Consider the following 72,089-nt stretch of genomic DNA (forward strand, 5'->3'; position numbering starts at 1 on the left):
ACAGAAATCAAGGGTCAAGAGCCCAACTAAAGCAAACACTGATCTCTAACATGGTTACTTCAAATGAAACAATAAATCAACATCTAAACCTTAGTTCATTCTCAATAAGATCTTCTGTAGACGTCTGACAGAAATAAAGTCAGTCTGGTTATTAATAAGTGGAGCTGGTGATGCTGTTTGTGGGTTGTTTAATCAGATCTTGAGAGATTTCATGTATTTTATTTCAGTTGATTTCATCTAAGGCTGTGTCTGAAGTCAGTTGTAGTAATTCTTGTGTTTCTCTTTTCTTCTGTGATTCTGTTTGTTAACAGCAGTTGTTCATCACTAATTCTCAATCAGCACTCAATCAGAATCTGCTGTCACGGGAACATCTCAGCTGAAGATAATGAGGAAATTATGTCGCTCCTTTTGCAAAGTTCATTCCTAACGACTAGTTAATGGCACGCACATGCACTACTCACTCCAAAGTCCCCGCTCCAAGGGGATAAGTTTGGTACCGGAACATCCCTAGTGAAATCACGCACCTGATGGAATTAACAGCTGATTAGAGAACCGGCTTTACTGACGAGATGCGCATAACGATCGGCCGATCGTGATCGGAGCACCCCTAGTGGTTTTTCCACTAAGTCAAAGCAGTCTGCAACTATTTGGTTACACAGCTTCTTCAAAAGATCTTCTTTTGTGTTCAGCACAAGAAAGAAGTTAATATAGTTTTGGGACAACATTTGAGTGAATAAAAAATGACAGCAATTCAATTTTAGGGTGAACTATCCCTTTAATTACAGCTGCAGCATGTAGGCTACTGTCTCTTTAAGACCTGCACACATCTGATCTACAGACATGCATCTGTTTCTTTCAGTTGTTTACTTTCATTTTAGACATATCCAACTGAGTCAACCTTGTGTGTTTTGATAGTGTTAGCACAAAACATAACTTAGTTCAGTAATCAGGTACAGTTTGACAGGCTTTTTCATACGCGCTTTGAATGTGCTCAGAAAATCTGCACATCAGAAAAGAACATGAACCGCAAGAGCACTTTACCGTCGGACCTCAAAGGGTCAGGGGCTCGAGCCCTTCAATACAGTACATATATCAATACTTCTCTAGTCAACATGAGCTGTTGATGCATGGACCCTGATAACTGACACGTTTGGATATATTCTTATTCTAGATTGAACCCTGTTTCACAAAAGTGACTATTTACAATTATTAACAATAGGCATTACTAAACAAATAAAATAATAGCAACAGATAAACATAACCATTATTCAATATATATATATATATATATATATATATATATATATATATATATATATATATATATATATATATATATATATATATATATATAACAAAACTTTAAGACTTTAACACTTCCAAAGCAGTTTCAACTGTTCTTACAAATGTTACTGGATAAAACATTGCAAATATATATATTTTTTAACATTAATAATAATAATAATAATAATAATAATAATAATAATAATAATAATAATAATAATAATAATAATGTGATTTTGTGTTTTTATCTGTTGTTCTTAAACACAAAATGACAATATGAATTTTGGTAATAAACACTACATTTAATTGTGATCCCAACCTTTTTCAACTCGCGGCCCACACAAACAAACACATATGTTTGTGCGGCCCACTGCAAAAAGATTTACTGACCCACTATTGTTGGGTTAATAACTTAATCTACTCAGAAGCTACTGAGCGAGCTATTATTTAATTATATATGTATGAAATGATGTTATTATGTAATGACTTATGACATTTATTAACAATATTATTATTTCTTTTAAAAGTAATTGGCAGCCCACTGCAATACCAGAGGGTCGCGGCCCACAGGTTGAAAACCACTGGTTTAGTTAGCCCTTCAAAGTCAACAACTCTGTACTAACAGCTAAAACAGCTGCTTCCAGCTTAAACCAGCGAAGAGCAGCCAACTAGCTGCAACTTTCACTTTCATATCCAATATGAACACAGCTTTACAGCACCTAATGTCCACCAGAGGGAGCCACAGGATAAATTATTTTAGAGAAATAATTATTATTATTATTATTATTACAATCATACGTTGTACTTTCTGTGTATACGTGTTCTTGCTCTCAGGAGAATGGTGAAGAAATGGTGAGAAATTCACTGATGAAACTAACAACACATTAGAAACGACACACAATTAATACATGTGTGGTGCAAGAGCAAAAACAAAATATTTAAAATATATGTGTACAGTTCATTTGAGTTTACTCTCCTTTATTTATCTTGTCAAGCTGAATGTACAAAGCTAAATGTTAGCTGAAATATCCACATAAATAAATAAAAACACTGAAAGAGTATTATCTGTCAATCAGATGAAGGTTGTGTTGTAGCATAGGTTTCGACGTGTAAAGCTGTTATATTTGGAATGAAAATATGGATATTGTAATTCTGAAAACATCATACTTTGTCAGTTCATGTCATAGACTAGCAAGCTAAGCCAGTAGTAGTACTGACAATGTCATATAAACATGCCTGATAGCACACGGACATCAAGAAGATATGTATTTGACATCTTTATTTATATCTGCAATATGTCTATTTTTGGGGTGTTCATCCTACAGACGTCTATCAGATGTTTGTACACAGCAGATGCTCTCCAGAACAAGTGTTCTTTAACAGACATGTAGCAGACATACATGAGCTATCTGGGTGTATTGAGGCACACAAAGCAGAGAAACAGACAAACCGATTCAAAATAGTTGACAGCTTTGAAGTGCTCCAATCGGATCACTATCCACAAATCAATTCATATCAGAACTTCAGAGCAATAAATCAGCAATATCAGTATCAACACAAGATCAGCTGCACCAACAGCTTTAGGAGCTTTAGTTCTTCTGTCAGTGGTGAGTATTATTTTGCATTTTCCTTGGAGGATTTCTACAATACAGGTGAATATTTTAGACCAGTCTGATAAATGAAAATATGATCTTAAACTCAGAAATGAAGGTGATCTTTATCACATGCACATCAAGTGACAAGCAGTTTTCACATTATGTCAAATGAATCTTTCACTTGATGTTTCATGTTGTGATGTTGTTTTAGCTTCTGATAATCAAAACCCGTCAGATGGCGCCACTGATACAGTGAATGAAAGTGAGGACAGCAGAGAGGTGTAAATATGAGTCCAAGATATTGGTCAAATCCATTGTTTTCAGTCAATCTATAATAATAATTAGGGGTGCTCCGATCACGATCGGCCGATCGTTAATGCGCATCTCGTCAGTAAAGCCGGTTCTCTAATCAGCTGTTAATTCCATCAGGTGCGTGATTTCACATAGAGCCGCTGTTACTACACAGAGCCGTTGTTAATAGAGAAGATGCGCCAAAAAACCCTGAAAATGAAGTGGATTTGCGCATCTTCTCTATTAACAACGGCTCTGTGTAGTAACAGCTGCTCTATGTGAAATCTAGGGATGTTCCGGTACTAGTCTGGACAAATTCCAAATGGAAGTGATCATCCCTATCCCCTTGAAGTGAGGACTTTGGATTGAGTGGGGCATGTGCATGCCATTAAGTAGTCGTTAGGAAAGCACTTTGCTAAAGGAGCGACATAATTTCCTCATTATCTTCAGCTGAGATGTTCCCGTGACAGCGCAGCATGTGTCCGTCAGCAGATGTCGCTGTTTTACTTTTATAAATGTTTATTTTTTTATTTTATTTTTATTGTTGTTAGCATAACCGTTGCAAATAAGCATACATTTAATATTTAAATACGTTTTAAAAATATGCTACACTGTAAAACCCGACCAGTAAACTTAACTCAAACCGTTGGAGTAAACAGATTTGACAGTGAACAGTGAACAGCTGCTGTTAACAAACAGAATCACTGAAGAAAAGAGAAACACAAGAACTACTACAACTGACTTCAGACACAGACTTAGATGAAATCAACTGAAATAAAATACATGAAATCTCTCAAGATCTGATTAAACAACCCCACAAACAGCATCAGCAGCTCCACTTATTAATAACCAGACTGACTTTATTTCTGTCAGACGTCTACAGAAGATCTTATTGAGAATGAACTAAGGTTTAGATGTTGATTTATTGTTTCATTTGAAGTAACCATGTTAGAGATCAGTGTTTGTATTAGTTGGGCTCTTGACCATTGTCTTCTGTCTTTATGTTTTCTCTGGCTGGTATAACCACATGTTTCTGAAACCTGTTTGTTGTATCTCAAAAACCCAGAAGAAATGCCATTAGCATTTTTACTTACCCCATTGATGAAAATCATCAATTATTAAAATTAGCAATTATCAAAATGATCCGAGTGTAACTTCTGTTGAAATGTGTGTTTAATTAGTTAGATGATATAGTAAAAGTGATGCTATGTAATTCTGTGATAATTATTTAATATAAAAGACTTTCTAAACAGTGTGGTCTTCTACAGTGTCAAGCAGTCACACACAGACATCAATAATCAGCATATGAACCTCAACAATGGTGACCATAATTACAATAAAATGCAGCAGAGCATGCGGAGAGCCATATATTAGTTTTGTACTATAATAATGCCCAGCATGCATTGCTTTTTTTTTTTTGTGTGTGTGTGTCACCATTGTTGAGGTTCATATTCTGATTATTGATGTCTGTGTGTGACTAATTACTGCCATAGAAAAAAGATGAATGTGCGTAAAGTATTCAGTATTATTTTTGTAAACTGATTTTGATGATACCACAGGCTCTTTAAACGTATTCCATTATAATGAAGTAAACTAATCATGCATCAGGTACCTTGTCAGTTTTTGGACTCTAAACAGCTCCATAGTTGACAGTTGTCATAACCAGAAAGCTGCATAACAACCAATATCTGTTAATATTTTTTTCCGGGCTTTTGAGTTATAACAAACATGTTTTAGAAACACACAGTTATAACAGCCAGAGAAAAGACTAAGACAGAAGTCAAGGGTCAAGAGCCCAACTAAAGCAAACACTGATCTCTAACATGGTTACTTCAAATGAAACAATAAATCAACATCTAAACCTTAGTTCATTCTCAATAAGATCTTCTGTAGACGTCTGACAGAAATAAAGTCAGTCTGGTTATTAATAAGTGGAGCTGGTGATGCTGTTTGTGGAGTTGTTTAATCAGATCTTGAGAGATTTCATGTATTTTATTTCAGTTGATTTCATCTAAGTCTGTGTCTGAAGTCAGTTGTAGTAGTTCTTGTGTTTCTCTTTTCTTCAGTGATTCTGTTTGTTAACAGCAGCTGTTCATCACTAATTCTCAATCAGCACTTAGTTAATCACTTAATTACTTAATCGCAAAGTCTTAAAACTTACATGGTTTAAATCAAGGCAATCTTTTTACTCAAACGGTTTGAGTTAAGTTATATGTCGGGTTTTACAGTGTATATAATATATAAAAACGAATACATTTAAAACTTTTTAAAACATTAAATGTATATTGTTTTTATGTCGAAGTCCATCAGTGAATCTGCTGTCACGGGAACATCTCAGCTGAAGATAATGAGGAAATTATGTCGCTCCTTTTGCAAAGTTCATTCCTAACGACTAGTTAATGGCACGCACATGCACTACTCACTCCAAAGTCCCCGCTCCAAGGGGATAAGTTTGGTACCGGAACATCCCTAGTGAAATCACGCACCTGATGGAATTAACAGCTGATTAGAGAACCGGCTTTACTGACGAGATGCGCATAACGATCGGCCGATCGTGATCGGAGCACCCCTAATATATATATATATATATATATATATATATATATATATATATATATATATATATATATATATCTTTTTTTTTTCTTCTCATAACTCAATATGAAAATCAGAAGGTAGAATGTTAAACTTTGCATATTAACCCTGCTCAAATTTACATGCACTCCCCCCACCATAATGCAAGTCATGGTCAAAATGAGAAACCAAGACATTATATGCATATTTAAGGCAAAAGCAATAACATGTAGTTACAAAAAATGAGTGTACTGTACTTCTGTATAATAAAATATAAATGGAATATAAATGGAAGCACAAAGATCTGGACTATCAGATTCTAAATTACATAGCGCAGCATGATCAGACCAAGACAGAAGTGTTAACATCAGAAGGATCTTGAAAGTTTCCAAACTCTCCCCCATTATTATGTTATTTAGTGGTCATAAAACAAGAAACAGAAAAAGCACTTGTCAGTTTGAAGGAACATGTGTACATTACTTTATAGGAAAATGAGACGTGAAACAACATTTGTTTACATGAGAACATGCATATTTCACATCATGACATGGTAACTTTAATGTGCATTCTAAAAAGTAGTGAACGTCTCAAAATAACCTAGTGTTCCTTAAATAAAAACCCCTGAAAGAGCTTGCTGTGGAGCCCATGAACACATCGTGAACATTGAAATGTAAAAGTGAAAGTGATGTGACACACAGCCAAGTTTGGTGACACATTCACGGAATTTGTGCTCTGCATTTAACCCATCCAAAGTGCACACACACAGCAATGAACACAAACACACACACACACACACACACACCTGGAGCAGTGGGCAGCCATTTTAAGTTATTTTAAGTTGGGTGGACTTTAGTGCCCGTTTGTTAAGTTTACTCAAAAAAGTGCTTGCAATAAGTTGCCTTATATTTTTAAGTTGACAACTTTTTTTTTTTTTTTTTTTTACAGTGTATATAAAAACAACAAAATCATAATTTGAAAATCCAAGTCTTGTGCATCATAAGGAAAAATATTCTGAATATTTTACAGTTGGTTTGATTCCTTTATCTCAATTAGTGTCAGAGTTTAATTCATTTAAGTAGATACAATATATAATACATTTTTAAAAAAACATGGTTTTGTTATTATTTTAGAAACAATAAAGGCATAATTAGAAGAAAAAAAACAAGACTTGTGGATCATAGGGGATAATAAGTTTTGTACATTGACATTCTGATATTTTTACCACTAAAAAAACCCAGCAAGTTAACTTAACTCAAACCGTTTGAGTAAACAGATTGCCTTGATTTAAACCATGTTAGTTTTATATAAAGTATAACAACCTACACCTAAGTACAGGTTAACACCTGATGGCTTTTCTTCTGGGCTTTTGGATTACAACAAATGTGTTTTAGAAACACAAGGTTATAACAGCCAGAGAAAAGACTAAGACAGAAATCAAGGGTCAAGAGCCCAACTAAAGCAAACACTGATCTCTAACATGGTTACTTCAAATGAAACAATGAATCAACATCTAAACCTTAGTTCATTCTCAATAAGATCTTCTGTAGACGTCTGACAGAAATAAAGTCAGTCTGGTTATTAATAAGTGGAGCTGGTGATGCTGTTTGTGGGTTGTTTAATCAGATCTTGAGAGATTTCATGTATTTTATTTCAGTTGATTTCATCTAAGTCTGTGTCTGAAGTCAGTTGTTGTAGTTCTTGTGTTTCTCTTTTCTTCAGTGATTCTGTTTGTTAACAGCAGCTGTTCATCACTTAAGCTCAGTTATCACTCAATTAATCACTTAATCACTTAATTGCAATGTACATCTTCTTTCAGTGAACTCAACTGAATTAAGTTCAGAGTACTTATAACTGTTAGTTTTTTCAACTTAAATGGTTTAAGGCAGTCGGTTTCCTCAAACGGTTTGAGTTAAGTTTACTTGTCGGGTTTTACAGTTGGTTTGATTCAGAGGTGGGAAGTCCAGGTGCCAAAGAGTAAAAGTCCTGCCATATTTTTGTTCCACCCATGAACTAACCAGACGATTTAACCAGAGGAGGAACCAAGTCATTCCTTCCAAGTCACAAACGAGTCTTGAGTCAAATCCCAAGTCCTCAAAGAGTTAAAGTTAATGAGATAATTAAGTGACTAATTAAATGAATGTGCATTAGTGATGAACACCTGCTGTTTACAATCAACATCACTGAAGAAAAGAGAAACACAAGAACTACAACTGAATTTAAGCACAGCTTGGATGAAATCAATTGAAAAAAAAAAAAAAAAACACTTTGCCACCATAATTGTGGTGAGTATTTGCTTCAGTTGATATCTTGAGCCTTTAAGCGGTTTTCACAAATTTGCTTCTCTACAATTACATTATTGTTTTGCAGCAAACATTTGTGCAATGCTGATACAGCTCTTGATCTAGCAGGTGACTTATGCTTTTGATGACTGTATGATCTTGATTAAATTTCTTGATTATATGAGAAGAGTTCGTGGCTTAGTTGTTAGAGAGAACTGCCCTGAATTCACTGCTCTGTCTGTGCACTTTGGATGGGTTAAATACAGAATATGATTTCTGAGTACGGGTCACCACACTTAACTGTATGTCACTTTCACAAAAAAAGAGAGAAATCTCATGCAAATGCCACCATATAATGCTTTATAACACTTCAATATTAAGAAAAAAAAAATGTATTTAGGCATTTATCCATGAACATTTATCATGTGATCCTCAACAGTGGTGAAAATTATTCATACTGCAGTGCATTATGGGAGTAATTCATGTATTGCAACATGAAGCATTTTGTTGATTGTAACCATTGTAGAGATTCATATGCTGGTTCTTGATATCTGTGTGTGTCTAAAAAGCACTGGAGTTCTAACTTTTATATGTGTTACAAATAAAAAATGATCCATATCCTGTAAATATTAGAGCAATGCTTTTTTTTTGTGTGCATGCTGTAGTTTCACTGGAATTATTCAAAACCTAGACATGTGATATGAAAGACAAAAAATTTGAGATAAAGTAAAACCAGCTCATTGTAACTATATGTTTTTCATATATCACAGTTTTGTCTTCTCCACAACAACCCATGCAGAGCTACAGAGAGAGATCTAGCACAACAAGTCAAGGGTCAAGAGCACAATTAAACCAGACACTGATCTCCATGATGGTGGCATCTTTTTAACCAATAAAACATCCACATCTGATCCTCTGTAATTCTCAATAACAGCAGGTGTTAATCATTAATGCATCTTCATTTAATTAGTCACTTAATTATCTCATTAACTTTAACTCTTTGAGGACTTGGGATTTGACTCAAGACTCGTTTGTGACTTGGAAGGAATGACTTGGTTCCTCCTCTGGTGAAATCGGCTGATGAGTTCATGGGTGGAACAAAAATATGGCAGGACTTGTACTCTTTGGCACCTGGACTTCCCACCTCTGGATGGGTTAAATACAGAATATGATTTCTGAGTACGGGTCACCACACTTAACTGTATGTCACTTTCACAAAAAAGAGAAATCTCATTATGCAAATGCCACCATATAATGCTTTATAACACTTCAATATTAAGAAAAAAAAATTGGATTTAGGCATTTAGCCATGAACATTTATCATGTGATCCTCAACAGTGGTGAAAATTATTATTCATACTGCAGTGCATTATGGGAGTAATTCATGTATTGCAACATGAAGCATTTTGTTGATTGTAACCATTGTAGAGATTCATATGCTGGTTCTTGATATCTTTGTGTGTCTAAAAAGCATTGGAGTTCAAACTTTTATATGTGTTACAAATAAAAAAAATCCATATCCTGTAAATATTAGAGCAATGCTTTTTTTTGTGTGCATGCTGTAGTTTCACTGGAATTATTTAAAACCTAGACATGTGATAAGAAAGAAGACAAAAATATTTGAGATATAGTTAAACCAGCTCATTGTAATTATATGTTTTTCATATGTCACAGTTCTGTCTTCTCCACAACAACCCATGCAGAGCTACAGAGAGAGATCTAGTACAACAAGTCAAGGGTCAAGAGCACAATTAAACCAAACACTGATCTCCATGATGGTGGCATCTTTTTAACCAATAAAACATCCACATCTGATCCTCTGTAATTCTCAATAAAAGCAGGTGTTCATCACTAATGCACATTCAATAGTCACTTAATTATCTCATTAACTTTAACTCTTTGAGGACTTGGGATTTGACTCAAGACTCGTTTGTGACTTGGAAGGAATGACTTGGTTCCTCCTCTGGTGAAATCGGCTGATGAGTTCATGGGTGGAACAAAAATATGGCAGGACTTTTACTCTTTGGCACCTGGACTTCCCACCTCTGTTCAACTCTGACACTATTTGAGATAATGGAATCAAACCAGAGGTGGGAAGTCCAGGTGCCAAAGAGTACAAGTCCTGCCATATTTTTGTTCCACCCATGAACTCATCAGCCGATTTCACCAGAGGAGGAACCAAGTCATTCCTTCCAAGTCACAAACGAGTCTTGAGTCAAATCCCAAGTCCTCAAAGAGTTAAAGTTAATGAGATAATTAAGTGACTAATTAAATGATGACTGTGCATTAGTGATGAACACCTGCTGTTATTGAGAATTACAGAGGATCAGATGTGGATGTTTTATTGGTTAAAAAGATGCCACCATCATGGAGATCAGTGTCTGGTTTAATTGTGCTCTTGACCCTTGACTTGTTGTGCTAGATCTCTCTCTGTAGCTCTGCATGGGTTGTTGTGGAGAAGACAAAACTGTGATATATGAAAAACATATAGTTACAATGAGCTGGTTTTACTTTATCTCAAATTTTTTGTCTTTCATATCACATGTCTAGGTTTTGAATAATTCCAGTGAAACTACAGCATGCACACAAAAAAAAGCATTGCTCTAATATTTACAGGATATGGATCATTTTTTATTTGTAACACATATAAAAGTTAGAACTCCAATGCTTTTTAGACACACAAAGATATCAAGAACCAGCATATGAATCTCTACAATGGTTACAATCAACAAAATGCTTCATGTTGCAATACATGAATTACTCCCATAATGCACTGCAGTATGAATAATTTTCACCACTGTTGAGGATCACATGATAAATGTTCATGGATAAATGCCTAAATACATTTTTTTTTTCTTAATATTGAAGTGTTATAAAGCATTATATGGTGGCATTTGCATGAGATTTCTCTCTTTTTTTGTGAAAGTGACATACAGTTAAGTGTGGTGACCCGTACTCAGAAATCATATTCTGTATTTAACCCATCCAAAGTGCACAGACAGAGCAGTGAATTCACGGCAGTTCTCTCTAACAACTAAGCCACGAACTCTTCTCATATAATCAAGAAATTTAATCAAGATCATACAGTCATCAAAAGCATAAGTCACCTGCTAGATCAAGAGCTGTATCAGCATTGCACAAATGTTTGCTGCAAAACAATAATGTAATTGTAGAGAAGCAAATTTGTGAAAACCGCTTAAAGGCTCAAGATATCAACTGAAGCAAATACTCACCACAATTATGGTGGCAAAGTGTTTTTTTTTTTTTTTTTCAATTGATTTCATCCAAGCTGTGCTTAAATTCAGTTGTAGTTCTTGTGTTTCTCTTTTCTTCAGTGATGTTGATTGTAAACAGCAGGTGTTCATCACTAATGCACATTCATTTAATTAGTCACTTAATTATCTCATTAACTTTAACTCTTTGAGGACTTGGGATTTGACTCAAGACTCGTTTGTGACTTGGAAGGAATGACTTGGTTCCTCCTCTGGTTAAATCGTCTGGTGAGTTCATGGGTGGAACAAAAATATGGCAGGACTTTTACTCTTTGGCACCTGGACTTCCCACCTCTGAATCAAACCAACTGTAAAACCCGACAAGTAAACTTAACTCAAACCGTTTGAGGAAACCGACTGCCTTAAACCATTTAAGTTGAAAAAACTAACAGTTATAAGTACTCTGAACTTAATTCAGTTGAGTTCACTGAAAGAAGATGTACATTGCAATTAAGTGATTAAGTGATTAATTGAGTGATAACTGAGCTTAAGTGATGAACAGCTGCTGTTAACAAACAGAATCACTGAAGAAAAGAGAAACACAAGAACTACAACAACTGACTTCAGACACAGACTTAGATGAAATCAACTGAAATAAAATACATGAAATCTCTCAAGATCTGATTAAACAACCCACAAACAGCATCACCAGCTCCACTTATTAATAACCAGACTGACTTTATTTCTGTCAGACGTCTACAGAAGATCTTATTGAGAATGAACTAAGGTTTAGATGTTGATTTATTGTTTCATTTGAAGTAACCATGTTAGAGATCAGTGTTTGCTTTAGTTGGGCTCTTGACCCTTGATTTCTGTCTTAGTCTTTTCTCTGGCTGTTATAACCTTGTGTTTCTAAAACACATTTGTTGTAATCCAAAAGCCCAGAAGAAAAGCCATCAGGTGTTAACCTGTACTTAGGTGTAGGTTGTTATACTTTATATAAAACTAACATGGTTTAAATCAAGGCAATCTGTTTACTCAAACGGTTTGAGTTAAGTTAACTTGCTGGGTTTTTTTAGTGGTAAAAATATCAGAATGTCAATGTACAAAACTTATTATCCCCTATGATCCACAAGTCTTGTTTTTTTTCTTCTAATTATGCCTTTATTGTTTCTAAAATAATAACAAAACCATGTTTTTTTAAAAATGTATTATATATTGTATCTACTTAAATGAATTAAACTCTGACACTAATTGAGATAAAGTAATCAAACCAACTGTAAAATATTCAGAATATTTTTCCTTATGATGCACAAGACTTGGATTTTCAAATTATGATTTTGTTGTTTTTATATACACTGTAAAAAAAAAAAAAAAAAAAAGTTGTCAACTTAAAAATATAAGGCAACTTATTGCAAGCACTTTTTTGAGTAAACTTAACAAACGGGCACTAAAGTCCACCCAACTTAAAATAACTTAAAATGGCTGCCCACTGCTCCAGGTGTGTGTGTGTGTGTGTGTGTGTTTGTGTTCATTGCTGTGTGTGTGCACTTTGGATGGGTTAAATGCAGAGCACAAATTCCGTGAATGTGTCACCAAACTTGGCTGTGTGTCACATCACTTTCACTTTTACATTTCAATGTTCACGATGTGTTCATGGGCTCCACAGCAAGCTCTTTCAGGGGTTTTTATTTAAGGAACACTAGGTTATTTTGAGACGTTCACTACTTTTTAGAATGCACATTAAAGTTTACCATGTCATGACGTGAAATATGCATGTTCTCATGTAAACAAATGTTGTTTCACGTCTCATTTTCCTATAAAGTAATGTACACATGTTCCTTCAAACTGACAAGTGCTTTTTCTGTTTCTTGTTTTATGACCACTAAATAACATAATAATGGGGGAGAGTTTGGAAACTTTCAAGATCCTTCTGATGTTAACACTTCTGTCTTGGTCTGATCATGCTGCGCTATGTAATTTAGAATCTGATAGTCCAGATCTTTGTGCTTCCATTTATATTCCATTTATATTTTATTATACAGAAGTACAGTACACTCATTTTTTGTAACTACATGTTATTGCTTTTGCCTTAAATATGCATATAATGTCTTGGTTTCTCATTTTGACCATGACTTGCATTATGGTGGGGGGAGTGCATGTAAATTTGAGCAGGGTTAATATGCAAAGTTTAACATTCTACCTTCTGATTTTCATATTGAGTTATGAGAAGAAAAAAAAAGATATATATATATATATATATATATATATATATATATATATATATATATATATATATATATTAGGGGTGCTCCGATCACGATCGGCCGATCGTTATGCGCATCTCGTCAGTAAAGCCGGTTCTCTAATCAGCTGTTAATTCCATCAGGTGCGTGATTTCACTAGGGATGTTCCGGTACCAAACTTATCCCCTTGGAGCGGGGACTTTGGAGTGAGTAGTGCATGTGCGTGCCATTAACTAGTCGTTAGGAATGAACTTTGCAAAAGGAGCGACATAATTTCCTCATTATCTTCAGCTGAGATGTTCCCGTGACAGCAGATTCTGATTGAGTGCTGATTGAGAATTAGTGATGAACAACTGCTGTTAACAAACAGAATCACAGAAGAAAAGAGAAACACAAGAATTACTACAACTGACTTCAGACACAGCCTTAGATGAAATCAACTGAAATAAAATACATGAAATCTCTCAAGATCTGATTAAACAACCCACAAACAGCATCACCAGCTCCACTTATTAATAACCAGACTGACTTTATTTCTGTCAGACGTCTACAGAAGATCTTATTGAGAATGAACTAAGGTTTAGATGTTGATTTATTGTTTCATTTGAAGTAACCATGTTAGAGATCAGTGTTTGCTTTAGTTGGGCTCTTGACCCTTGATTTCTGTCTTTGTCTTTTCTCTGGCTGTTATAACCATGTGTTTCTAAAACATGTTTGTTATAACTCAAAAGCCCAGAAAAAAATATTAACAGATGTTGGTTGTTATGCAGCTTCCTGGTGATGAAAACTGTCAATAATGGAGCTGTTTAGAGTCCAAAAACTGACAAGGTACCTGATGCATGATTAGCTTACTTTATTATAATGGAATATGTTTAAAGAGCCTGTGGTTTCATCGAAATCAGTTTACAAAAAAATGCTGAACATTTTATGCACATTCATCTTTTTTCTATGGCAGTAATTAGTCACACACAGACATCAATAATCAGAATATGAACCTCAACAATGGTGACACACACACACACACAAAAAAAATAATAAATAGCAATGCATGCTGGGCATTATTATAGTACAAAACTAATATATGGCTCTCAGCATGCTCTGCTGCATTTTATTGTAATTATGGTCACCATTGTTGAGGTTCATATTCTGATTATTGATGTCTGTGTGTGACCGCTTGACACTGTAGAAGACCACACTGTTTAGAAAGTCTTTTATATTAAATAATTATCACAGAATTGCATAGCATCACTTTAACTATAATATCTACCTAATTAAACACACATTTCAACAGAAGTTACGCTCAGATCATTTTTATTATTGATGGTTTTCATCAATGGGGTAAGTAAAAATGCTAATGGCATTTCTTCTAGGTTTTTGAGATACAACAAACATGTTTTAGAAACATGTGATTGTAACACCCAGAGAAAACATAAAGACAGAAGCCAAGGGTCAAGAGCCCAACTAAAGCAAACACTGATCTCTAACATGGTTACTTCAAATGAAACAATAAATCAACATCTAAACCTTAGTTCATTCTCAATAAGATCTTCTGTAGACGTCTGACAGAAATAAAGTCAGTCTGGTTATTAATAAGTGGAGCTGGTGATGCTGTTTGTGGGGTTGTTTAATCAGATCTTGAGAGATTTCATGTATTGTATTTCAGTTGATTTCATCTAAGTCTGTGTCTGAAGTCAGTTGTAGAAGTTCTTGTGTTTCTCTTTTCTTCAGTGATTCTGTTTGTTAACAGCAGCTGTTCATCACTAACGCTCAATCAGCACTTAGTTAATCACTTAATTACTTGAATGCAAAGTTTTAAAACTTACATGGTTTAAATCAAGGCAATCTGTTTACTCAAACGGTTTGAGTTAAGTTTACTGGTCGGGTTTTACAGTGTAGCATATTTTTAAAACGTATTTAAATATTAAATGTATGCTTATTTGCAACGGTTATGCTAACAACAATAAAAATAAAATAAAAAAATAAACATTTATAACAGTAAAACAGCGACATCTGCTGACGGACACATGCTGCGCTGTCACAGGAACATCTCAGCTGAAGATAATGAGGAAATTATGTCGCTCCTTTAGCAAAGTGCTTTCCTAACGACTACTTAATGGCACGCACATGCCCCACTCACTCCAAAGTCCTCACTTCAAGGGGATAGGGATGATCACTTCCATTTGGAATTTGTCCAGACTAGTACCGGAACATCCCTAGATTTCACATAGAGCAGCTGTTACTACACAGAGTCGTTGTTAATAGAGAAGATGCGCAAATCCACTTCATTTTCAGGTTTTTTTGGCGCATCTTCTCTATTAACAACGGCTCTGTGTAGTAACAGCGGCTCTATGTGAAATCACGCACCTGATGGAATTAACAGCTGATTAGAGAACCGGCTTTACTGACGAGATGCGCATTAACGATCGGCCGATCGTGATCGGAGCACCCCTAATATATATATATATATATATATCTTTTTTTTTTTTGATCTGATGAATTAGCATGCACTCAGATCTTTAGAAGTGTGTGTATTTGTGTGTATTTTGCAAATTTTTTTTTTGTTCAATTGTCAGTTAATGTTTTGCTTGTTCACTTTAAATGTGAATGAAAGTGTTGTCTCTATCATTAAATCAATTTCATTTACAGAAAGTATTTTGCCATCTTTATTAAAAAAAAAAATAAGTCAGTGGGGTAACATTTGATTATGATTACTGATTGAAGTAAAAAAAAAAAAAAATCCCTGACAGCATGATTTAGGTTGACTGAACTAGAAAATAAAAGTCAAGTCAACTTAAAGTTGTAACCTGGACTAATTCCACTCTACTTTGAAGTTGTTTCAACAAGACATACGTTTTCAAGATAACAAAGTAAAATTAGGCAACAGGGTAACAAAGTATTTGTAGTTGATGCAACATTTTTTTTTTTTTTTTTTTTTTTTTTTAGGAAACTGTACAGTGCTATAGTGACAAATAATTGAGTATTTTTTTATTTTATTTTTTTTTTGGTAGAAGACTGTGGCATTACTATGAAGGACGTCTTCAGCTGTTCACTGTAAAACCCGACAAGTTAACTTAACTCAAACCGTTTGAGTAAACCGATTGCCTTGATTTAAACCATGTACGTTTAAAAACTTTTCAATTAAGTAATTAAGTGATTAACTGAGTTACAATTGCAATGTATATCTTCTTTCAGTGAACTCAACTGAATTAAGTTCAGAGTACTCATAACTGTTAGTTTTTTCAACTTAAATGGTTTAAGGCAATCGGTTTCCTCAAACGGTTTGTTAACATAACTTCACTGTAAAAGTTAACTTAACTGAAACCATTTGAATAAACAGATATCCTTAAAAACCTGACAATTTATGTTAACTCAAACCGCTTTAGGAAACTGATATAATCAGATATTGGTTGATACACAACATTTTGTTGACAATCATCAATTATGGAGTTGTTCAGAGTCAAAAATCAGACTAAATAGGTGTCTTACAATTAGTTCAGATGAATGATTACAATAAAAAACATTGAAAGAGCCAGTGGTTCTGTCATAATCAGTAAAAAAAAGAACTTTTCAATTATCTTGTGCTTATACATCTTTCTTCTATAACAGCAAATAGTCACACACAAACATCAATAATCAGAATATGAATCTCAAACCTTCTGATTATTGATGTCTGTGTGTGACTGACTGTCACCATAGAAGATCAAACTGTTTAGTAGGGCTGGGCGATATATCTAACGGTATTATCATGCGCATCTAATCAGTAAAGCTGCTTCCGTGATCACCGCTAAAATCTCCATCACCTGCTTATAATTGGAGTGGCATTTAATAGACAGAGCCGTAGATCGCTGACAAGCCACGCCATATCGCGTTCATTATCGCAGGCGTGGCTTGTCAGCGATCTAATGCTCTGTCTATCAGAGGTGGGACTTTCAAGTCACAAGCAAGTCTTCAAGTCATATTCAAGTCCTCAAAGGGTTAAAGCTAAAGAGATAATTAAGTGACTAATTAAATGATGATTGTGCATTAGTGATGAACATCTGCTGTTAACAATCAACATCACTGAAGTAAAGAGAAACACAAGAATTACAACTGAATTTAGCCACAGCCTTCAACTGAAAAAAAAAATAAAAGAAAAAAAAACCACTATGTCACCATAATTGTGGTCAAGGTTTGCTTTAAGTAGTGTCTTGACCCTTTTACTAATTCAAACCAATTTGATTCAAAACAATTGCAATATTGTTTTCACAACAAACATGTATGCATTGCTGAGTCGAACCTTGTAATGACAGATGATCTTATGCTTTTTCTGCTTATAACTCACGATGACTGAACATCATAAAATTGTGTTTATCTTTGGATAGTAGACTGACACTCAGCTATTACTGAACTGAAGTAAAAAAAAAAAAAATGCTGCAATGTTGAAAGACACAAAAGGAGACAATCAGTTCAGGTTTTTAGACAAACACACTTATCACACGATCCTCAACAGTGGTGACAATTTTTCATACTGCAGTGCATGACGGGAGTTTTTACTAAGGTTTTACCCAGCATGCAACATTTTGTTGATTGTCACCACTGTTGAGAGTCATATGCTGGTTCTTGATGTCTGTGTGTGTCTACAGAGTATAGTTTTTCAAATTTTGTATGCACTTAGTAGATTTAAAATTCACTTACTTTAATTGTTTTCCCATAGTGTAGTTTTACTGGGTTGATTATGCTAAACTTAAATAGAGCTAATGTTAATTTGATTGTAATCTGACCACCTATCACATACAGATTAATTTCTTCTCTCTGCTTTACAGCACCACATGCAATGCTACATAAAGAGATCTAACATGACAGTCAAGGGTCAAGAGCCCCACTAAAGCACACGCTGATCTCCATTATGGTTGCATCACTTTAACCAATAAAACATCAACATCTGATCCTCTGTAATTCTCAAGAACAGCAGGTTTTCATCATTAATGCACAATCATCATTTAATTAGTCACTTAATTATCTAATTAACTTTAACCCTTTGAGGACTTGGGATATGACTTGAAGACTTGCTTGTGAATTGAAAGTCCCACCTCTGGTAAAAGCTGAATGTCAGTCAACAATCCAAAGAAGACTATCTCATGATGTCCAAGTCAACATGAGTTATAAGCAGAAAAAGCATAAGTTCATCTGTCATTACAAGGTTTGATTCAGCAATGCATACATGTTTGTTGCGAAAACAATATTGAAATTGTTTTGAATCAAATTGGTTTAAATTAGTAAAAGGGTCAAGAGACTACCTAAAGCAAACCTTGACCACAATTATGGTGGCATAGTGTTTTTTTTTTTTTTTCAGTTGAAGGCTGTGGCTAAATTCAGTTGTAGTTCTTGTGTTTCGCTTTACTTCAGTGATGTTGATTGTTAACAGCAGATGTTCATCACTAATGCACAATCATCATTTAATTAGTCACTTAATTATCTCATTAACTTTAACCCTTTGAGGACTTGGATATGACTTGAAGACTTGCTTGTGACTTGAAAGTCCCACCTCTGCTGTCTATTAAATGCCACTCCAATTATAAGCAGGTGATGGAGATTATAGCGGTGATCACGGAAGCAGCTTTACTGATTAGATGCGCATGATCATATCATTAGATATATCGCCCAGCCCTACTGTTTAGAATCAGTTTTACTATAATCAATCCAACTAATTACACAACACTTGTTTCATCAGAGATTAGACTCCAATCAGTTCAATAATTGATGATTATCTTCCCCAATATACAGTATAACAACTAACACCTAGGTACATGTTAGGAAAAAAAAAATGTTTGCCTGAAAACATTGAAAGTTGCTTTGGATAAAAGCAGCCTCTGTGTTTTTGTGTAACGCTTGATGATAATGCTTCTGGGATTTTGATTTAGATCAAATATGTTTTAGAAACATGAGGTCCCAACAACCAGAAAAAGAACTGAGACAGAAATCAAGGGTCAAGAGCCCAACTAATACAAACACTGATCTCTAACATGGTTACTTCAAATGAAACAATAAATCAACATCTAAACCTTAGTTCATTCTCAATAAGATCTTCTGTAGACGTCTGACAGAAATAAAGTCAGTCTGGTTATTAATAAGTGCAGCTGGTGATGCTAGTGAGGTATCGCACTATTGAAGCAGGGCTACGAACCGATTTTCCGTGTTTCCCTCACTGCGCGTGCGCGAAACCATAAATGAAACCATGGTGACACGCAGTGTAGTGTGGACTGAAGTGATGGAGGGAAAACTTGTGGAGTTATGGCAAAGAAAAATAAAAAAAGAGGGAAGAAAACGCCTGCTTACCTCCAGTTCACGTTGCAAAATCGCTAAACCATATTGGCCACGGCCTCCGAGCCACCTGCGCGTCTAGATATGCCTATGCCTTTTTTTTACGTTTCAGCACACAGAATTGCGCATATCACCAAAGCAGTGCGTTTATCCCGAGAAAGCATGTTTATTCAGAAACCGCCACAAACATCCGGGTTCTGAGGGATCCTACTTGTTGATTCGGTTGATTCCTCACGTATAGTGTGAGCAGTCAAATCGCAACTCGACGATCGAACCGTACAGTGAGCGCATAAAAATCGTGAGCTTTGGCTTTACATCGCATGCGCTCTACTCATACAGTGTGAGTTGGTACCTTGCCAAAATCGCACAGAAATCGCACAGTGTATGCCCGCCTTAAGGCTGTGTCTGAAGTCAGTTGTAGTTCTTGTGTTTCTCTTTTCTTCAGTAATTCGGTTTGTTAACAGCAGCTGTTCATCACTACAGCTCAATTATCACTCAATTAATCACTTAATTACTTAATTGCAATGTATATCTTCTTTCAGTGAACTCAACTGAATTAAGTTCAGAGTACTCATAACTGTTAGTTTTTTCAACTTAAATGGTTTAAGGCAATCAGTTTCCTCAAACGGTTTGAGTTAACATAACTTAAGGATATCTGTTTACTCAAACCGTTTGATTTAAGTTTACTTGTCGGGTTTTACAGTCAAGGCAAACGGTTTACTCAAATGGTTTAAGATAAGTTAACTTGTCGGGTTTTACAGTGATGCAGGATCCAATGTGTTCTTAATTTGATGCTGGTATCTGTCATTATATATATATAAATAATAAAAAAAACAGAGATGTCTACATTTGTTGCAGATTTATGTAACTTTTGCGTAATTTTTCACTTTTTATTTATTCTCTGAAAATCAGACCTGAATTCAGAATTAGTAAATTTGACAATATTCATGATTCATTTGATACATTGCAGCATATGAAAATAATATAATTTAAACAGTCCACTATCAGAAAATAGTACAAATGGTATTCTTTCAAAATGTGCACTTTTGTACCTCATCTGTCCCTAAAGGTTCGTATCAGTATCTTGAAGATACACTTTAGTGTCAAATGGTAAATTGTGGCAGCAATTTCATTACTCTGACGAAAAAAAAAATAAATAAATGAACATTAAAATGTTTTAACTTACCGATCAGACTCCAGCAGCACAAACAGAGCAAAGCAAACATGTGAAACATTTTCTTCATTAGTTCAGTGTCAGATCTAATAAAACCTCTGCTCAAACACTCAATTCACTAGAACTGAATCCTCCCACAACAGAGTTTACTCCTCCTTGTTCACAAACTACATTTGCATATGATTTGATTTATGATCTGTTATAGTTCATTTGGCCCTTATTAATACTTTATCTGTTCTTAATGAGTGAAGTATTTTATCATTTAACACACATTGCCTTGTTGTTTACTCTTTTGCTAGCTAAACATTGAAGAATATTATGTGAATTTTGTATAAACTATGTGTCATGGTGAAATAGAGCAAAACTCTTAAACTTTTAAAGTTGTTGTATATATTTATTCAATTCTCAATGTTAGTTTATGGAAAAGCCAAAGTAAAAAGTTAAAAGCATGTATGATCTGTCAGTAACAGTTTTACTGAGGGTCATCTTCTGAGCCAAACTGAAAGCTGTTGCGGTTGTTTTTTTTTTTTTTTAGAAATGTGTTTTGATCTGTTGCTGGACAAACATCTTGTAGATGAGAGTGTGAAGAGTGTGTAGAGTGTGTACTTGTAGAGTGTGAATTCACTGCATGTGTTTTTAGTTTGCAGGAGAAAACTGTCTTCCTGTTCTGCTACTAAGAATGGCAAAAAAACAAGATGAGATAATGTTTGACACAGGAAGAGAGAAACAATGACCAAATGATCATATTTAGATCAGCTTCAGTGTTTCTGTCATTAGTTAGCATCATTTAGTCACTCCTAACATTTCAATTTGAGGTTTGGTAAAAATCCGGTTGAACATGCAGTTTAATCTTTCCAATAAATGAAAACATGAACTTTAACTCAAAACATAATGTATATCAGGCATCATGAAAAAGTATGGTGAATATTTAGGCCAAAGTGCATCGGTAAAGATAGAAATCTTTGTTTTTATTTTATCTTTGTCACTAAAAAATGAGAACAAAGATACAAATTACAAATACAGATATTATACAAATAAAATAAAGTGTTTTATTTTCAGGTACAATAGGTGTATTAAAAAAATTGAATGAACAAATATAAAAATAAAACACAATCTACACTGATTCCTATTAAAGCAACTGTATTAAAAATATGATTGATTAAAATATTCTGAGCATATTTCTAAATGGGTACTATTCTTAAATGTAACAGAAACAGGTCAATTTAGCTCAAAGGGAATCATTTAATCAATGCATTTTTTTGCATTATTGAGACACTGTTTTCCAAATGAATGTTGTTCAGTGCTTTGGCGCAATGTATTTGGTTTAAAGCACTATATAAATAAAGGTGAATAATTTAAAGGGAATTTGAACAGAATCACTGTTTCACGGCTGATCACTGAGACGCCCTGTGATTCACTGAATGAGCCGTTTAACATCAAGTCTGCGCTGGATATTAATATCCAAACTATAGTGAAAACACTATCAATTAGCACAGTAACAAGATCGGCAGTTTAAGACATTAACTTGTAAGCACAAAACACAAGATACTTCTCTTTTCAATATGAATAAGGCTTTATTAGATAAATCTAAGACATATAACTAATCTAACACATAAACGCACACACACACTCATTCACACAAGTTGCAGGAAGATCGAAAGTTAGGGAAAGATGAGTTTAAGAGAATGAAAATATGGAATCCCAAGTTTACAGCAATACGTTAAATTGCATAGACATTAACAACCATCAATCACTTAATTAACGCTCGCATTGAGTTCCTCAGTGGGGTTAAATTATATTAGATACACCAGTACAAATGTCTGAGGGTACATTGCCTTGGTTTCCTGTGAAAGGGAGTCCCGTTGAAAAGGGTATCCCGGTGTCGCTGATTGGCTGGAAGTTCAGTAGTCGCTGAAGTGACGTCTTGGGAAGCCCGTGGTTGTTGGCCGTTGGCTGAAGATGGAGTTGTGTGGCTGGTTGGAGTTGAAACGCGCAGACGAGGTCGACATTACAAAACTTAACTCAGAACACGAAACTCTCAAACGGAAAAGAAAAGAAATAAAGTTTGACGAGACTAGGTTGTGTTCCTTCTCATCGTGGCTAAGTAGCAGCAGGCGTGCAGGCTGAAGCATGCTGCAACCACGCTCAAAGAATAGTGATAACAAACAGCATGGCTAAAAACTAAAGCTAGGTATCAAAGCTACAAGCTAAAAGGTAAGAGCAGGCATGACTAGTAGCAGAAGCAAAGCTAACAACTAAAAGCCACATGAATAGCAGCAGCATAGCTAGAGACTAAAAGCAAGATTTTATGGTGTCCTAGGTATTTAAACTGGCCTGTTGGCCACACCTCAAATGTTGTCTTGACCAATCAGATATTGTCTTGGCTCGGGGGTATCATAAATCATATGTTTATCTTACCAAGTATGTGGTCCGAATTTTCCCACTCTTGCAGGGTCTAATTTTGGACATGATTCCTATAACCGAATATGATAGATTTAACCAATAATTGATTGTCAGGACAATATCAAGCAAGCAGATTCAATTAGATAGATACTAGGCATGACTATGTATCCTATAGTTATCAAAAGACATACACAATAAGTGATTATACATGATAGTCGAATGTGTGGGTTACATATAAATGAATATGGAGTGAAGCAATGAAATGATATTCATTTAGAAGTCATTTTGGAGTTCATTTTGGTCCATATATATGTACAAAAGACAGTTTCTTTGTCATTCTCTGACATAGGGATGTTTCGGTGAAGACCAGAGGCTACAAAGCCCTTCCCCCTTAGGAATTTCAGTCTGGTTCTGCTAGGTGGGGGGAAGTCAATGGAAGTGTTTAACTCATGGGTTTCCATGTGATGTCCAGCGTTGCATTTCAATTATGAACAACAAATTTGACAATCTCTTCTGCGAATTAAAATTGTCAATAATTGTTCTAGTGGTGTTGATGTTGAAAGCTGTTGTGTGAACAAGTTGGTTGGTTGGTTATCTTCCTTGGGACTTGTGGCACAGAATGTTTTATGACTTCCTGAGGAATTCGGCTCCGTGTTCCAAACACAGCTTTGATAGACTCTTTAAATTGTCTTTTTCGACTCATTTCTGTTACATAACACTTGTTAAAGGCTGTAACACTCGCCTTCTTGATCAGTTTTTCTACATTTCCAGAAGATCCAGAAGATCCCAAATCCAGCAACAATCAACAGAGATTCAACAACAGAGATCAACACTGTCAGAGAAACTGAGTCTGGAGGATGAGGAGGAAATAAATAGTCATTGATGTAAGTGAATATGTCGGTCTGATTTACCAAAATATATATATATATATATATATATATATATATATATATTAGCTCAGTAAATAAACTTATTCTGTACCTGAACATGTGTGACAGAGTTGAGTGATAGGGGTGCTCCGATCACGATCGGCCGATCGTTATGCGCATCTCGTCAGTAAAGCCGGTTCTCTAATCAGCTGTTAATTCCATCAGGTGCGTGATTTCACTAGGGATGTTCCGGTACCAAACTTATCCCCTTGGAGCGGGGACTTTGGAGTGAGTAGTGCATGTGCGTGCCATTAACTAGTCGTTAGGAATGAACTTTGCAAAAGGAGCGACATAATTTCCTCATTATCTTCAGCTGAGATGTTCCCGTGACAGCAGATTCTGATTGAGTGCTGATTGAGAATTAGTGATGAACAACTGCTGTTAACAAACAGAATCACAGAAGAAAAGAGAAACACAAGAATTACTACAACTGACTTCAGACACAGCCTTAGATGAAATCAACTGAAATAAAATACATGAAATCTCTCAAGATCTGATTAAACAACCCACAAACAGCATCACCAGCTCCACTTATTAATAACCAGACTGACTTTATTTCTGTCAGACGTCTACAGAAGATCTTATTGAGAATGAACTAAGGTTTAGATGTTGATTTATTGTTTCATTTGAAGTAACCATGTTAGAGATCAGTGTTTGCTTTAGTTGGGCTCTTGACCCTTGATTTCTGTCTTTGTCTTTTCTCTGGCTGTTATAACCATGTGTTTCTAAAACATGTTTGTTATAACTCAAAAGCCCAGAAAAAAATATTAACAGATGTTGGTTGTTATGCAGCTTCCTGGTGATGAAAACTGTCAATAATGGAGCTGTTTAGAGTCCAAAAACTGACAAGGTACCTGATGCATGATTAGCTTACTTTATTATAATGGAATATGTTTAAAGAGCCTGTGGTTTCATCGAAATCAGTTTACAAAAAAATGCTGAACATTTTATGCACATTCATCTTTTTTCTATGGCAGTAATTAGTCACACACAGACATCAATAATCAGAATATGAACCTCAACAATGGTGACACACACACACACACACACAAAAAATAAAAAATAGCAATGCATGCTGGGCATTATTATAGTACAAAACTAATATATGGCTCTCAGCATGCTCTGCTGCATTTTATTGTAATTATGGTCACCATTGTTGAGGTTCATATTCTGATTATTGATGTCTGTGTGTGACCGCTTGACACTGTAGAAGACCACACTGTTTAGAAAGTCTTTTATATTAAATAATTATCACAGAATTGCATAGCATCACTTTAACTATAATATCTACCTAATTAAACACACATTTCAACAGAAGTTACGCTCAGATCATTTTTATTATTGATGGTTTTCATCAATGGGGTAAGTAAAAATGCTAATGGCATTTCTTCTAGGTTTTTGAGATACAACAAACATGTTTTAGAAACATGTGATTGTAACACCCAGAGAAAAGATAAAGACAGAAGACAAGGGTCAAGAGCCCAACTAAAGCAGACACTGATCTCTAACATGGTTACTTCAAATGAAACAATAAATCAACATCTAAACCTTAGTTCATTCTCAATAAGATCTTCTGTAGACGTCTGACAGAAATAAAGTCAGTCTGGTTATTAATAAGTGGAGCTGGTGATGCTGTTTGTGGGGTTGTTTAATCAGATCTTGAGAGATTTCATGTATTGTATTTCAGTTGATTTCATCTAAGTCTGTGTCTGAAGTCAGTTGTAGAAGTTCTTGTGTTTCTCTTTTCTTCAGTGATTCTGTTTGTTAACAGCAGCTGTTCATCACTAATTCTCAATCAGCACTTAGTTAATCACTTAATTACTTGAATGCAAAGTTTTAAACTTACATGGTTTAAATCAAGGCAATCTGTTTACTCAAACGGTTTGAGTTAAGTTTACTGGTCGGGTTTTACAGTGTAGCATATTTTTAAAACGTATTTAAATATTAAATGTATGCTTATTTGCAACGGTTATGCTAACAACAATAAAAATAAAATAAAAAAATAAACATTTATAACAGTAAAACAGCGACATCTGCTGACGGACACATGCTGCGCTGTCACAGGAACATCTCAGCTGAAGATAATGAGGAAATTATGTCGCTCCTTTAGCAAAGTGCTTTCCTAACGACTACTTAATGGCACGCACATGCCCCACTCACTCCAAAGTCCTCACTTCAAGGGGATAGGGATGATCACTTCCATTTGGAATTTGTCCAGACTAGTACCGGAACATCCCTAGATTTCACATAGAGCAGCTGTTACTACACAGAGTCGTTGTTAATAGAGAAGATGCGCAAATCCACTTCATTTTCAGGTTTTTTTGGCGCATCTTCTCTATTAACAACGGCTCTGTGTAGTAACAGCGGCTCTATGTGAAATCACGCACCTGATGGAATTAACAGCTGATTAGAGAACCGGCTTTACTGACGAGATGCGCATTAACGATCGGCCGATCGTGATCGGAGCACCCCTATGAAATACAATACAGTTTGCCATTCGGCGTTGCCAACTAAAACTTAGGTCAATAAAGAAGCCATATCTAAACATGATCCAGAAACGCAGGCGTATTCTCTGGGCCAAGGATCATTTAAAGTGGACTGTGGGAAAGTGGAAAACTGTTCTATGGTCAGACGAATAAAAATTTGAAGTTATTTTAGGAAAACTTGGACGCCATGCCATCCAGAATAAAGAGGACAAGGTACACCCAAGTTGTTGTCAGTGCTCAGTTCAGAAGCCTGCATCTCTGATTGTATGGGGTTGCATGAGTGTGTGTGGCATGGGCAGCTTACACATCTGGAAAGGCACCATCAATGCTGAAAGGTATATCCAAGTTCTAGAACAGCATGTGCTCCCATCCAGACGTCGTCTCTTTCAGGGAAGACCTTGCATTTTCCAACATGCTAATGGCAGACCACATACTGCATCAATTACAACATCATGGCTGTTTAGAAGAAGGATCCAGGTACTGAAATGGCCAGACTGCAGTCCAGATCTTTCACCCATAGAAAACATTGGTGCATTATAAAGAGGAAGATACGGCAAAGAAGACCTAAGACAGTTGAGCAACTAGAAGCCTGTATTAGACAAAAATGAGACAGCATTCCTTTTCCTAAACTTGAGCAACTTGTCTCCTCAGTCCCCAGACGTTTGCAGTAGGGGTGCTCCGATCACGATCGGCCGATCGTTAATGCGCATCTCGTCAGTAAAGCCGGTTCTCTAATCAGCTCTTAATTCCATCAGGTGCGTGATTTCACATAGAGCCGCTGATACTACACAGAGCCGTTGTTAATAGAGAAGATGCGCCAAAAAACCCTGAAAATGAAGTGGATTTGCGCATCTTCTCTATTAACAACGGCTCTGTGTAGTAACAGCGGCTCTATGTGAAATCTAGGGATGCTCCGGTCTGGACAAATTCCAAATGGAAGTGATCATCCCTATCCCCTTGAAGTGAGGACTTTGGAGTGAGTGGGGCATGTGCGTGCCATTAAGTAGTCGTTAGGAAAGCACTTTGCTAAAGGAGCGACATAATTTCCTCATTATCTTCAGCTGAGATGTTCCCGTGACAGCGCAGCATGTGTCCGTCAGCAGATGTCGCTGTTTTACTGTTATAAATGTTTATTTTTTTATTTTATTTTTATCGTTGTTAGCATAACCGTTGCAAATAAGCATCCATTTAATATTTAAATACGTTTTAAAAATATGCTACACTGTAAAACCCGACCAGTAAACTTAACTCAAACCGTTGGAGTAAACAGATTGCCTTGATTTAAACCATGTAAGTTTAAAAACTTTGCATTTAAGTAATTAAGTGATTAACTAAGTGCTGATTGAGAATTAGTGATGAACAGCTGCTGTTAACAAACAGAATCACTGAAGAAAAGAGAAACACAAGAACTACTACAACTGACTTCAGACACAGCCTTAGATGAAATCAACTGAAATAAAATACATGAAATCTCTCAAGATCTGATTAAACAACCCACAAACAGCATCACCAGCTCCACTTATTAATAACCAGACTGACTTTATTTCTGTCAGACGTCTACAGAAGATCTTATTGAGAATGAACTAAGGTTTAGATGTTGATTTATTGTTTCATTTGAAGTAACCATGTTAGAGATCAGTGTTTGCTTTAGTTGGGCTCTTGACCCTTGGCTTCTGTCTTTATGTTTTCTCTGGCTGTTATAACCACATGTTTCTGAAACCGGTTTGTTGTATCTTGAAAACCCAGAAGAAATTCCATTAGCATTTTTACTTACCCCATTGATGAAAATCAACAATTATTGAAATTAGCAATTATTAAAATGATCTGAGTGTAACTTCTGTTGAAATGTGTGTTTAATTAGTTAGATAATATAGTAAAAGTGATGCTATGTAATTCTGTGATGATTATTTAATATAAAAGACTTTCTAAACAGTGTGGTCTTCTACAGTGTCAAGCGGTCACACACAGACATCAATAATCAGAATATGAACCTCAACAATGGTGACCATAATTACAATAAAATGCAGCAGAGCATGCTGAGAGCCATATATTAGTTTTGTACTATAATAATGCCCAGCATGCATTGCTATTTTTTATTTTTTTTGTGTGTGTGTGTGTGTGTGTGTGTCACCATTGTTGAGGTTCATATTCTGATTATTGATGTCTGTGTGTGACTAATTACTGCCATAGAAAAAAGATGAATGTGCGTAAAGTGTTCAGTATTTTTTGTAAACTGATTTCGATGAAACCACAGGCTCTTTAAACATATTCCATTATAATGAAGTAAACTAATCATGCATCAGATACTTTGTCAGTTTTTGGACTCTAAACAGCTCCATAATTGACAGTTGTCATCACCAGAAAGCTGCATAACCAATATCTGTTAATATTTTTTTTCTGGGCTTTTGAGTTATAACAAACATGTTTTAGAAACACAAGGTTATAACAGCCAGAGAAAAGACAAAGACAGGAGCCAAGGGTCAAGAGCCCAACTAAAGCAAACACTGATCTCTAACATGGTTACTTCAAATGAAACAATAAATCAACATCTAAACCTTAGTTCATTCTCAATCAGATCTTCTGTAGACGTCTGACAGAAATAAAGTCAGTCTGGTTATTAATAAGTGGAGCTGGTGATGCTGTTTGTGGGGTTGTTTAATCAGATCTTGAGAGATTTCATGTATTTTATTTCAGTTGATTTCATCTAAGGCTGTGTCTGAAGTCAGTTGTATTAGTTCTTGTGTTTCTCTTTTCTTCAGTGATTCTGTTTGTTAACAGCAGCTGTTCATCACTAATTCTCAATCAGCACTTAGTTAATCACTTAATTACTTAATCGCAAAGTCTTAAAACTTACATGGTTTAAATCAAGGCAATCTGTTTACTCAAACGGTTTGAGTTAAGTTATATGTCGGGTTTTACAGTGTATATAATATATAAAAACGAATATATTTAAAACTTTTTAAAACATTAAATGTATATTGTTTTTATGTCGATGTCCATCAGTGAATCTGCTGTCACGGGAACATCTCAGCTGAAGATAATGAGGAAATTATGTCGCTCCTTTTGCAAAGTGCATTCCTAACGACTACTTAATGGCACGCACATGCACTGCTCACTCCAAAGTCCCCGCTCCAAGGGGATAGGGATGATCACTTCCAAATTTAATTAGCCCGGGTACCGTTTGGTACCGGTACTAGTACCGGAACATCCCTAGTGAAATCACGCACCTGATGGAATTAACAGCTGATTAGAGAACCGGCTTTACTGACGAGATGCGCATAACGATCGGCCGATCGTGATCGGAGCACCCCTAGTAAACATGGCCTTGTCCCAACTTTTTTGAGATGTGTTGATGCCATTGTGGCAAAGTGGTCTTTTTGCAGCAATATTCAACACTCAAGAGATATACAATAGACTACGCCACCCTGGGACTATACCAGGGAATCAGTTCACTTAAAATGTTATAAGGAACCCAGGTTAATTCCACTGAATAAAATGAGCAAGAGACGTGGGTAGCAAAATAGAGTTTGTTTATTAGTACAAAAGTTTAAAATGCAGGAATAATAGTCACCCAGCCAATTACTAAGCTGGAAATCACAATCCACAATAAGGATTCACATTTACTTCGGAGCTGTAGCCTATTGGCATCAAATGGGCTAAGAGAGGGAGCAAAAGAGGAGAATCACACTAAGTGCACACACGCACACACACACACTCACTCCAATACCCGTGATTTTATCAGTGGTGCTCACACAGCATAACACAGCACACGGTGAAGGAAAGCCTCACTGCCGTCGGACACACAGCTCCTGTAATTGTAATACAAAACAAAATAAATCAAATCAATAGAAATGAATCAATAAAAACTTATTAAATGCAGGGGAGCAAAAGAAACCCTTCCAACATAAAGAAAAGAAATAAATTCTAGCTTAAACAGCTAGATAATAACACAAAAGGAAAAGAAATTTAAAGACAACAATGTCCAAGAGAAAATCTCAGCATTCTGAACCAGTCCAAAATGAGAAACACCACAAAGGGAAAATAAAGAAATAAATATCTGAATGAGCGCGGCCCTCGAACTCGTTATTTCCCAACGTACGAGGAAAAGATCTTTAAAATACAGTCACAGTAGGAGCAGGTTTTAACCAACAACTCCAAAATCGGGCCGCGCTAAATCACCCAGGACAAAATGATGAAAACACACAGCAAAAATATACAGAAAAGAAACGAAAGCAAATCCAGCAGGAACAAAACAGCAGCGTGCTTCTATATGTAGTAGGGAAATGCAGCACGCACCGTCTTAGCCCTAACAGATAATAAGACGATTAGTAAACTAGTTATAGTTTATGTACAGCAATCGGAAATATAAACACACATACCAAATAACGCAGCCGCTTGCCACACCAGAAAGCAGAGCTGACGTCAGTATCCACGGGATAGAAATGAAGTAGATGCCAAACAGCATATATTGGATGTCCCCACTCAAACGGTAAACACACGGGGATGCTGCGGTAAAGATAAACATAGCTGACCCCCACACCACATCACCTAAAACCTCTGGCAATATACTAAATCTTACGTACCTGGGACTAGGCAGTATAACGAGCCAGACCGCACGTAACGGTTGTTTACAATAGACTCTTCAGTGTACACAAAGCCCCACAAAATGACACAAGCGGTGTTAAAATGCCCACACGGCTGTGTTTTAACCACAGACCTCTGTTGAATGCCGGTAAACAGGAAGAGCGCAGGCACAGAACAGATGACGCACATCCGGCCCGCACCAAACAGCCATTTATACACACCTCCCTGCGGGACGATAGGCTACCAATAACCTGACGTCACTACAGGGAGGATCTAACTAATCTGCCACACCATGAAGTTTAAAATCAACTTATTTTCCCCTTAAAATTATACATTTTCTCAGTTTAAACATTTGATATGTCATCTATTTTGTATTCTGAATAAAATATTGAAATTTGAAACTTCCACATCATTGCATTTTGTTTTTATTCACAATTTGTGCAGTGTCCCAACTCTTTTGGAATCAGGTTTGTACATTTAATTATAGTCGTGGCCTAGGGGTTAGAGAGTTTGACTCCTAACCCTAGGGCTGTTGGTTCGAACCTCAGGCTGGGAAAAACATAACTTAGGTGTCCTTGGGCAAGGCACTGAACCCCCAACTGATCCCTGCGTGCCACAGCGTAACTGTTTTTCCACTGCTCCGGGTGTGTGTGCACTTTGGATGGGTTAAATGCAGAGCATGAATTCTGAGTATGGGTCACCATACTTGGCTGAATGTCATGTCACATGTTAGTATATATGTTTACATTTTATGGAAGCTGTGCAGCTAATGTAAGTAGTGTTTTGTAGCAGTGGATCTTGGTATAATGTATGAACAACAGTTTGAAACAAATATGATGTTATTTAAAATAAAACTATGGAGATGGCGCTCTGTGGCGTGGCAGGAATTTGAACAATATACAATACTTATCCTGCTTGATCTGCCCGCTGCTTTTGACATGGTTAACCTCCAGGTCCTCCTATCAACCCTACTGGCAAATGGCATCTCAGGAACCACACATCAATGGTTTGAGTCTTACCTATCAGATAGGTCCTTCAAAGTATCTTGGAGAGGTGAGGTGTCGAAGTCTCAACATCTAACTACTGGGGGGCCTCAAGGCTCAGTTCTTGGACCACTTCTCTTCTCTGTCTACATGGCATCATTAGGTTCTGTCATTCAGAAACATGGCTTTTCATACCACTGCTATGTTGATGACACTCAACTCTACCTCTCATTCCATACCTCTCTGATGATCCGACGGTAGCTGCTCACATCTCAGCTTGTCTAACAGACATTTCTTGCTGGATGAAGGACCATCAACTTCAACGCAACCTAGCAAGACAGAACTGCTTGTGATTCCAGCAAACTCATTGTTTCATCACAATTTGAACCATCAAGTTAGGCACATCAACCATAACTCCTTCAAAAACAGCTAGAAGCCTTGGAGTTATGATTGATGATCAGCTGACTTTCTCAGACCACATTACTAAAACTGTCCATTCTTGCAGATTTGCTTTATTCAACATCAGTATAATCAGGCCCTTTCTTTCAGAACATGCTGCACAACTTCTTGTTCAAGCTCTTGTTCTGTCCAGGCTGGACTATTGCAATGCTCTCTTGGCAGGTCTTCCAGCCAGTTCTATCAAACCTTTACAATTAATCCAGAACTCAGCGGCAAGGTTAATTTTTAATGAGCCGAAAAAAAATACATGTCACACCTCTGTTTATCAATTTGCACAGTGAAACTGCACATATTTAATTGAGACCCTATATATTTTTTCCATATTTGTAGGAAGTACACTAAAACATCAGTCAGTAAGGGTTTTAGAGCTTTATAAATGTAAACCTTTCTTACTGGGATTAAACGGTTTAAATGCCCTATACACTCTCAGAAAATAAAGAACATAATTGTACCTTTAGGGGTACAATAGCTTGTCACTGGGGCTGTACCCTCAAGGGTACAGCTTTTGTACCCTTGGCATAGGGTACAAATTTGTACCCTTGTGATTTGTACCTTAAGAGACCAGTTTTGTACATTTATTTAACAGTACAAAAACTCACCCTTCAAAAGGGGTGAAAAAAAAGGGTATATTAACACACACGCTGAATAAAAATCTGAATTTACTAAATCCTTTTCATTTTAAAAACAATGTCTAACTATAACATAGAAATGATCATCTACTGAGTGAGTGTAATTTGCCTGAAAATCAGCAGAGGAGGAACCAAGTCAATCCTTCCAAGTCACAAACGACTCTCAAGTTAAATCCCAAGTCCTCAAAGAGTTAAAGTTAATGAGATAATTAAGTGACTATTGAATGTGCATTAGTGATGAACACCTGCTGTTATTGAGAATTACAGAGGATCAGAGGTGGGAAGTCCAGGGGCCAAAGAGTAAAAGTCCTGCCAGATTTTTGTTCCACCCATGAACTCACCAGCCGATTTCATCAGTGGAGGAACCAAGTCATTCCTTCCAAGTCACAAACGAGTCTTGAGTCAAATCCCAAGTCCTCAAAGAGTTAAAGTTAACGAGATAATTAAGTGACTAATTAAATGAAGATGCATTAGTGATGAACACCTGCTGTTTACAATCAACATCACTGAAGAAAAGAGAAATACAAGAACTACAACTGACTTTAAGCACAGCCTTGGATGAAATCAATTGAAAAAAAAAAAAAACTTTGCCACCATAATTGTGGTGAGTATTTGCTTCAGTTGATATCTTGAGCCTTTAAGCGGTTTTCACAAATTTGCTTCTATACAATTGCATTATTGTTTTGCGGCAAACATTTGTGCAATGCTGATACAACTCTTGATCTAGCAGGTGACTTATGCTTTTGATGACTGTATGATCTTGATTAAATTTCTTGATTATATGAGAAGAGTTCGTGGCTTAGTTGTTAGAGAGAGCTGCCGTGAATTCACTGCTCTGTCTGTGCACTTTGGATGGGTTAAATACAGAATATGATTTCTGAGTACGGGTCACCAAATGACTTGGTTCCTCTGGTGAAATCAGCTGCTGGACTTTTACTCTTTGGCCCCTGGACTTCCCACCTCTGTACAAAACTGGTCTTTTAAGGTACAAATCACAAGGGTACAGCACCAGTGACAAGCTATTGTACCCCTAAAGGTACAATTATGTACTTTATTTTCTGAGAGTGTACCCTCAAGGTTACAGCTTTTGTATCCTTGGCATAGGGTACATAAAACATCACCATCTGATCCTCTGTAATTCTCAATAACAGCAGGTGTTATTCATTAATGCACAATCATCATTTAATTAGTCACTTAATTATCTCATTAACTTTAACTCTTTGAGGACTTGGGATTTGACTCAAGACTCGTTTGTGACTTGGAAGGAATGACTTGGTTCCTCCTCTGGTGAAATCGGCTGATGAGTTCATGGGTGGAACAAAAATATGGCAGGACTTTTACTCTTTGGCCCCTGGACTTCCCACCTCTGCAGAGGATCAGATGTTGATGTTTTATTGGTTAAAATGATGCCACCATCATGGAGATCAGTGTTTGGTTTAATTGTGCTCTTGACCCTTGACTTGTTGTGCTAGATCTTTCTATGTAGCTCTGCATAGGGTGTTGTGGAGAAGACAGAACTGTGACATATGAAGAACATATAGTTACAATGAGGTGGTTTAACTATATCTCAAACATTTTTGTATTTTTTTTATCATATTACTAGGTTTTGAATAATTCCAGTGAAACTACGGCTTGCACACAATAAATGTTTCCCTCTAATATTTACATGGTATGGATTTTTTATTTGTAACACATATAGAAGTTTGAACTCCAGTGCTTTTTAGACACACACAGATATCAAGAACCAGCATATGAATCTCTACAATGGTGACAATCAACAAAATGCTTCATGTTGCAATACATGAATTACTCCGATAATGCACTGCAGTATGAATCAGAGGTGGACACTCCAGGAGTCAGAAAGTAAAAGTCCTGCTATATGTTTATTCCACCCATGAACTCAGCAAATGATTTCATCAGAGGAGGAACCAAGTCATTCCTTCCAAGTCACAAACAAGCCTTGAGTCAAATCCCAAGTCCTCAAAGAGTTAAAGTTAATGAGATAATTAAGTGACTAATTAAATGATGATCGTGCCTTATTAATGAACACCTACTGTTTACAATCAACATCACTGAAGAAAAGAGAAACACAAGAACTACAACTGACTCTAAGCACAGCCTTGGATGAACTCAGTTGGAAGGAAAATAAAAAAATAACTTTGTCACCATGACTGTGGTCAGTATTTGCTACACTTGAGCCTTTTGCAGTTTTGACAAGTTTGTTTTTAAGCAAATGCATTACTGTTTCACAGCAATGCAGAAACAAACTAGCATGTAACTTATGCTTTTTTTTTTATTATTATTATTATTCTCAAAAACCAGTGATATTTTATTATATTGTGCCACCATATTTCTTCAATATTCAGAGGAAAGAAGCTGTTTAGGATTATGCATTTAGTCATGATCGTTTATCATATGATACTCAACAGTGGGGACAAATAATTATTGATATTGCAGTGCATTATGGGAGTAATTCATGTATTGCAACATGAAGCATTTTGTTGATTGTCACCATTGCAGAAATTCATATGCTGGTTCTTGATATGTGTGTGTGTGTCTAAAAAGCACTGGAGTTCAAATGCCAAATTCAATGTCATTAACTTTCTCAACTTTGCCCAAGAACAAAACAATATCACCGTTTATCCTAGATGCTGATCAGGTAATATCGTGGCCCACCACTTCTCCTACCTGGTGAGTTGCTCAAAGCTAGCCGTTTCTGCCATCGTCTTAGCCGCCAGCTAAAAACGATGGACGACACGACCTCCTAAACTGCTATTAATACTTTCAGTAGTGTGACAGTACACAGAGAAAGGTGAAATAGAAAACTGTATATGAGAAAAACACTCAAAAAAGGCAGACCTTCAGATGAAAGGGAAAACCGCAGTCACTCTTTGAGTCACACTCCACTCACTCAACAGACTTTCACGCTCACATCCACGCATGCGCAGAGAGAGAGAGAGAGAGAAAATTGTGTGTGTGTGTGTGAGAGAGAGAGGGAGAGAGAGAGAGAAGCGATTGTGTGTGTGTGTGTGTGTGAGTGTGAGAGAGAGAGAGAGAGAGAGAGAGAGAGATGCTCCCTTGCACATCTTACACGTCTTAACATCCATAAAGGGTATTGTTCGATCTCTGAGAACTTTGATTGGATGCTCAGGACATCCTGTATGTTGCTGTATGAGTATAAATCTGACGCATCTTCTCTCTCTGCATCAGCTTGATTCTCCGGGGATCCTGCGCTGCGACTGCTCTACACCACAGCATCAAGACTCTGAACAACTCACTGCAAAGACTACTGTTAAAACAACCTGTTCATTTACTCAGATCAACAAGGTAAGAACTACTCAGCAAGTATAAGATACACAAGAAATTTGGGGAAAAATATGTACTGATTAAAACACTTTGACAGAAAGTTGCACAGCTGGGTTAAGTTGAAGTAACTAATATATCTTAAAATCAAATCAAACTGCTTTAGTAAGTGAAACATCAGTAGAAGGTGTGTTGATGTGTGTGTTGTTCACCAGGTGATGGAGATCCACGCGTCTGCTGTGATTCTGCTGCTGATCTTGGCTGCTTCTTTCACTGCTTATGGAGATGAACAACCACCACCAGACATAAATCCTCGTTATCAAAAATTCCTCAGTCAGCATGTGGGTCTTCGAGTGAGTGAGCATGCTTGTGACAGAGAAATCAGAAAGAGAGATATCACTGCCTCTGGAACTGAAAATGGCTGCAAAGAAGTCAACACTTTCATAAAAGCAAAAAAGGATATTATTAGAGTAGTTTGTGGCAAAGGAGGAACTCCACAGGGCAAAAATCTGTTTAAGAGCAACAAGCCTTTTCCTGTGGTCACATGTAAATTAAAAAGTGGGCAGAGACACCCAAATTGCCAATATAGAGGGAAGAAGTCCACTCGTTACATTGTTTTGGGGTGTGATAGAGGATGGCCTGTACATTACGAGGAAGGCATAATTTAATGCATAGATGACAGGCGAAATAGAGCCTCACAATGATTTACAATATTTTGCTAATCGTTTGTTCACCATTTTTTTTCTGTCAAAAAAGTGCATTGGCTTTTAACTATATTTTCAGATGTGCTGTTAATATGCAAACCACTGCTTGATACAGTTTAAAGTCAACCAATGAGGCACAGCTGTGAACAATAGATTTATAACATTGTGTGTTGTGCCTTAAAAAGCTATATTACATTGCTTATTATATTGGAGTAATAGATAATTGACCTCTATCATTATAGTACTCTGTAGGATGGGGAATAAAGTCTCTCATATCATTGCGAACCAGTCTGTTTTTACATTCATTAAGCATAATGTTCAAATTGTATTTAACTTTAATTATATATTCTTCATAACCTTTCTGAGGTCTTCACTTCTTCATGCAAGTCTCTGTTTGTAATTGTGCATTTGTGTGCAAATCATGTACATGATTCAGCTAGTCTAACACAATTTTAAGCACTCGTTTAACAATTATTTGGCATTTAAAAATAATAATAATAATAATAACAATAATAGAGAGTAGTGGATGTGCAAAAATATATGAGGATAAGAAAGATAAAGATGTTCAACACCTGTCTCTAATCTTCAAATAAAACGTCTCTACTACCCTTAAACTCAACTGCTTGATTGTCTTGCATCTCAGCAACACCAGATTAGAGATAGTAAATATCCACAAACTAATATTTAGAGAATAGAAGAGAAATAAAGATAAAACAACTGGAGTTAGACTGAGATCCAGATCAAGACCATGACTCAAAGTTTTGAATCAAAATCCAATGTGGCCTCAAGATTAAGACCACATGATCAAGACTATAATGGCTAACAAATTCCAGATTCCAGATATATATTTTAACCATTAATTAATAAGAAAACAAAGTTGCAGTAGTTGCAAGCATCAATGACGCGCCCAAGCACTACAGTGCCATCGGCACATAGAGGCTCAAAACAAATTACTGTGGGCATTTGCATTTAATCAGGAAAATAAGAGGACTACTTTCAAAATCTGTTGTAAATGCAACTATGAATGTGAATCATGTGATCAGCCCCAGGACCAAAAAAAAGTGCTGCTCAACTGACCCTCTTATTTTTATTTATTCCTTTTTGTGATTTGTTCCCATTTTATTTTAGTGGTTGATATTATGTTATGTATTAATATATATATATATATATATATATATATATATATATATATTATGTTTCTGTTCTCTGCAACAACAACAACAACAACAACAATAATAATAATAATAATAAAGATGTTGGACGAAAAGCAGCACAAAAGCTGTATATTTAGTATAAATAAGTATGTTTACCATACCACTCCGTTACTAATCGTATTTATACTGTATTAGGTTTATTACATAGCGTGCACGTGCACAGTGAAACCACCATAGAATATAGTTATGATTTATATTGTTACATTCTAAAATGATGTGTTCTACTGTGGCTCCCTCTGGTGGACATCATCAGTATTAAGGGCTTCAAGAAAGTGCTGTAAAGCTGTTTTTAAATCGGATACAAGCCTTAGATGTTCACTCTTTTCTTCAACATTAAATGATGTGATGTCAGAAATGATTGTCAGTTCCTGCTGTATCTCGTTCGGATCATGCATATAAAGCATAAAGCTCCTGATTCAAGTTTTGAAAGCAAGACTGAGACACAGAAAACATTGCATGTTTCCGTTTCTAGGGTCAGTGTCTGTGTTGCAAAAGATCCTCAGACTGGCTCTGATGTAAGAGTGACTGATTCTTTTACTTTTAGAAATGATGAGATGAAAGAGAGTGCAGCAGTTCACAGCAGAAAGACAATAGACCTTTTCACAGATACTGGAAATGTGAAATGTTCAAACTTGTTTGCTGTTTCTTGATTCCAGACTAGTACAACAATATCTCAGACTTGATCAATCACATGTAAGACTTTATTTTGGACCAACCACAGGCATAGGATTGGGGTAAATGGTTTTCTAATCGGGCCACATAAAGAGATATGAGGAAAGACTATGACAACATTAAATGTCACCTAATAAAATTTCACAGATGTCCACAGCTTTAGTGACTCATTTTTGTGCATTTCAAAAATGAAGGTAAAATATCTACCAAATGTATTACAACTTATTTTAATTTGATAGCATTGTTTTATCAAGTATTGTCAGAGTTTAATTAATTAAAGTATGTAAAGTGTATGAAAAATGTGGTTTCGTTTGTATTTTTAAAAACAATAAAGGCATAATCTGAAAAAAAAAATATTGTAAATTAGGGAATAGCATTATGATTATTTTACAGTTGGTTTGATTCCATTATCTCAAATAGTGTCACAGTTTAATTCATTTAAGTGGGTAAAATGTATAAACATAGGGAAATTATGGATTCAGTACTGTATATAAAAACATTAAATGCATAATTTGAAAAAACAAGTCTTGTGCATCACAGGGAATATTAATCTGAATATTTTACAGTTGGTTTGATTCCTTTAGATCAAATAGTGTTGTCATTTAATGGATTTATATTATTGCATACATTAAAAGTTGTAAAATTATATATATGGATGTTTTTCTGAACAGTTATTATTGCTTTAAAATTATAATGTCATGTGATTAAATTGTTTAATTAATTTAAATGGTTATTTTTTTTCCCCCTAGAAATTAAGCCTTGATCAACGTAAAGGACATATTTATGACTATCTGAGCCGCAAAGAGTTTAATTGGCCAAAAAAAAAAAAAAAAAAATAAATAAAATAAAAAATCAGTGTCCAATGAATGTCAAATTTCAAATTAATGTTAATGTAATTTATGGTACGACTTTGTTTTTGCTTGTTTTTGAACAGTTACTTTTAAAATAGCCTGTCTCAAGCTGCAGTGGTATGTTTCATTCATTTCTGTGCTGTTTTTGCGCTCTCGTCTGAGTGAACTCTTTCAGGTATGTGAGTCCGCTCTTCTACACTGAAAAAAAAAAAAAAACAATAAGTACATTTACTTAATTTTTATTTGGCAAGTTTTTGCACAAGCATTTTTCAAGTACATTTAACACATTTGGAAATTAAGTAAATCTACTTAAGTAAAAAAAGCAAGAACACGTATACACAGAAGGTACAAAATATGATTGTGAACAAAATAATAATAATAATAATAATAATTTCTCTAAAATAATTTATCCTGTGGCTCCCTCTGGTGGACATTAGGTGCTGTAAAGTTGTGTTCATATTGGATATGAAAGTGAAAGTTGCAGCTGGTTGACTGCTCTTAGCTGGTTTAAGCTGGAAGTAGCTGTTTTAGCTGTTACCACAGAGTTGTTGATTTAGAACATAATAACATCATTTCATATATATATATATATATATATATATATATATATATATATATATATATATATATATATATATATATATATATATATATATATAATTAAATAAGAGCTCGCTCGCTAGCTTCTGAGTAGATTAAGTTATTAACCCAACAATAGTGGGTAAGTGGGTAAGCCGCGCAAACATGTGTGTTGTGTGGGCCGCGAGTTGAAAAAGGTTGGGAACCACTAACCAACTAAATAACCAACTAACTGAATGAGATTGCAATTAAATGTAGTGTTTATTACCAAAATACATATTGTCATTTTGTGTTTAAGAACAACAGATAAAAACGCAAAATCTCATTATTATTATTATGATTATTATGATTATTATTATTGTTAAAAATGTAACTTTTTTTTTTTTTTTTTTTTTTTTTTTTTTTTTTTGCAGTTGAAACTGTTTTGGAAGTGTTAAAGTCTTAAAGTTTTTTTTTTTTTTATATATATATATTGAATAATGGTTATGTTTATCTGTTGCTATTATTTTATTTGTTTAGTAATACATATTGTTAATAATTGTAAATAGTCACTTTGTGAAACGAGGTTTAATATAGAATAAAAAGATATCCAAACGTGTCAGTTTTCAGGGTCCATGCATCAACAGCTCATGTTGACTACAGAAGTATTGATATATGTACTATATTGACCCTTTGAGGTCCGACGGTAAAGTGCTCTTGCGGTTCGTGTCCTTTTCTGATATACGGTTTCTCTGAGCACATTCAAAGCGCGGTATGAAAAAGAAAAAGCCTGTCAAACTGTACCTGATTACTGAACTAAGTTATGTTTTGTGCTAACACTATCAAAACACACAAGGTTGACTCAGTTGGATATGTCTAAAATGAAAGTAAACAACTGAAAGAAACAGATGCATGTCCGTAGATCAGATGTGTGCAGGTCTTAAAGAGACAGTAGCCTACATGCTGCAGCTGTAATTAAAGGGGTAGTTCAACCTAAAATTGAATTTCTGTCATTTTTTATTCACTCAAATGTTGACCCAAAACTATATTAACTTATTTCTTGTGCGGAACACAAAAGAAGATCTTTTGAAGAATATGTGTAACCAAACAGTTGCTGGACTGCATTGACTTTGAAAAAAAAAGAAAAAAAGAAAACACCTATGGACGTCACTGTGAATCAGAAACTGTTTGGTTTTCCACCTTCTTCAAAATAGCCTTTATGTTTAGCAGAAGAAGGAAACTCCTTCCTTTTAGGTTACAAACAACTTTTGAGTGAGTACATGAGGGTAGAAAAATTAAAACACTTTTAATTTTTGGATGGATTATTCATTTAATATTAATAAAACACCAAAAACATCAAAATCACTCTTGACTGAAAATAAACTTTAATACTTTAATTTTTTAATACACCTATTGTACCTGAAAATAAAACACTTTCTTTTATTTGTATAATATCTGTATTTGTAATTTGTTCTCATTTCTTCCTGACAGAGGTGGGTAGTAACGAGTTACATTTACTTCGTTACATTTACTTGAGTAATTTTTCGGGGTAACTAATACTTTTCGGAGTATATTTAAAGATGGGTACTTTATACTCTTACTTGAGTACATTTTTTGGGAAAAATCTGTACTTTTACTTCGTTACTGTGGGCGACGCCCCTCTCGTTACTTTATCTTAATGCAATAAATGCTTCAGTTTATTCCAAACACGCCGTCTACTTTTCTTTGGGCAATGAGCGATGCCCATTCGCGAATGGTTCATTCTTTTGAGTCAACTCTGTTCAAAGGCTTGATCAAACCAATTGGCAAGCGAGTGAATTGGTTCATGAATCAGTTTGATTGAGTCGTTCAGTTCCATGCTGCACGCGCTGAGTTCTGAAGCGGTTCACTCAGAGTTGTAACGTTTAAGAATATTAGCAGCGTTGAAAACGGGGCTATGGAACTGCACTGAATTGAAAGCTAATCTGCAAAGGCTATTATTTGCTTGCGATGGAGATCCTTATTAGATGAACGCGTGTGCTGTCTACTGTTTAACAGGTAATAACTTGGGCTACATTCGATTACAGTACACGATACCACTGTGATATTAGTTTGTTGTACGTGTGTGGCTTATAACTAGGGGTGCTCCGATCACGATCGGCCGATCGTTAATGCGCATCTCGTCAGTAAAGCCGGTTCTCTAATCAGCTGTTAATTCCATCAGGTGCGTGATTTCACATAGAGCCGCTGTTACTACACAGAGCCGTTGTTAATAGAGAAGATGCGCCAAAAAAACCTGAAAATGAAGTGGATTTGCGCATCTTCTCTATTAACAACGACTCTGTGTAGTAACAGCTGCTCTATGTGAAATCTAGGGATGCTCCGGTACTAGTCTGGACAAATTCCAAATGGAAGTGATCATCCCTATCCCCTTGAAGTGAGGACTTTGGAGTGAGTGGGGCATGTGCGTGCCATTAAGTAGTCGTTAGGAAAGCACTTTGCTAAAGGAGCGACATAATTTCCTCATTATCTTCAGCTGAGATGTTCCTGTGACAGCGCAGCATGTGTCCGTCAGCAGATGTCGCTGTTTTACTGTTATAAATGTTTATTTTTTTATTTTATTTTTATTGTTGTTAGCATAACCGTTGCAAATAAGCATACATTTAATATTTAAATACGTTTTAAAAATATGCTACACTGTAAAACCCGACCAGTAAACTTAACTCAAACCGTTTGAGTAAACAGATTGCCTTGATTTAAACCATGTAAGTTTTAAAACTTTGCATTCAAGTAATTAAGTGATTAACTAAGTGCTGATTGAGAATTAGTGATGAACAGCTGCTGTTAACAAACAGAATCACTGAAGAAAAGAGAAACACAAGAACTTCTACAACTGACTTCAGACACAGACTTAGATGAAATCAACTGAAATACTAGGGGTGCTCCGATCACGATCGGCCGATCGTTATGCGCATCTCGTCAATAAAGCCGGTTCTCTAATCAGCTGTTAATTCCATCAGGTGCGTGATTTCACTAGGGATGTTCCGGTACCAAACTTATCCCCTTGGAGCGGGGACTTTGGAGTGAGTAGTGCATGTGCGTGCCATTAACTAGTCGTTAGGAATGAACTTTGCAAAAGGAGCGACATAATTTCCTCATTATCTTCAGCTGAGATGTTCCCGTGACAGCAGATTCTGATTGAGTGCTGATTGAGAATTAGTGATGAACAGCTGCTGTTAACAAACAGAATCACAGAAGAAAAGAGAAACACAAGAATTACTACAACTGACTTCAGACACAGCCTTAGATGAAATCAACTGAAATAAAATACATGAAATCTCTCAAGATCTGATTAAACAACCCACAAACAGCATCACCAGCTCCACTTATTAATAACCAGACTGACTTTATTTCTGTCAGACGTCTACAGAAGATCTTATTGAGAATGAACTAAGGTTTAGATGTTGATTTATTGTTTCATTTGAAGTAACCATGTTAGAGATCAGTGTTTGCTTTAGTTGGGCTCTTGACCCTTGATTTCTGTCTTTGTCTTTTCTCTGGCTGTTATAAACCATGTGTTTCTAAAACATGTTTGTTATAACTCAAAAGCCCAGAAAAAAATATTAACAGATGTTGGTTGTTATGCAGCTTCCTGGTGATGAAAACTGTCAATAATGGAGCTGTTTAGAGTCCAAAAACTGACAAGGTACCTGATGCATGATTAGCTTACTTTATTATAATGGAATATGTTTAAAGAGCCTGTGGTTTCATCGAAATCAGTTTACAAAAAAATGCTGAACATTTTATGCACATTCATCTTTTTTCTATGGCAGTAATTAGTCACACACAGACATCAATAATCAGAATATGAACCTCAACAATGGTGACACACACACACACACACACACAAAAAATAAAAAATAGCAATGCATGCTGGGCATTATTATAGTACAAAACTAATATATGGCTCTCAGCATGCTCTGCTGCATTTTATTGTAATTATGGTCACCATTGTTGAGGTTCATATGCTGATTGTTGATGTCTGTGTGTGACTGTTTGACACTGTAGAAGACCACACTGTTAAGAAAGTCTTTTATATTAAATAATTATCACAGAATTGCATAGCATCACTTTAACTATATTATCTAACTAATTAAATACACATTTCAACAGAAGTTACGCTCAGATCATTTTTATTATTGATGGTTTTCATCAATGGGGTAAGTAAAAATGCTAATGGCATTTCTTCTAGGTTTTTGAGATACAACAAACATGTTTTAGAAACATGTGATTGTAACACCCAGAGAAAACATAAAGACAGAAGCCAAGGGTCAAGAGCCCAACTAAAGCAAACACTGATCTCTAACATGGTTACTTCAAATGAAACAATAAATCAACATCTAAACCTTAGTTCATTCTCAATAAGATCTTCTGTAGACGTCTGACAGAAATAAAGTCAGTCTGGTTATTAATAAGTGGAGCTGGTGATGCTGTTTGTGGGGTTGTTTAATCAGATCTTGAGAGATTTCATGTATTGTATTTCAGTTGATTTCATCTAAGTCTATGTCTGAAGTCAGTTGTAGAAGTTCTTGTGTTTCTCTTTTCTTCAGTGATTCTGTTTGTTAACAGCAGCTGTTCATCACTAATTCTCAATCAGCACTTAGTTAATCACTTCATTACTTGAATGCAAAGTTTTAAAACTTACATGGTTTAAATCAAGGCAATCTGTTTACTCAAACGGTTTGAGTTAAGTTTACTGGTCGGGTTTTACAGTGTAGCATATTTTTAAAACGTATTTAAATATTAAATGTATGCTTATTTGCAACGGTTATGCTAACAACAATAAAAATAAAATAAAAAAATAAACATTTATAACAGTAAAACAGCGACATCTGCTGACGGTCACATGCTGCGCTGCGGGAACATCTCAGCTGAAGATAATGAGGAAATGATGTCGCTCCTTTAGCAAAGTGCTTTCCTAACAACTACTTAATGGCACGCACATGCCCCACTCACTCCAAAGTCCTCACTTCAAGGGGATAGGGATGATCACTTCCATTTGGAATTTGTCCAGACTAGTACCGGAACATCCCTAGATTTCACATAGAGCAGCTGTTACTACACAGAGCCGTTGTTAATAGAGAAGATGCGCAAATCCACTTCATTTTCAGGGTTTTTTGGCGCATCTTCTCTATTAACAACGGCTCTGTGTAGTAACAGCGGCTCTATGTGAAATCACGCACCTGATGGAATTAAGAGCTGATTAGAGAACCGGCTTTACTGACGAGATGCGCATTAACGATCGGCCGATCGTGATCGGAGCACCCCTATTAAGAATGTATAAACGTCTTTATATTACAGCTTTACAGTAGCTTTTGACGAATCTGCTGGAATGGGAAGTAAAATAGCTCAGTAAACTCACATGCACGCGCACTATCCCCAGTTAATCCATAATAGTGCGAGTTCTCCGGAGTCAATAAAAAATATTCACTTTTAATCAAGTAATGTGGATCGAAATTGCACCACATGGTAATACAACTTTTTATTAAGGCGTACACTATTGCCCTCTGTTGATAATCGTTCACCGTTTGATAGAAACCATTTAAAACACCAATAAACACAAGAATGAGCATGAATTTACCTACTGTAGCAGCTGAAAGTATTCCTCTTGAGAACTGAAAGAAAAAAAGCCGCCTGCAGCCGGAAGTGTTCTGTAGAGTCGGAACGGATCTGGCCCATTATCTTCTTGTGCTTGCTATCTGGGTTTTGTTTCTTAGCCTATATAATCCCACATCAAGTTCATGTGTGTTTCCACCTAATGCACCTGTATTGTACACACATACTCTCCTGCATTTCCATCTCATATTCTGTCAGTTCATACATAGCTTAGATTACTACTTGTTTTATCTACAACACTACTGCCTTCCTGCGTGAGCTAGATGTAAACACCCTCAAAAATGAAACTGTTACAGCATTGACCACTAGAGGCATGGTCATATTTCCACATAAATTATGCTTGAAATGTGTTTTTGCTTACTCTATAGGCCTGTGCATACATTAAAATGTTCACCACTTCAGCAGATAGAAAACTGTGCATCTCACACATTAAAAAGCATTGGAAAAGCATCCCACACATTATGCCCTTTATAACTGACTGGTAATAATTCATAAATAGTACCTATAGCCTACAAGCTGTATGCATGTTATGTTAAAGCTCCATCTAGTGTCCAAACCAGGAATTTACCTTTGCAAGATCAGAACCATCAACCGATAACACGAAGTAGATAGCATTTAATATTACTTTTACATCACACATCTGAATTAGGGCTGGGCGATATATCTAACGATATGATCATGTGCATCTAATCAGTAAAGCTGCTTCCGTGATCACCGCTAAAATCTCCATCACCTGCTTATAATTGGAGTGGCATTTAATAGACAGCAGAGGTGGGACTTTCAAGTCACAAGCAAGTCTTCAAGTCATATCCCAAGTCCTCAAAGGGTTAAAGTTAATGAGATAATTAAGTGACTAATTAAATGATGATTGTACATTAGTGATGAACATCTGCTGTTAACAATCAACATCACTGAAGTAAAGAGAAACACAAGAACTACAACTGAATTTAGCCACAGCCTTCAACTAAAAAAAAACAAACACTATGCCACCATAATTGTGGTCAGGGTTTGCTTTAGGTAGTCGCTTGACCCTTTTACTAATTCAAAGCAATTTGATTCAAAACAACTTCAACATTGTTTTTGCAACAAACATGTATGAATTACTGAATCAAACCTTGTAGTGACAGATGATCTTATGCTTTTTCTGCTTATAACTCATGTTGACTTGGACATCATGAGATAGTCTTCTTTGGATTGTTGACTGACATTCAGTTTTTACCAGAGTTGGGACTTTCAAGTCACAAGCAAGTCTTCAAGTCATATCCCAAGTCCTCAAAGGGTTAAAGTTAATGAGATAATTAAGTGACTAATTAAATGATGATTGTGCATTAATGATGAACACCTGCTGTTCTTGAGAATTACAGCGGATCAGATGTTGATGTTTTATTGGTTAAAGTGATGCAACCATAATGGAGATCAGCGTGTGCTTTAGTGGGGCTCTTGACCCTTGGCTGTCATGTTAGATCTCTTTATGTAGCATTGCATGAGGTGCTGTAAAGCAGCGAGAAGAAATTAATCTGTGTGTGATAGGTGGTCAGATTACAATCAAGTTAACATTAGCTCTATTTAAGTTTAGCATAATCAACCCAGTAAAACTACACTATGGGAAAAAAAATTAAAGTAAGTGAATTTTACATACAAGTGCATACAAAATTTGAAAAACTATACTCTGTAGACACACACAGACATCAAGAACCAGCATATGACTCTCAACAGTGGTGACAATCAACAAAATGTTGCATGCTGGGTAAAACCTTAGTAAAAACTCCCGTCATGCACTGCAGTATGAAAAATTGTCACCGCTGTTGAGGATCGTGTGATAAGTGTGTTTGTCTAAAAACCTGAACTGATTTTCTCCTTTTGTGTCTTTCAACATTTAGATTTTTTTTTTTTTTACTTCAGTTCAGTAATAGCTGAGTGTCAGTCTACTATCCAAAGATAAACACAATTTCATGATGTTCAGTCATCATGGGCTATAATCAGAAAACACATATTCATATCATCTGTTACTGCAAGGTTCGACTCAGCAATGCATACATGTTTGTTGCGAAAACAATATTGCAATTGTTTTGAATCAAATTGGTTTGAATTAGTAAAAGGGTCAAGACTACTTAAAGCAAACCTTGACCACAATTATGGTGACATAGTGTTTGTTTTTTTTCGTTTACTTTTTTTTTCAGTTGAAGGCTGTGGCTAAATTCAGTTGTAGTTCTTGTGTTTCTCTTTACTTCAGTGATGTTGATTGTTGACAGCAGGTGTTCATCAATAATGCACAATCATCATTTAATTAGTCACTTAATTATCTCTTTAGCTTTAACCCTTTGAGGACTTGAATATGACTTGAAGACTTGCTTGTGACTTGAAAGTCCCACCTCTGATAGACAGAGCCGTAGATCGCTGACAAGCCACGCCATATCGCGTTCATTATCGCCTGCGATAATGAACGCGATATGGCGTGGCTTGTCAGCGATCTACGGCTCTGTCTATTAAATTCCACTCCAATTATAAGCAGGTGATGGAGATTTAGCAGTGATCACGGAAGCAGCTTTACTGATTAGATGCGCATGATCATATCGTTAGATATATCGCCCAGCCCTAATCTGAATGTACAGGGAAACTGCACATAGTTGTACACAAACTCAATCCTTTCATGAAAAACTCACAAATTCCAGTCACTATGAGAGAATCAAACATGTTTTTTATTGGCATTCATCACATTAACATATTAAAGATCATTTAAGTTAATTTAGTTGTTTTTCGAAATAAACTGAAATATCAAAATAAAACCAGATTTAAATATACAGACCTTGATCTGCATAAATTCAACAATTATGAAAAAGGAGGCATACATACCTTACTTGTAAAGACGCTACACAATGACATAAAATGTGTCCGTAACCAATAAAATGAGCTACAAATGAACTGAACAAATACAAAACGTAATACAAAAAAAGAGATGGAAGTCACTCAGACAGGTTTCTATTATGAATCTTCAGATCATTGTGTTCAAAGAAGCCTAAAATGTTAAATTCAGCAAAAGCTCAGTACACCGTTATTTCAGATCATAAACATTTAACACCAAACAAATTCACAGTTTACAGCAGTTATGAGTAAAAACACTGATTTCAATTTACAGCATACAAAGATTTCCCTAAACCTGCCTGATTTTAAGTGTGCCGCTGTATCTCCCATCGGCTCCGTCCAGCGCAGTGAAGACCTTCCCTCTATCGATTTTTGCTATGATAGAGTCTCCATGCTCAGACCTCCATATGATCACATCATCGCTGTGTATTTCAGAAACACCAGATAGTAGCGTGACAGAGCTGGAGATGAGGTGGGCCTGAGAACAGCTAGGGCCAACCTGTCCCGTGGCATCAGAGAGGCTAAGAGACAGCACTCCAGGAGGATAGCTCATCAATTCAGCGACAGCAGAGACACTAGGAACCTGTGGCAGGGGATACAGACCATTACGGACTACAAGTCCCCACCACGGACCTGTGACAACAACATCTCTCTGCTGAACGAGCTGAACACCTTCTTCGCTCGCTTTGAGCAACAAAACAGCACCACTGCACAGAAGACTCCACCTCCTCCCGGCGACCAGGTGATGACGCTGACCCCAGACAGCGTGAGGAGATCCTTCAGCAGGATCAATGCACGCAAAGCTCCGGGTCCTGACAAAATCCCTGGGCGTGTACTGAAAGTCTGTGCAGCAGAACTCACTGATGTCTTCACAGACATCTTCAACATATCACTGAGTCAGGCTGTTGTTCCCACATGCTTTAAAACCACTACCATCATCCCAGTCCCAATGACTACCGTCCTGTTGCACTTACCCCCATTCTCATGAAGTGCTTTGAACGGCTAGTCATGCACCACATCAAGTCTGCCCTCCCCCCCTGGACCCCTTCCAGTTTGCATATTGGTCCAACCGGTCGACCGATGATGCCATCTCCACTGCCGTCCACTCAGCACTCACCCATCTGGACAAAAAGGACTCATATGTCAGAATGTTGTTCATAGACTTCAGTTCAGCATTCAACACGATCATCCCTCAACAGCTCATCTACAAACTGATTCAGCTGGGGCTCAACACTTCGCTGTGCAACTGGCTGTTGGACTTTCTGACTGGAAGACCTCAGGCAGTACGGGTCGGCAGTAACACATCCAGCACCATCACACTGAACACTGGGGCCCCCCAAGGATGTGTGCTGAGCCCCCTCCTCTTCATTCTGCTGACCCATGACTGCACACCGTCACACAGCTCCAACCTCTTCATTAAGTTTGCGGGTGACACGACTGTGGTGGGTCTCATTAGCAACAAAGATGAGACAAATTACAGGAGTGAGGTGAGCCGCCTGGCCAAGTGGTGCAGTGACAACAATCTGTCTCTGAATGTGGAGAAAACAAAGGAGATTGTTGTAGACTTCAGGAGAGCACACACTCAGCACGTTCCTCTGACCATCAACGGTGCGACTGTGGAGAGAGTGAGCAGCACCAAGTTCCTGGGTGTGCACATCACAGAGGACCTCTCCTGGACTGAAAACACCGCAGCACTGGCCAAGAAATCACAACAGCGTCTCTACTTCCTCCGCAAACTGAGGAGAGCCAGAGCCCCGCCCCCCATCATGTACACCTTCTACAGAGGCACCATCGAGAGCATTCTGTCGAGCTGCATCACTGTGTGGTATGGTGCCTGCAACGCGTCCTGCCGAAAGACTCTGCAACGCATAGTGAGAGCAGCTGAGAAGATCATTGGTGTCTCTCTCCCCTCCCTCCAGGACATATATGGAACACGTCTCACACGCAAAGCCCTCTGCATCACAGGTGATCCCACTCACCCATCACACAGCTTTTTCAGCCTGCTACCATCAGGGAGGAGACTGCGGAGTCTCCAGTCCAGGACCAGCAGACTGAAGGACATCTTCATCCACCAGGCTGTCAGGAAGCTGAACTCACTCCCGAACCTGCCCCCCCTCCCCTCTTCTTCCCCTGGCACCACTGAACTATGACCCCCCCCCCTTTTCCACACACACTAATTATTATATGATGGCATGCACTAGTCACTTGTGCAGCATGTCCTGCTCACTACCTCATTCGGCATGGAACTGACGTCATTCCACTACCTCATCAGTCAGTTAAATAAAATAACTGCTCTTGGTCACTTGTCACTTTAATTAGACTTAAGATATTTTTAATACGTGATTTTTTTTGTTTTTTGCACTAAAAAATCTTTTCACTGCACTGTTGTTCACTTCATTGATTTGCACTATATCTGTCATTTGCCTTGCGCTGCTTTATTTAACTTTATTTTTAATTTTATTATATGTCTTTTTTTATATCATTCCCTTATTGTATAGTTGTTTTTACATTTTTATATTTGATCTAGTTATTTTTTTAGGCTTTAATGTTAATGTTAAACTGTATGCACCGGGTCTGAGAGTAACGCAATTTCGATTCTCTGTATGTATGTACTGTACATGTGGAAATTGACAATAAAGCAGACTTGAACTTGAACTTAATAAGTTTATTACTGCACAATAAATATTTTATTTACATTTTCTACCATCATTTGTATGTAAAACTTGGATACATGCCATTGTTAAAGGGATAGTTCTGTTTATCTGGCTCAGCTCGGAAAATCATTATGAATAAAAACACATAATGTAGCTTAATGGACAAAGACAGTGATATAAACGAGTTGCAGTTTATTATTGTCAATGTTTAAAAGTATTACAATCCATCTCCCTTAAACAGAATAAATTGTCTCCACTATATCACCTTTCAATTTATTGAGGAAAATAGCGACCCCTGCAGAATGGTTTGTTCCATGACAAAAAAAAAAAAAAGCAGAATCACCCCACTTAGACTTCCAAAACTTTATATCATTATCACAAGAGTGAGTTTCTTGAAACAAAATAATTTGAGCCTCCCTTTGTTTAATGAAAATAAAAAGTGCCTTCCTTTTATCGATATCCCTTAGTCCTCTAACATTAAGAGAAATAAGATCTAATCTAAAAATTAAAAACTGTCATCCAACAGAAAGAACAATGAGGAAAAAAAAAAAATAATAAAAACAAATTAGGTTAAGTTTCTCGTAACAAAGAAACAAATAGACCCACCGGGGTCTTACATGCAACAAAATGTCAACAAATATTACAACAATCACATTGTGAGTTGTTAGGGACTATGAAATGTCCAATGAACTTCAAACAACAACTATCAGTGTGTGTCCATTGTCACCAAGTGTAAACTAAACGTCAACATTAACTCTTTTACCTTCAATGTAAGCAAAAGCACCTATGAATGATGCTCTTTTGCCTTATATTCTCTCTGGGGTTCAGGTCTGGTGAGTTTGCCCAGAGGAAAAGAAAATCTGAAAAGAGATCTCCAACATGTTTCATTTATTTCTCCTAGACAACTTTGAGATCCATATGACACCAAACTGAGACCAAGGTTTATTTCTCATGTTTCTCAGGCTTTTCTCTGGAGCAATAAGATGCACTAAATCTCAATTTAGTCTCCTTTTAAGTTTCAGAAGAGATCTCAACAAGCTCTAATATAATGCTCAGATGTTTCTCAACTTCTGTGTCTCTTTGTGATCTCAGACAGAGAAATCAGAGAGTTCTCTCCATGAACTCAATATACTCTCATCCCGGCTTCAATTCATGCATCTCATGCTTAACTCAGAGCAAAGGAAGAGATTTCCACAAGTGCTCATTGAATTCTCAGACTTGGATCACTGTCTTGGTTGTTTCATATCATATATGATATCTTAATCCACATGATTTTTTAAATATAATGTATTACTGTATGAATAAAATAATTGTAAATCTTTTATTTTAGGCTGCAAAGACCCTCTTCTTTTATATTATTTTCTATAAATGATTTGAAATATTTCACTGCATGTAATTCAGTAAAATAATTTTATTAACCACACAAAACACATTGCAAAATAAAAACAGTAATTTATTGGTAACTTGAGAGCAAAGAAATTACAATTTCAACATTTCAGATGTATCAGTTTAACTGCCAAAAACTCATATCATTAATAATTTTAATGTTGTATATTCAGATGTATGCATCTTCTCATGTTAGCCCCAAAGTGACCTTTTTGTATGACAATAGATTTGCCCATATAAAACAGTTGAGATGGCATCACTATAAACTATTTGTCCATCAACATATTTTACATTTTCAGTAAGGATTTTCAACTAGTTGGAAAAATCATGGGCTCTTCGGTTCAAAATAAGATCATATCTTTGACTTTATAATATCTTTAGTCCCTTTCAAGTTTGTTAGGGAAATGTGCAGCAAACACAATACCAGGCATCGAGGACAAATCAATGCACATCAACTTGGTGTAACACTAATGAGCTGATGACTCTAATACACCCTGCCTTGAGTGACAGTTATTACACCTATTAAGAAATTCCAGAGTCATGTGGGCGAGCTTCAAAGGAAGCCTGAAAACCCCCACAGTCCTTCACACACACACAAAAAGAACCCTGTCTTTTTGTTCCTTACCTTTTTAAGTCCTTATTAATATGTATTTTGAATGTTTATGTATTGCATAAAAATGGTTAATCCTGGGTAAATGGTTAAAGTGCTGACTTATAAGTGGAAATGTTGAATTCATTCTAACTCTTTCCCAAAGAAAGCCACGTTTCTGCAACCCCCCCCCCCCCCCCCCCCCCCTCCTGCAGCCTGGACAAAAGGACAGGAGAGAAGTCAAATCTAAACTTACCCTTTTTGTGTTTATGTTTTCTAAATGTATTACGTATTTCTTTGTTGGTGCTTTGAGATGTTTCCCATATAAATTGGGACTATCTGCAATTTATTAGCGTGTGTTAATCTTTAAATGCGTGTTATTTTACATTTGAATGTAACTTCATGTTTTGATCATTTGTAAATATGTTTAGTATCGTTGTGATCGTCATGTTCTGAGAAACCCATTTATCTAGAGCAAAGTAATGAAAAATGTATGTAAACTGAATTACAAACTTGCTAGAATATCCCTTTTCGAAATCTGACAAGTCCTGAATCATCCAGGGGGGTTGGTTCCCGAGACAAAGGAACTTTCCCTCCACTTTAGATCGCGGATGTTCATTGGCTGTTTACGCAAAAAGGGGCGGGGCCATTTCAAGACATAAGAACGACCGAACAAGGTCCGCCTCGCTCTTCTTCCGTTTCTTCTTCCTCTTCTTTGGTTCTCGGACACGTCGCTCCGCGCGGCCTCGGGCCGCGCTGATTTTCTCCTCCCCCCTCAGCACATGGACTGAGGAGAAGAAAGCCATTTTCATGGCTCGTTTGGAAACTTTCATTTTCGTTGTTTTGTTTTCTTTTCTTTACTAAGTTTATTCAACTATTCGCCTCTCCACACAATGAAGACGAATTCTGGAACATTGTTTGTTGAACCTTTCAAATACCGCGCGAAGATGAACGAACACCTCTTTGCAACAAAGGAACACGTGACTCCACGCTCACGCCAAGATCTAGCGCAGCTTGCACGCGCGTCACCCGGCCTCCGGCCCACGCGCGCAGTTTGCAAAGGACCACGTGACATCACACGTGCGTCGCCGGTACCACGCTCACCCACTGGACCATGCAAGTATCGTTTTCTATGGAGATTTAAATGCTGCTTTAAAGTGTTGCTATTATTTGATTCGTTGTTGGTTTCACTAAGGTTTACCTGAGCTCATTCTGTGATCTCTCTCGCTTTCTCCACTTCTCTCTCTCTCTCTCTCTCTCTCTCTCTCTCTCTTTTATTTGGATTCCGTTATGTCTTGTAAATGTTTATTGTCTGTATTTTCGTACGCATATTTACTCTGTGTGATTTGTAGTTTGATGTATTACTAGTTGAATTATTAAAAACCCATATAAAATGATTGATGTGGCACTCCACCCCACTCACATTACGAGTCCCTGAAATGTTCTGATCTATAGCTACAAGCTCTAAATTTAGAAACTAAATTTATCATAAGGATAGGATAATATTTTCGTGGCCAGAGAATACTTTTCCTTGAATTATAAGGCGTGATAACTTTATTGAAAATTGATAGGTCTACAGTGGTTTGCTGGACATACCACGGTTTGATTTGCAGTAATTTACAGTAAGAGATATCACAATAATTGATATGAAGAATGTAATATTGACATATTAATGAGTAAGTTACAGTGCCCTGTGATTATTTATTGTTATAGGCAATTGAGCTATTTTTCATAATCAATCAAATTTAATGTAACTGCCATCTGAGATATATATTAATCAAATTCCTGATTAATTATTCAAATTCCCTATATATCATTTGAGTTAATTACTACGTAAACTCATTGTTGTTACATTTGGTGGAGGATAACGCGACCATTTCAAACTTCGTTTTGTGAGCAATCAATCTGTGTATATGGTTTTTAATAATTTCTGCACGTGCGCTATGAAATTATGTAACGTTACTTGTGAGATAAGTCGCAAGACGCGAACTCACTCCTAACTGACTGAGGCAAAAAGCTGGTCAGTAAGCACCTAGGTATTCATAGAAACTTAACAGTATAGTCACTGTTAATTTTAATGAAAGTAATCTGCAGTATAATGTTAAAAGTATCCTGTTAAGAAAGACCAAAATCTTTTTACAGTGAGAACGTTTTAATATCAATGATTAAAAGATAAAGAAATCTTTTATTAGTTGCAACATGTAAATCTGAACATGAGCGATGTTCCTCTGATTCAGTTAAAAAGGCCTTACTTAAGTAATCGTTATTGAATTTGTGTTGAACCACATGATATTCAAGATTAAAACGATAAAAACTCCTGGTCTAAAATTGGCTTAGCTACCCGATTTTTAAACCTAAAACATTTAGATCATAAGTGCTATTTTGATAAATGTTTATTGGAGTCAGCAGATGGAAAATTCCTGTTTTGTTACATTTGGGTTTTGGAAGTGAACGGATCCTTCCTTCACCCTATGTTTAATATAGCACCACAGAATCAAAACTATCTGTTTGTTACTTGTGATTTTTGATGCAGAAAATCAGCCTGACAAACGATCAGATAATCTCTAAGTCCTACTGAAATTGTAATTCCGCTATCTAAACACCAGAGGGAAAGCGTGGTTCAGAAATTTCAGGTTACGCCCTGCTTTCTGATTCCAGCTTGCATGAGTGCAAAGTCGCCATCCCGTGGCCGTTTCAGATAATGCGCTCTGATTGCTAATTTCAAATCCCCTGTGATGTATTTGAATTAGATGTTTAAATTCTCGATAATTATTTGCATTTACAGCTTTGCTAGTGCAAATATTATTACAGGGAACAAAATTTTCCCTGCCTTTGTTTACATTTACTTTGAGTTTGGTTCAAACATGATTTGAATTAAAATGTAATTGTTTAATGGTGGAAATCTAGATGTTAGCCATCTAGTGGCAGTCTCCTGTTAAATCGACTAACAGACCTATGTCTTTTCCATTCTGCTTGAATTGCATGTCCACTTTTACCCTCTTTGATTAATCTCACACTGTTTGATTAATTTCATGATCATTAATGATAACTTACAAGCTATCAATGGTTATTATAGGATATTATTCAGATTTTCCTTTTAATTCTTACATGCTTATTTTAAATTTTGATTTAAACCAGTTTTGAATTTTTAATTTGAATTAAGTTTTCTGCTCAGCAGGTTAAAGACAGAGAAGCAGTACTTACCCCCACCTTGTGGTGAAAACCAGCTACTCCTTCTCCCTTGTTTCATTCCTGTCTTTTATTTTGATTTTTATCATTTTTGCTTCTCTCTTTTGACTTAGGTTATTTTGATAATTACCATTATTATCATAATTCATTTGTTTTGTTTTATCATGATTAGGTAAAGCTGTTACCTTTCCTCTCTACATATAGTTACTCAATTGATGTTAAACAAACCAAACCTTAATTAACTTTAAGTTTCCTTTGTTCATCCTTTGTGTATTTGATTATAGAACTCCCTTGGTGATTGGACAGTCATCTCAGGTTTCCAGTGAGCAAGGCTGCCCGACCGGTGTTACCGATACTGGCTGCGAGTGAAACTCGGTTCCTCTTGTCTCAAGAGACATCAGCAATTTTGGCACTCCAAAGGTTGTGCTAAAAGTCACAAGCCGTGCTGTCCTGCGACACGCCAGAGTAACGGAGGACCGGGGACACTGCGGTTCAGTGTTCGGGGAGCACCGGGGAGGTTGACCAAGCCACTGGTTCCCACCTGAATGACTTCAATTCAACCAGGTGAACCAAAAGTGATAAAACCTATCCACTTATTATAAGCCACAGAATATTAGATATTCCCCCGGGTATATTTTAAGTGTTTGACCCTTTTGCTTCTTTAAGCCACACCATATTTCTAGGTTTCCTACCCAGATAGCCCACTCACCTGTTGGCCCTATCTTAAAACCTAGCAGTAGGCTAAGGCCTCCTCATTCTCACTAACACATTGTGTTTCTATTGTTTTCATCTCATTTCAAGTGTTGTGTTTCACTTTGATCTTTTTCTACCATCTGTTCTGTTGTGATTTGTTTCTTTCATTTCACATAGAGACAGTAACCTGGGAGCCACCAACGAAGTTAAATAGTAGAGCGACCACCAGCAGCCGGTGTCATCACACGACCCGCTAGGCTACTGCCTGTCAAATCTCCATTTCAGGTCCTTCGTTGACCCAAGTTAATTGGCTACTTAACTGTCTGACTGTTTGCATCAGTTAGTCCCAAAATTCTCATAAACGGCACAGCCCGTATGAGTATAGCTCGTTAAACGTAGAACGAACTTGCATTGGTCTTTTTGTGTGCGTGCTGTGCTTCTCTCACCGACAGAGAATCAGGATGTTCCAGGCATCCAGTCCAGCAGTCCACGGGGGCCACCTCTCGACATGGTTGAAAGCAGTGACAACCCCCTTTCTGCCCAAGGACGCCAGTAACCTGCAGCACCCAGAGCAACTAGACACCGAGCTAGATGAACTGATGGCACGCGATCCAAACCAAAGCGACTACTACAGAGAACTCGCCAGGATCTTCGGAAGCCTAGTTCCCATTCTCGTCGCCCAGGCACGGCTCAGTGAACGGAGCAACATCGCGGAGGAGGCCTGGAAGGACCAGGCCCCAACCCAGAGTCATCTTGATCAGCTCCTCCTTGAGACCCAGAACCAGCGCGAGAAAGAGGACGACACAGATCCAGAGCTACAGAAAGGAGTTGAAAGACTTCACAATGCCCTGCAAGATCTGCGCCTCGACACAGACCAAAAAGAACAGCTGGAGAGAGAAGCCAGAAAAGACCTCAACAAAAATCTCCAGCAAGGTGACGCTCTCCTAAAAAGAGCAGAGACTGAACTGAAAGAAAGAGAGTATAAAACCTGGGCCTGCAAAACACACTTGCAAGCGGCCCGAGCTAATTTCAACAAGCTTACTCTGCAGAGAGACAAGCTCCAAGATGAACTTGACACTGTTCACACAGAACTGAGACAATCTCACAGATTACAGAGTGGCTGCATCGGAGAAACGCACACCACAAAGTTTCTCCCGGCCCGCCACTCCAACCCTTTCAGCCAAGAACCCAGAGCTGAAAAAGGGGGTGTAAGCTCACCTCTAATGAAATCACCAGCCAGCTTACAAGAACATCTGTCAACAACGGAGGGGAGAGAACCCTTCCAGAGAACGCATGTCACTAAACCCTGCACTGCTCACAGAGAACTTCACAAGCTAGCCAGAAGCATCTCTACATTCAATCCAGATCCTGCAGGAGGACATGACGTTCATGCTTCTTTACAAGCCATTGACTTTCATTTGCAAACTGTTGCTAACGTGACAGATGTGAACACATTGTACCTGTTGAAAATCACGTCCAGCCGTGATGTGCATTGTTTTCTGGATCGTCAACCAGAGACTGTCAAAGCGTACTACCAGCAACTGCTACAGACTTTGATTCTTGAATTCTCTGATCCAAACTCAGACCATGGGCTCCTTATTGCTATGGACCTCAAACAGGGCCGATTTGAAAACCCACAGACATTCTGTAGTCAGCTACGAAACACCTACTTCGGAGCATGCAACGAACCAGGTATGGAACAGGATTTCAACTTAAAAACTCTGTTCCTCCCAAACCTACATGCCAGTTGGAGTTTTCATCTCAGAGTCCCAGCGTGTCCCCGTAACAGGACTACACAAGAGTTACGGAACTTAGCCCACAAAGCTTGCACCAAGCAAAAGACTATTTGTGAAAAGACTGTGAAAAAACCCAAAGTCTCTGTCTCTGAGCACTGCTTGGAGTTAACCCTAGATGGCGCCCTACAACACCACAGTCACAGACATTTTTACAGAGAGTCAATACCGTTCCAAGCCAGCAGAGGGCAACACAGTGCAGCCACGTCTGAGACAGCAGAGATCCTGAGGGTGCTGAAAGTGCTTCTTCACATGAAAACTCACAAGGAAGATGAGCCAAGCACCCAGAACACTGCCCGTCATCTACAGACCACAGAGCTAACTGTCACAGCACAAGGTGACAGCAACACCCAAGCTCCACAGTCAACAGCTGCACATCCTGAACGAGACAGCACAGGTCCTCACACCAGGTACCACAAACACAAGGTACCAGAAAATGCTGTTTTGACCACCTGCCTTCGCAGCGAGCTACACAAGACCGGTCCTCACCACCCATCGATCGTCCCACCTGCCCTGATGCCAACATTCCTGGGCAGCCCTGTCAAAAAGGGGGTGGGTCGAAAAGGAGTCAACAGGGAAGACCTGATCGACACAGGATTAAACCCGACGGGAATCTCATCTCACCTTTTCAAAAGACTTCAATTTGAAGCTAAGAGACAAGATCGAACTCTTACACCTCAAACTTATGAACTGAATGTACAGGTGTACAGACAGGATGACATCCAGTTTGAACAGGTTGTTTCCATTCACCTGACATTCGTTCCGATGAGTCTAATACATCCCATGTATGTCCCACCAATGAACACTCATACATTGCTCATCGACAAAAACCTGCTAGAACACTTTGACCCTTTTCTGAACTTCAAACAGCTAAAAGACTTTGCTCAAGTGCGAGAACCTCTTTCTCTCCAGCCACACAGGTTGCTAGAGCCAGACTGTCAGGTCGCAGAGGTCACGGGAACTCCCACAGAGCCAGACGGTCAGGTCACAGAGGTCACGGGAACCCCAGCAGCCAGCCATGAGTACAACACCCTTACGAGAAGCTCAAGTTCATGCCTCTGTACCTTAGTCAACAAACAGGATACGGTGGTACCAGCTTACACCAAAGGGGTCGCTGTTCGGCTCAACCTGCAATGTGGTCAAACCTTACACCACACGCTGGGTTATTTCCAATCCTCACCTGAATGTGTGGAACTCGGACTCACACTTGCAAACAACAAGCATGTCAAACACCAACACCTGTTCCAGCAATGTGATAACATCACAAAAACACACAACATGATCGTGTACTGGAAGAAGGTAAAAGGACACTCGAAGTTACCAAGTCTAGACATGCGGGCTTCTGAAACCTTGATAATGACTTTGCTTTACCACCTCTCAGACCCCTCCATCCACCCTGGCAACCAGTCTACAGTCACTGACAACCAAAGCCCCAGACCACTGCATGATACACAAACCATGCTGCGTGCACAGAACAATATTGTGGGTTGTGCACCGTCTGACATCACAATGCCAGGGCGTGTAATGCCACGGAGCAAAAGGGGGATACTACCAATATATGTCCATGACGCAGCATGTGCTGCACCACGCAGCACCAGAGCCACTGACAAAACACTGAAGCAAGCATCATGCCAGCAGCAAGATGTGGCAAAACATGGGCGAGGGCGAGCTAAACCCAGTCGCCGCCCACGAAGCAAAGAGACTGTCCTGTCCAACCAAAGACAGGCCTTGTTTGTTTCTTTCTCCCCTTTCTCTCTCTCTCTCTCCCTATTATCTGTACTAGGATGCTGCTGTGGTTTGCCGTGCCGTGCTGTCAGCCAAAGAGAGGACAGCTGCCACCGAGAAAACCGCTGAGACTCCTGACTACCGATGACAGGGCACACTACCCCAGCACTGTAACGGAACAGCTGTACAAGGTTCCGATGGAGAGAGGACTCCCTCACTCACACTGAGGCCGATGTCAAACACATGTTCAGCCAACATGAGAAAGTGACTGTTACACAAATGGAGTTAAGTGGACACCACCACCGCTCCAAACAGTTCCCGGGAGCTTTGCTTAGAGCCGCTGCTGCCGCCAGAATGTTTAACATTGTTATGTCCAGTGTCAATGCAGCGAACCAGACTGTAAACTCCTTGAAACCACTGTTTACTGTCTTCCAGAAGAACTTTACCCAGACTCAGCTGCTTACAGCGTTAACAACAGACATGCTGTGGGAGGTTAGCTCCTCCAATGACAGCCTAACCACGAGTAAAACCCCACCATGCATGACACTGCTAAGCCTTGTGTCAACTGTGCTGTCTTACGCCATTGCCATGCCAGCTGACCTGCTACAAATACACCTGGCCTCAAACATGCCCATGTGTACTTTGTCCAAAGACATTCATTATCTCTGCCTTAGCAAACCCTTCCTCAGACACAACTCTGAAGGAATCTGCGAGCTGCAACCCTGGGTCAGGTCAGCCTCTTACACAAGTCACAGAAGCGCAAGCAGAGATTGTGGGTAACAAATGGCTCGTCAACACTCCTGTGCGCTCAGCTACGCTGACCTACAACCAGCATGACACCGCCACCCGCGCGTTCCTGCTTGACCAAGTACTGAAGGATACCACCCAACACATTGACATCACTCCCGTCGACACAGCCCTCCAAGCACTGTCTCGACAGCCCATTCTGAACCAGTCATCTGCGGTCCGAGCCTGGACTGCTGCCGACACTGCACGGTGCATCTCCACCGTCATTGGTCCCGCCCTGACTCTTGGCGTGACTTTCATCCTATACAGGATACTCAACGGATGCAAACCTCTACAGCCAAACTCACGACAACTGTGGCTGGAGGTCTCCGATGGAATCCCCGGAAGAGGGGGTGCCAAGTCAAAGACAACACCGAACCTCATCAAGCTGAATCCTCAGCTCCAGGAACCACCTGCCATCTTGAACCACCTGCCGTCATGATTCACCTTTCATCTGCCCATAGTGATGATTGCCGTCCGATGATGTCCACACAGGGACTTCATCCGACGGAAAAGGGGGAGATGTAACACTAATGAGCTGATGACTCTAATACACCCTGCCTTGAGTGACAGTTATTACACCTATTAAGAAATTCCAGAGTCATGTGGGCGAGCTTCAAAGGAAGCCTGAAAACCCCCACAGTCCTTCACACACACACAAAAAGAACCCTGTCTTTTTGTTCCTTACCTTTTTAAGTCCTTATTAATATGTATTTTGAATGTTTATGTATTGCATAAAAATGGTTAATCCTGGGTAAATGGTTAAAGTGCTGACTTATAAGTGGAAATGTTGAATTCATTCTAACTCTTTCCCAAAGAAAGCCACGTTTCTGCAAACCCCCCCCCCCCCCTCCTGCAGCCTGGACAAAAGGACAGGAGAGAAGTCAAATCTAAACTTACCCTTTTTGTGTTTATGTTTTCTAAATGTATTACGTATTTCTTTGTTGGTGCTTTGAGATGTTTCCCATATAAATTGGGACTATCTGCAATTTATTAGCGTGTGTTAATCTTTAAATGCGTGTTATTTTACATTTGAATGTAACTTCATGTTTTGATCATTTGTAAATATGTTTAGTATCGTTGTGATCGTCATGTTCTGAGAAACCCATTTATCTAGAGCAAAGTAATGAAAAATGTATGTAAACTGAATTACAAACTTGCTAGAATATCCCTTTTCGAAATCTGACAAGTCCTGAATCATCCAGGGGGGTTGGTTCCCGAGACAAAGGAACTTTCCCTCCACTTTAGATCGCGGATGTTCATTGGCTGTTTACGCAAAAAGGGGCGGGGCCATTTCAAGACATAAGAACGACCGAACAAGGTCCGCCTCGCTCTTCTTCCGTTTCTTCTTCCTCTTCTTTGGTTCTCGGGCCGCGCTGATTTTCTCCTCCCCCCTCAGCACATGGACTGAGGAGAAGAAAGCCATTTTCATGGCTCGTTTGGAAACTTTCATTTTCGTTGTTTTGTTTTCTTTTCTTTACTAAGTTTATTCAACTATTCGCCTCTCCACACAATGAAGACGAATTCTGGAACATTGTTTGTTGAACCTTTCAAATACCGCGCGAAGATGAACGAACACCTCTTTGCAACAAAGGAACACGTGACTCCACGCTCACGCCAAGATCTAGCGCAGCTTGCACGCGCGTCACCCGGCCTCCGGCCCACGCGCGCAGTTTGCAAAGGACCACGTGACATCACACGTGCGTCGCCGGTACCACGCTCACCCACTGGACCATGCAAGTATCGTTTTCTATGGAGATTTAAATGCTGCTTTAAAGTGTTGCTATTATTTGATTCGTTGTTGGTTTCACTAAGGTTTACCTGAGCTCATTCTGTGATCTCTCTCGCTTTCTCCACTTCTCTCTCTCTCTCTCTCTCTCTCTCTCTCTCTTTTATTTGGATTCCGTTATGTCTTGTAAATGTTTATTGTCTGTATTTTCGTACGCATATTTACTCTGTGTGATTTGTAGTTTGATGTATTACTAGTTGAATTATTAAAAACCCATATAAAATGATTGATGTGGCACTCCACCCCACTCACATTACGAGTCCCTGAAATGTTCTGATCTATAGCTACAAGCTCTAAATTTAGAAACTAAATTTATCATAAGGATAGGATAATATTTTCGTGGCCAGAGAATACTTTTCCTTGAATTATAAGGCGTGATAACTTTATTGAAAATTGATAGGTCTACAGTGGTTTGCTGGACATACCACGGTTTGATTTGCAGTAATTTACAGTAAGAGATATCACAATAATTGATATGAAGAATGTAATATTGACATATTAATGAGTAAGTTACAGTGCCCTGTGATTATTTATTGTTATAGGCAATTGAGCTATTTTTCATAATCAATCAAATTTAATGTAACTGCCATCTGAGATATATATTAATCAAATTCCTGATTAATTATTCAAATTCCCTATATATCATTTGAGTTAATTACTACATAAACTCATTGTTGTTACATTGGCCAAAATACTTTCAAGTCCTACCACTGTCTTTCTCACAGGAACTTCCAGGAGGCTAACAATATGGAAACACGTTCCACCTGTCAAAGTATCTTGTAGAAGATTTATGCTTGCAACTGCAAATTCATTCAAAAATGCAAGTTTTATCTCATTCTGACCTTCATTGGGTTCTTTGTAGGAACACAATAATTTAATCTGTCCATATTTGATCTGTGCACCATCACAAAATAACACTGTGTAATTGTTTTGTCTTTTGGTTTTGACATACTGCTGGGAAGTGTAAATTATTTTCCCTATTTGAGCTCTGTTATATGCCTTGACGACATTACTATGTAAAGCCTGACCAAGAAACTGGTCCAGAAGAAAAATATCATCAGTTTCAAGACATCTATTGAATGATGCCCCTAACATGGACACAATATTGACAACATTACTTGGTGGATAACTATTGCTATTTGTCATTCTGGCCAAAAACTCAGTAGTTACTATGTTCAGCTTTATGTTTTGTGTGATGCTAGGGAGAGATTGTATAGTCTTTACAGCATTTACCATTTGGGAAGGTATATTCTGGGTTCCATGTATAAGACGGAGCAAGTACCCATTTTTGTCTTCAAAGTGAAAGCAAGAGTGTGTCCACAGAGGTCCAAGAGCTCTCACACTATCAGCTAAATGGACAAGTAAGTGCAAATTGGCTGTCATGTATCGCTCACCATAGAGTCCACTCATTTGAGAACAGAAATTCCAGAGTAGTTTCTCAGCATGATCTATTTGAGCAGGGGTTATTGACTCCATCAGAAGAATAAAGATTGCTTCACTGAGGAGCAGGAAATGGTTGTAGTACAGTCCTGCAAGAATGCCCCGGAATACAACTGGCCCGAAAAACAGCAAAATGGACCGATACTCAGATGCTTTAAAGAACATCCTGTGAGAAGACACAGAACGAGGGAATCGAATCATAAATGGTGGCCTTATTTCTTCCAGACGTTTGTCAACTTCTTTGATTGATCTGACCATACTGAATGCACATCGAGAGAACTCTGTGGAAAACCACAAAAACATCAATAGACGCATCACTCCCAGTAGTACAGAATGCATGTAGTCTATACCTGTGCCCAAGACCAAATCATAGCTTGTTAGTCTGCTGAGAAACGTAGGTCCCTTCACCCCACGAACAACGCTGTTGGAATCATAGGCCATCTTAGCATAATCTACAAACCCCTTGTGAGTACGAGGCGGGCCTTTTGGATCTGTCTTCTGGAAAGGAAAGGCATGGACATGACCTCTCTCTCCAGTCTTCACTGTTTGACCTGGCTGTTCACACTTTAGACACCCAAAAATGTCCAATGAATTGAACAGTATTAAGTACCAAAGCTTTTGCAGGCAAATCGCAGGTTCCTGCAATGGTAAAGGCTTTGCATATGAAAGGTTCTGGAGCTCCTGCAAACTGAAGAGAAATTCCTTCTCTTTCAATTTTGTTCAGAGTGCCACACAGTGGTTCAAGGAATGCCAACATTGATGGCTTTGAATCCCCAAACCAAACACCTGCAAATATCATGTTTTTTAGTTTCGTGCGTTCAACAAAATTTAACTAGTTTATGACACAATAAAAAGGCCAAACAGAAAACTTAGTTAAGACTTAACAATAGGTATACCGTCTGTGTTCCACATTAACGAAATGTTTCTGGAATCACTGAGAGGCCCATTGCAAGTAGTTAATTTCTGATAGGTTTTTCCATCATATATTTCTTCAATACTGTCATGACACTTTTTATGTCTATTAAACCTGAACTTAAGTTTTTCTTCAAAACCTTCCTGAGCAAATAATCTCTTCAGTTGTGCTTCAATGGGAACCTCAATGAAATAGGAGGTTGACCCCTCCATCAACACATTGGCTTCACAGGTTTTACACTGTGTGTCTGTACTCTCAACAATCATGAAGCATGAGCTACAATATGTGTGCAAAAGCAGAGAGGAGGGATCATCAAAAAACTGTTTAAATTTGTGTAAATTTTTAAGACACTCAGTCTGTGTATCAGAGGGGCAGTGCAGAGATATTAATGTAAGCAAATCACTAAGAGCTTTTCCTGTTATTTTGTGTCTGTTTGCAAAAGTCATTATGAGGAGAAGACTCTCTGCAACAGAAATTTGTGCATTTCTGTACAGTGGATGATCTACAGTGTTTGTAGAGCTTTCGAGTTCTGTTCCCTCCTCTTGGTTAAGCTCAAAACTGTCTGCAAATGATAGGTCATCATCAATTGAAAAGTCTTCATCAAATAACACATTGTCATCTAAAGTCCCTTTTTCAACAAATTCAGGTAGGTGCTCAGGAAATGTATCCATGTAAATAGGCTGTTCAGGCTCTGATTCAACATTAAGACCAGAGTGATGCATCTCACTTGTGTGTCCATAGCACTGGGATGATTGGTTGGCGTAATGGATGTTACACACATTTGTGTTTGAAGAATCTTCCAAATTAGCAGATCTGGTCACTTGCTCGGTGCTGCAATCATCTGACCTCCAGTTTGTTGCTTCTAGAAAAAAAAAAATCAATTGATTAATTTGCTTTTACTTGATTGGTGAATTTATGGCTTACTAGTCTCAACAGGTTTATTTTTCATTTTACTTATGCTAAACACATTACTAATTACTAGACTATTAAAGTGTTATAATAAATCACCTGAGCTGTCAGTAAACCCTTGACAACCCAAGTGAGGTTAGAAGGTCTCACTTCAGTAACAGTGTTTTATTGGACACATTAACTTTTATTTGAATTAACGCTCCAGTCGATCAAAATTTAAAGCTTTGCAACATGCGATTTCCACAGAATATATAAACTACATGCCATCTTGGAGACTGAAGGAAATGGAGTTAGTTGTTTTACATTTTTGCACATGTTTTACCTCTATTTTCCTGTCCTTGTGTGTCCTGCAGAAAACCGAGAATGATAATACATTAACCATATTTAACACTCACATGCAGATTTATAAGGCATACCTAGGTTACAACAATGCAGTATATACTGTTGGAAATCCTGCTATAAATTCTCCCCTCATGGGGATTAAAATATTAAAATTTTATTGGATCTGTTTAAAAGAGGTGATTATTTACTTGGATGGACATTTTGAAAACTGTACTTTGTAGTGCTGTTGAACACTACTACATAGGTCAGACATGTTCTTAATATTTTGCTAATTCCACATATAAAGGTGATCTTAAAAAACTGTCATTTCAAACAAATATTTTATTGTTATATAAAATTATTGAGGAACATTGTCAGAACCAATGGAGTTCAGTAAAACACTTCAGTAAAAGGGAAGTTGTTAAAATATGACTTTGGTAAAAGCTAGCTACCCACATGAAAAAGACTTTAGTAGAAGTATTAAAGTATATGATATCACAGTAAATGTACTTCAGTTTCAAAAGTGTAAGTAAATTACACAATATTTACATGTATGGGTTGGTTGAGCATGTCCTTGCCAATTATCAGATTTGTTATTGACCTGAATCAGTTAAGTAGTTCATGTAAATTAATCTAAAAATGTGCTGTTTTGACTCTGAAGTTTAATGTAATCTGTAAAGCAAATGGAAACTATACCGGTAGTTATCAGATAAATGTAGTGTAGTAAACATTAAAATATTATTTTTCCCTAAAATGTAGTGGAGTGGAAATATCAAGTGGCAATTTAAGTACCAACACCTCAAATGGTACGTAAATACAGAACTTGGGTAAATGTGCTTATAATCAATCACTGCAGATGACAATATAAAAACAATAAAATGTAAATTTCCCAACCTTTCTTCTGTATCTTTTGCAAGTATTTTGCTGGCTCTTCACCTTTCTCCTCCAGCGTGAGTTGTACTTCTGCGCCATTCTATTTTTTTAAATATATGTAGCTCCAACTGTATCATACACAGACACACACACACACAAATATAGAAGATGCTCTTCTTTGATGATGGTGGTATAGACAGTGCAGTCTAATACACAGTGTTAAATAGTGTTACACTTACCCCCCCTACTATCAAATGTATCAGTAACCTCTATGGAAGAGCAATATTGACTGGTGTCGGGGGCTGCAGGGAAAATAACCTGTGGTTGACAGAAAAAAAAGGTACAGATAGTTCATAAAAGGGCACAAAATATATGAAATTTATTCAGACTGAAAAGGGTCACATTAAATGAATAATTATACACTCGTGCAACCTTTCCTATTAAATAGAAATTGATTAAAATAAAGTTAACTAAATTATGACCATAATGAAAATGATCGCAGTTGTAACATTCATTAGCTGGTACAGAATGCACAAGTGAAAACTCTTGGCATGTGACAATCACTTATTAATTTTACTAACCATTTCATTATTAGGGTTTCATAAGGTTATTGTAGTAAATGAAAACAAAATTATATGACACTGAAATAATGGGCGTGTAAGAACTATTTCAGTTAACTGAAATAAAAATAAAACTTGATTTTTTAAAATGTAAAAACAAAAAATCAAGTACTAAAAGATAATGTCTTGTACATTTACAAAGCTTAATTACAAAGAAAACACAAGTAAGTTTATTATATTATTAAAAAGTCGCTGTATCCACTCACCGCTTATAGATGCTGCACCGCCACAATTTTTTTTTTTTTTTTTTTTGAGCTTCAGTTGGCGCAAAAACACTGTGAACCTTGAACCTTGTAGATGATGCAGCCCCAACGTCAGCATTAGAAGAGAGCGCCATCAGTCACAAATGCTGCATCGTCATTGGTTAATTCACATTGGAGGGGCACTGCTGAATCAACGAGGTTAAGGTGGCAAGGCGCGCGTTAGTTAACGTATGATACTCTCTGAAGAAACTGGTCGTATTTTGTAGCTATACATTCTTGAAGTTACAGAAATTGTGTGATTGGAAAAATTTGATCTCGTGCAGTGAGACCCCAATAATTAAATGTGTTGTACTTTTGTTTATTTTACAGAATGTAAATTAACAATTTTAACAGAATTTTACAGTAGAAGGAACTAATACAAAACTGCCCAGAAGAGCGCGAAACCCTCCGAAAAAGATGAGTTTGTATGAACCAGACCCCAGCTCCCTCAGAGATAACCAAGATGGTAATTGAGTTATTTTACTATACTACGGCTTAGCTAATTTAGTTAAGTATTAAAACTAGTTTAAGTGGTTATTTTTAACGTACTTTGGACACTTTACTAACCAAAATATTCATCAGTATTTGGTCTCTTACTACTGGAATTTTTATAAATACTGTATATTGGTAGCTTGAGGCACACATATTGATTATAGCCTACAGGAGTTTTTAATGGAATGTCATGAAAAAGGAATGAAACGTATTTGTACATTTTAGTGACTGAATTTTGCGAATCATCTAAAAATTTTAGGGATAAAATAATTTGTATAGGAATTGCAGCTCAAAGTTCTTTACAAAAAAGTATCCCTGCACCATACTCTTCATAGACAATGTGTACAATAAATAAATAAACAAATAAATGTGTGATAATTAAATAATGAAATGGATGTGTGATAATTAAATAATGAAAGGGATGTGTGATAATTAAATAATGAAAGGGATTAAAAACATTGAAACAATAGAATAAAGAGTGCATAAACCAAAGAGTTGCAGGAGCGAATAAATTTGAAAGTGCTAAAAGAATAAAGTTAATATTAGTTGAAGGCTAAAGTGAAGAGGTAATTTTGTTGCTTTGCTAAGAGGGTTAGAAATAAGACAATAAAGATATAGTAGCATGTTTAAGTAAGATTGATTTTAGCCTGCACTGATTTACTCACAATCTCCTTTTTGTTTACTTTGTGTTCATTTTCAGGACTTTTTGTATTTTTGACCTTTGAAGATGGATACACAGCAAAGATTTTTAATCTCTGTGATATACTAAACAAAGATGATAAACCCATCGCTTGCTTTAGAGATCTGACACCAGGAGAAGAAGTACTTGCAAGATGGTCTGACAATAAGTTCTACAAAGCTACAGTAGACTTCACAGCTGACAAAACGGTGGATACCAAGAAGGCGACAAAGAAGGACATGAAAAAAAGAGATGCAGCTGCACAAAGATTCTACAACCTTCCATTCCTACCTCAAGCAGGCCAGTCCACCTCTGCACAGGATCACCTAAATACTGTGGACCAAAATGTCATTCAGCCTCCAACAACCTGGCCAGTGTACCAGCCTCCACCTACAGAGTCATTTCTACCTGTCCAGCCACAGCACCAGCATGCAACTGCCTGGCCACAGTACCAACTTCCAGTTTCCCAATCATCACCAAATACGCCACAACATTACCAGCATTCAACATTCCAGTTGCTCAACCAGTATCGAACTACTCTGTCTGCAATTCCACACAATTCCAGGCTTTCGCAGTATTCCAAGCATCACCAGCCTCACACAGCACTACCCACACCTTCAGACCAAACACAACAGCAGCCTGTTTTGGCAGATTTGGATCAGCGAAGACAGCCACCAGCTCCTACAGCCAAAGAAAGCTTCCTCAAAATGTTGTACAGTCCTAATACACATCAAAAACCTGCAGTTCTTGGGGACCAGAGCCAGACAAGCACCTCTGAACATGAGACTTCAAGCTCATCTGCAGATGCTTTAATCATCGAGCGTGATCCAATTCCAGAAAGAGAACCATGTTTCATTTCGCCTGAGTCAGCAGAAGACAGATCATGGAAGCCATGCGAAGCATGCAAGACAGAGGTGGAAAAATTAGTGGAGGAAAAGGCCAAACTGCATGATGTGCTGTGTGGTATAAGTATGTTTTGTCTCTCTGTTGCAATTACTTGTTCTTTTAACACTTCTTTTTTTTTCTCTCAAAGTTTTTCTAACACACCTAATATCTATTCAGAAGAGTTGTGTAAAAAAAAAAGTGGGTAATAATCTAGTGTATTAAATTGTGCAACATAAAATTGTAATTATGTTTTTGTATTGGTATATGTTTAAAGTTCTACTACATTGTCTTACTTTGGACATTGGGAGTTATTTGATGCTTAAGCTAAATCTTAAAAGCTTTTAACAATTTGGTAAAACTCTTATCCAATCATGAAATCTTTTGGACTTTTTAAAAACTTGTCTTTTGTTTTGTTTTTTTTTACTTTATGCATGCTGCTGTGTCCCTGTAAGGTAATATACATCTTTTGTGTCACAGGTGGTGAGCACCTCGAGGCATTCAGAAGTTTTCTGGACAAAGTGGAACAGATCCAACCTCAGGCTGGTGTTTGGGCTCCAAAAGGCAGATCTCGGCAGCAGGAGCTATATCCAGGAAGTGGCCTCTTCTTGTCCTCGACTCACCTGGCTGCAATCCATGCAACCGCAAAGAAGGACTGCCTTCGCTTGTTCCATCTTCTTTTTGATGAATTCTTTACTGCAGAGGAGTGCCAGAATGCTGTGGCATTTGGGAAACACGGAAAGGTGCCAGATGGGAAGAGAGTCCTGGATAAGTTCAAAGTCAATGCAATTCTAAGTAAGTATGTTGCTCATGTGGTTGTTAACAATTTGTGGAAAAAGTTATGAAAATTCATTGGTAAAAAATGTG

The 72,089-nt window shown here is 37.4% G+C and overlaps 2 protein-coding genes across 2 annotated transcripts in view; both read left to right on the forward strand.

Annotated features, from left to right (window-relative positions):
• Nucleotides 1–36,507: 36,507 nt before the first annotated feature.
• Nucleotides 36,508–38,052, forward strand: LOC113040636 (ribonuclease-like 3). Its single transcript, XM_026198923.1, has 2 exons — nt 36,508–36,755; nt 36,947–38,052. The coding sequence occupies exons 1-2, from the start codon at nt 36,600–36,602 to the stop codon at nt 37,397–37,399; spliced, it is 609 nt and encodes a 202-aa protein (XP_026054708.1). The 5' UTR covers nt 36,508–36,599; the 3' UTR covers nt 37,400–38,052.
• Nucleotides 38,053–69,586: 31,534 nt separating this feature from the next.
• LOC113040764 (uncharacterized) overlaps nt 69,587–72,089 on the forward strand; it is a 2,653-nt gene continuing 150 nt past the window's right edge. The window contains exons 1-4 of the mRNA XM_026199020.1: nt 69,587–69,635; nt 70,362–70,675; nt 71,255–71,309; nt 71,703–72,089. The exon at nt 71,703–72,089 is cut by the window's right edge and continues 150 nt beyond it. Of these exons, the coding sequence (XP_026054805.1) occupies nt 69,587–69,635; nt 70,362–70,675; nt 71,255–71,309; nt 71,703–72,067 (783 nt within the window). The 3' untranslated portion in view covers nt 72,068–72,089. The remainder of the gene's footprint in view (nt 69,636–70,361; nt 70,676–71,254; nt 71,310–71,702) is intronic.

This window comes from Carassius auratus, chromosome 22 (genome assembly GCF_003368295.1).
Source record: "Carassius auratus strain Wakin chromosome 22, ASM336829v1, whole genome shotgun sequence".
In the NCBI taxonomy this organism is placed as follows: Eukaryota; Metazoa; Chordata; class Actinopteri; order Cypriniformes; family Cyprinidae; genus Carassius; species Carassius auratus.

What these genes read in the sequence shown, in the direction of transcription:
- LOC113040636 (XM_026198923.1), top strand. Translation starts at nt 36,600, where the DNA reads ATGAGTATAAATCTGACGCATCTTCTCTCTCTGCATCAGCTTGATTCT. An exon ending in CATTTACTCAGATCAACAAG is followed by an intron (nt 36,756 to 36,946) that starts GTAAGAACTACT and finishes GTTGTTCACCAG; the next exon opens with GTGATGGAGATCCACGCGTC.